Consider the following 72089-nt stretch of genomic DNA (forward strand, 5'->3'; position numbering starts at 1 on the left):
TTGTGTGTCGTATTATTGAGAATAGGAGCCCTATATATAGGGATTACAAGTACATATTCTAATGTTACAAGGAATACTAATCCGCGTAGGATTAGGAATTCTAGAATCTTCTCTCCTATTACTACTCCTAGTTTGATTAGGCACACTAATAAATGATTTCCTTCAACACAAAGAAAATTTTCTTATATTTTAATTGGAGTTATAAACTCTTAAAAATAAGGTTAAAGCTAAAGAGGAACAGGTGGAGAAGAAGATCCGCAAGTATAAGAGGAGGGGAAAGGCTTTGAGTTTTGATTCAAATCTGGAAGCTTCAGCTAATGAGGCTGTTAATGTGCAAGGAACAATGCAAGTAGGGGAGGGTGAGTCTGTTCCACGTGTGGAATCTCCGGTTGCAGAGGGAAAGGTAGAAGGTGAGGAATCACTTTCTACAAGTAGTTTATTTTGATTTTGGGTCGCAAAAACTAGTACCTTAGTTGTTACCTTTTATGCCTGCTTCGAGCTTTCTGGTTTTTGTTAGAATAATGGTGAGTGGATTTCCTAAAAGGTGGGTGTACTCGGGACTGGGACGCTAATAGTTTAGAATAGGGTTTTTGTGGTTCTAAGAAACGATTGCTTTCTGTCAACCCCATAGGGGTGTTTCGTTTTTGTACTGCTCGCTGAATCTAATAAAATGGCTGACCTATTTTAGTTCAAAAAAAAAAAAAAAAACTCTGAAATATGTTTACTCAACTCATTCTTGTGCTTTGCTTTACTCGACCCTTTTATATACGGCCTAGGGTCGGCCCTGAGATTTCTGGGGCCCTAGGCGAACAAAAAAAATAGGGCTCATGAGGTTGTGATCTATATTTTACTTCTTTTAGTCCCATAATTCCTTTTAGTGAAGTAATAAAATTGTAATACCCAGTTTCCCTATATTGCTATAGTATATGAAATTATTGGTGAGATAAAGAAATAAATGTTGTACCAATTATGAAAGAGACGTTGATGTTTGTGGTGGTTGGGAATTGACTTCTTGATAAACATTAAGAGGTTGCAGCAGCAGTGGCCATTTTTGTAACAGGAGGAAGCAAAGCATTAAATCACACTTAGAATTCAATCTATGCATGTACTTATCCAACAAGTGGACTTAGAAGAGGTGCATAAGTCATTGATGACTTTTGCTTTTGCTCTTATCATTTTGGTGTTGATTACAAATTTACACAATCACATACAAACATCAAACATGATTACTGCAGACATTGATTTTATTTTTGCTTTTGGTTTTTACTTTTGTTAGGCAACTCCTTTGTATTTTTTTTTTGGGCAATAACTCCTTTGTATTTTGAATTGAGGGAAATTTAGGCAGCAATTATCCACTTTCACTTTCAAGGCATGCACTGACAGTCTTGACTGTGTGGATATATATGAGTTCACCAGATACAGAAATCACTTGCAGATTTGAGTTTTGAATAAAAAACTTGATCTTGGATTTTGATTTCTGCTACGTGTTTGGTTACTTTTTTGAGGTAACTCCTTTGTGTTTTGAATTAAGGGAAACTTAGGCTGTAGTTGCATGAGTTCATTGCAGTAGCCATAACTGTTAATTTGATTCTTAACCTAATATAGCACCTCATAAAATTTCTATTGGAAAAAGGATTAAAATATGCTCAATGCTCATAATCACTGATTAACAATTAGATAAAGTCTACATAAGAGCCTCTTAGCAATATCAAAGGCTCTTAGCAATATCAAAAATAAAAGCTTCATTCAATTTTTTAGAAACTTTCTGCCCCGTAGCATAGTCTATATTGAGTCCCTGACTGTACATACATGTACGTTTGCAAGCATAATTAGCTATAATGGGCCACGCTCATTGTATTGCCAAAGGTACTAATTCCAACTAAAGGAATGACATGCAGACACACCGCCAGGCGGGCTACAACCTCAGCGTCGGACCATCTCCAGATCACCGTCGACGCGCCGCCACGCGCCACGCCAAGATAGCATCAGAAGCTCCTGAAACTGGGAACTGAAGCATATCAGTCCCACATCGAAAACCAAGACAAGATCAGTCTCTCCCTCACCAATAAAAGGTTCTCTCCTCTCTCCTCATTAATTACGCATTCAATACTTACCTACTGTTACTTTGTCAACATAAATACATCGACTAACTTAGGCATCGGAGAGTTGAAGACCGCCCGGCGCGGTCTCCCTCTGACGCCCATTGTATTTTATTTGACAGGTAACGGAAACTACAATAAACGACACAAGTATCGATCCGCCCATCGGATCAGCGTTAGCTAAGGTCCAGCTACCGCTAGACTTTTAGACATCAACATTGGCGCCGTCTGTGGGAATTCTTGAACTAAAAATCATCCCACTACAATCACCATGACTAACGGTAGCGGGGGAAACGCTGAAGAGCAGGCGGAGCTCCCCGCAATTTCCCAACCCTCCGACCCCGCGATCGGAGTTAACCGCGCACTATTCACAACCCCGGCCAATCCCGGCGGTGAGGCAAATCCAGGCAGCAGCCGCCCGTCAGGCCAGGATCTCGTCACCATGTACGAGATAGCACTGGCGGATCTTCATAAAACAGAGAGCGCGAGGAGGAGCGCAGGGAGAAGGCTGAAGCCCAAGGACAGATGGCTGCGCTCATGGCGCGTTTCGAGGAACTAAAAAACACTTTGGCGGCCACCAACCGCCCGGCACAAAGCGAGCAGTCACACAGCACCAGGCGTAGTCGACCCAGCGCCGGCACAATGGCGCTAGGGCCGGTCATACAAATGCATGTACCGCTGAACCCACCTGGGTTGTCGGGAATGGGACCGCCACCCATACCCCAGCTAATGTTAGAACAGGTGGTGGAATCACTTCCGCACGCCAACCGCTTGAATGCCAGGGCAAGGACTGAGGGTGATCCGCCCATACCTGGGCGCAAGCCAACTCGGCAGGTCAGTCAGGCCGATTCCGCCGGCGATGCAACCACCCATCTATTGGAAAGGATGCACAAATTGGAGCAGAGGTTGATCCGGGCGGAGACGGGCGTCCCGACGTCAACTCGGAACCCGCTATTCACTTCCAGACCCGGCCCCTTTTCCGCCGCAATCCTGCAGGCTGTCAGACAGACATATGCAAAAACCCCAAAGATGTCACAGTATGGCGGAATGACCGATCCCTTTGTCCACATGGACACCTTCAAGAAGGTCACCAACAACAAAGGGTTCGACGGCGCCACCTTATGCCATCTGTTCAGCGAAACGCTGGACGGCAAGGCAATGAACTGGTTTTTTGAATGTCCGCCAGGATCTGTCGGCTCATTCCATGCACTGTCGCATGCTTTCCTCTCCCGCTTCATCTTACTGTCCGCTGGACATCACAATACAAGTCAGCTTTTCGGCGTTAAACAGGGGGAGGACGAATCACTGAAGGCCTTTGTCACAAGGTGGCGGGCGGCAGCATCTCAATGCCGTGACCCAGATAAGACCATGGCATCGGCGGCCTTCAGGAAGGGACTCCTCAAGGGACCGTTCCTCTATCACCTCAATTACAATCATCCCAATGCGACGTACGACCAGGTCATGAGTGAGGCGGTCATTCACGCCCAGGCGGAATTCATCACCTATAGAGAGACCCCACCACCAACAACGCCAGCAAGGTCAACCCAACCATCTTCCAGCCACCAGGAAACCGCTGACAAACCCCCCTCGGCACCGCCAACTGACAAGAAAAGGGAGTGGCAGCAGGGCCACCACCAAACCAAGCGGCAGAAGGGGCAGCATTATTACAAAGGAAACCGCCCAACTCATGGGGATAACCACAACAAGCAGGCAGAGTCCTCGCAGCGGTACGCAGTTTTCACGGTCCTAACGGCCTCATACGAAGATATCTATAATCAGTGTAAAGATCAGATCCCACCGCCACCCCCCCCAAAGTACCCAAAAACAGGCAAACCCAGAAACACTGGCAAGTGGTGCAAATACCACGCGGACAGCGGCCACAACACAAACAGCTGCAATGCTCTCAAAACGGCCATTGAGACTTTGTACCGTGACGGCAAGCTGGAGCAGTTCAAGGTGCGCCAACCACCGCCAGTGATGGCCAACGTTGAGACCTTGGGCCGCATCAACACCATCGATGGCGGTGCTCCAATCACCAACATGTCTCACAGGGCAAGAAAGCGCTATCAACACGCTAATCACCCAAAGGAAGTTTGCAACATCCGCTACGAAAGATCCGCCAAATTCCCAAGATCAGGTTGGGAGCCTATTACCTTTTCGGAGGAGGAGGAGCGCGGAGTACATTTACCCCATGACGACCCATTCTTAGTCGATGCCATTCTTGGCAAATTCTCGGTGGGGAGAATCTTGGTGGACAGCGGGTCCGCTGTCAACGTCATCTTCAGCGGTTGCTACGACCATCTCAAGCAGAACAAGAAATTACTCCAGGATCACGAGCCATTGCTCAACTTCTTCGGTGACGTCACACAACCACTAGGGTCGGATTACATGCGACTAGTTATTGGCACTAGTCCCTGTATGGCGGAGGTGCACACGGAGTTCATTATTGTCGACTGTTTCAGTTCGTACAACGCCATCATTGGTCGACCAGCGCTTAATAAGCTCAAGTGTATCATTGCCGGATACATGCTTCTCATGAAGTTCCCCACGCCCAACGGCACAGGCTGTGTGAGGGGAAGCCAACAGCTGGCACGAGAATGTTATTCAACGACTATGGCACGGTCAACGCGCCGCCATGAAATCCTGACAGGGGGTAATGACCCACCACCACCGAATATCTTTGAGGATCCTAGAGATGAGGAGAAGAAATATGTAAAGAAGGAGCCGGTCAACCCGGACACGTCGCTGAAGGTCGTCTGCATCTCAGACGAGCTTCCTGAGAGGACAGTCCGCATAGGCGCCCAACTAGATCCAGAAGTGGAGGCAGAGCTCACTCAATTCCTACGTGATAACGCAGCCGTCTTTGCATGGTCCTATGCGGACATGCCAGGCATCTCCACTGAAATAATCACTCATAAGTTGACCATCAAACCTTCCTTTTATCCCATCAAGCAGAAGCGGAGGGCCTTTGATGAGGAAAAATACCGGGCAATCGGACAAGAGGTCGCCAAACTGCGGGACATTGGGTTCATCCGCCAAGTCATCTATCCCCAGTGGATCTTAAATTTGGTAATGGTAAAAAAGCCCAGCGGCAAGTGGCGGATGTGCGTCGACTTCAAAAATCTCAACAAGGCATGCCCAAATGATTGCTTCCCGCTACCCCGCATCGATCAGTTAGTTGATTCGACTGCCTGACATGAACTCCTCAGCATGATGGACGCTTTCTCCGGATATAATCAGATAAAGATGCACCCCAGCGACCAGGAATGCACCACCTTCACCACCGACAAAGGCCTATACTGCTACAATGTTATGCATTTCGGTCTAAAAAATGCCGGTGCAACTTACCAGCGGTTAATGAATGCCATGTTCGCTGAACATCTGGGAAAAATCATCGAAGTTTATGTGGACAACATGCTAGTTAAGAGCGTCAAGGCCAGTGGACATGTGGCAAACCTCAGGATCATAATAACCATCCTCCTGGCCTATGGTATGCGCCTCAACCCAGAAAAATGTTTCTTTACAGTCACCGCCAGCAAATTTCTCGGTTACATCGTCAGTGAGCGAGGTATCGAGGCTAACCCGGACAAGGTACAGGCCATCCTTAACCTGGCAAACCCCAAGTACAAGGTGGACGTCCAGTGCCTCCAGGGCAAATTGACCGCCCTTTCTCGATTCATCTCTCGACTTACTGATAAGTGCGCCCCATTCTTCAAACTTCTCAAAACAACTCACAAGAAGGTCATTGACTGGAACCCAGAATGTCAGGCGGCGTTCCAGGGCCTAAAGGAATATCTGGCGGCAGTCCCTCTCCTTTCTGTCCCTGTTCAAGGAGAAACACTATTCATATATCTGGCGGTCTCGGCAACGGCAATAAGTTGCGCCATCGTCCGGCGGGAAGGCCAAGATGAGCTCCCGGTGTTCTACGCCGGCAGGGGCATGAACGGAGCAGAAACAAGATATTCACCTTTGGAGCAACTGGCCCTCGCACTTATCGTTGCCGCCAGACGCCTCCGGCAATACTTCCAGGCTCACACAATCCATGTGTTAACCAATCAACCGCTGAGGCAGGTGATGCAAAACCCTGAACACTCGGGGCGCCTCAGTAAGTGGGCGATTGAGCTCAGCGAATTTGACATAGAATACAAGCCAAGAACCGCCATGAAGGGCCAGGCAGTAGCGGACTTCATTGCTGAACTTACTAGGCGTCAGCCAGAGCCCGACACTGAGGCAGTGCACGGAACAGAAATGGTAACCGCTGACGAGGCTTCTCCCCTGCAGTCAGAATGGAACCTGCATGTAGACGGCTCCGCCTGCGCCAAGGCCAGCGGCGCAGGAGTAATCTTAACAGGACCAGGGGGACTGAACGCGGAGTACGCGTTGAAATTCAACTTCAAAGCATCAAACAACATGGCGGAGTACGAGGCACTCATCGCCGGTCTACTCCTCGCCATTGACTCCGGAGCTGACAACGTCAACATATTCAGCGACTCCCAACTAGTCGTCAATCAGGTCAATGACAGCTTCCAAGCGAAGGACCAGCAGCTAGCGGCATATTTGGGGTACGTAAAAACGTTGCTAAAGAAGTTCAAGTTTCACACAATCACACAAATCCCCAGGGAAAAGAACGCCAAGGCTGATTCACTAGCAAGACTGGCAACCGCCCAACCGCATCAGAGTCCAGCGGACACAAGGGTGGAGTATCTTGACAAGCCAAGTATCACAAAAACCCTAGCGGAAATTTTCAACGTTCAAGTCAACCCCAGCTGGATGGACGAGATCATTACATATAAACGCAACGGAACATTACCAGAAGATAAAGTCCAGGCAAGGCAGCTCCAGCGAAGAGCAACCCGCTACAACATCCAGCAAGGCAAGCTTTACCGCCAGGGATTCACCCATCCTAACCTCCGCTGTCTAACCCCAGAGGAAGGAAGGGTTGTCTTAGAGGAAATCCATGGCGGGGAATGCGGCAACCACTCGGGCGCCAGATCCCTGGCCAACCGCACAATGCGACAAGGGTACTTCTGGCCTACACTGGGTGATGACGCCCGGCGGATTTCGAGGTCTTGCCACAAATGCCAACAATTTGCAGATCTCCCACACGCACCAGCGGAACCACTGTCAATCATCGTGGGCCCATGGATTCATTCCACGTGGGGCCTTGATCTGATGGGCAAATTCCAAACTGCCAAGGGTCAGTTCAAATACATCATTGTTGCCATCGATTACAACAGCAAGTGGATAGAGGCAGAACCACTGACGGCAATAACCACCGCCAAAGTAATTCGCTTCCTTTGGAAGAATATCTACTGCCGCTACGGTGTCCCACACACAATCATCACGGACAACGGCACACAGTTCAACAATGACGAGCTCATCTCCTTCACCACCAACTTAGGCACCAAGTTGAGGTTTGCATCTGTCGCCCACCCCCAGACCAACGGCCAGGTCAAAGCGGCAAACAAGATAATCAAAAAGTTGTTAAAAAAGAAGCTCGACAACGCCAAGGGTTTATGGGCGGAGAGGCTCCCAGAGGTCCTGTGGGCAATCCGAACAACTCCAACCTCCGCCACCGGAGAAACTCCTTTTTGTATGATGTTCGGCACAGAGGCTGTCTTACCCATTGAGGTTACTCAACCTACCGCTAGAGTCGAAGGATACTGCCCAGAGACCAACAGCGCCGGCGTCAACTTGGACAAGGACCTCTTAGAAGAGAGAAGACGCAAGGCCCATTTACACAATTTACAAAACAAACAACGGGTATCACGTTTCTACAACGCCAGAGTGAAGGCCCGGAACCTCCAGTTGGGGGACTCGGTCATGAGGGAAGTCATTCCGCCGCCGACAAAACTCCGCCCAACTTGGGAAGGCCCGTACAAAATTGTGGAAGTTGTTAGCCCAGGCACCTTCTACTTAATGGACAAGGACGGCGTCACGACGCCCCGCCCTTGGAATACTGAACACCTTCGGTATTATTACAAATAGTCAAACCGCTACCCATGCGCATCTTGACTTAGCTAAATTTTTGTTCAAATATTTAGCTAAGGGAAGCTACCCGACGGGTACTACCCCACTTTTGTACACTGATCAGTCAGCTATCAATGAAACGAGGAATTATTCAAACCATTGTTACCAAGTCTAGCACTGAGGGCAACTGGCAACGCCAGCAATTGTCGGCGGACCCCGTCCGCTACGTGGTGCACTTGGACCAATCTTAATTCCTTTAATGTTCCATTGATCGACAAAAGAAAAATATAACTCAAAAACACTACACGTACATCATGGCAAACCAAGTCAGAAATTTACTTTATTCCACAAAATTCTTTACAAACTGATGTGCCTCAGCGGCTACAAAAAAAAAAAAAAAAAAAACTTTGGAGGTCTCAGATAGGTTCAGCGGTTGGCTGCGGCCTCTGCTGCTTCAACAGCCGGCGGCGCGACCGATCGGCTCGCTTGATCGGACCCTTGGGCTGTCGGACTGGGGGTCTCTATGGTATCGTCCGCCCGGGTGTGTGCCTCCAGAAATCTGGCACGTGACACCTCCGACGGGGTCTGCTGGGACCCTTCCGTCGTATGTGGGCCACTTTCCCTGCTGCCCGAATGAGTACCTACCGCTGGGACACTCCCTGCCGGCGGCACGTCAGGCTGTGACGCCTTTACAAAGTCAATGGCGCCCTTCCGCTTCAACATGTCTATATTGGCCCGGGCCCCAGACTTCGCCGCTTCGGTCAGTGTCTTCTTAAACTCCGCCGACTGCTTGAACGCTTCAACAGCAGCGGCCGCAGCGGTGCTCCCCTCAGCTCTCAGGCGGGTAACCTCACCCCCCAGCCGCTTCATTTCGGCCATCCTGTCGGCGGACTCCCGCTGCACTATAATGAGCTTCTTGTCTTTAGCAGCTATCCGCTCCTGCAGCAGCGCGATCTCCTGCTCCAACTTGGAGACGTGTTCATTCCTCTCCAGATCCCGCCGGATGGCCGCGTTAAGCTTGCCGCGGGCGTCCGCATAATCACACTCCGCCTTGACCAGTCCCCGCTCGACCTCCGCTAGTCTCTCCTTTGCCTCCGCCAACTCCCTCTGGAGACCTCCGATTTCTCCCCTGAGCTCTTCCTCAATCCGGGGCTGCTTCGACGCCGCCACGAACATATCGTGTAATCCCGCCGATATTTGACCAAACGCCGAGCTGAAGGGCGATTGGTCAATTGCCGTCGGACGCGATATGCCCGCCAGACCCCCGAACCCCAGCCGCTCGCACAAATGGAAAAGGAACTCCCGCTCCCCTTCTATCATGAATGGCGCATACTCGGCGAAGGAGTCCAGATCACTGACGGCGGGCGCCTCACCCTCCACCGCCACAGTTTTCGCAGGAGCCTGTCGGGCCTTCTTCTGTCGGCGGGCCCCGACCACCTCCACCTCATCTCCCTCTTCCTCGTCAGGAGACTCAGCCGTCCGGCGCTTTTTCTCCAGCGCCCTCTGGCTCCCAACGGCGGTCCTCGTCGCCCTTACTGGCGGTTCCTCCCTGGTCACAATGACTTCTTCCGCCGGCTGAACCACCTTTTGAGGACCACGCCTCTGGGCAGGCATCCGCTCCTTCTGTGGCCCGGCCGCAGCGCTTCCCCTCTGATCCCCGCCGGCCGTCTGGGTCCCCGCCTGCACTGTAGGCAGACCATCCTCACCAAGATGAGACTGGTGCGGCATCGGCATCACCATCGGAACCTCGGACTGGCTCAGCGCCAACGTCTCAGGGTTCACTACAGTCTGCTGGGCCGCTAGCCCCTCGGCGTACATGGCCTCCAAAAAATTATCTATCTCCGCCCGATCCATCGCCTTCTCAAATGCGTCGCGACTCGATTTGTTGCCCGGCGGAGTTTCTAAAAAAAAAAAAAAAAAAAAAAAAAACGACAGCCACCAGTCAGACACAATTCATAAGTATAAAACGAAGCGACAGGGTAGACTCCTCACCAACGGAGCGTGTTAGTCGCAGGTTGTTAATGTCTAATAGTCTAGCGGTGGCCAAACCTTAGTTAACGCTGATCCGGTGGGCGGATCGATACTTGTATTTATGTTGTGATTCCCGTTACCTGTCAAGTAAAATACAACGGGCGTCAGAGGGAGACCGCGCTGGGCGGTCTTCAACTCTCCGATGCCTAAGTTAGTCAATGTATTTATGTTGACAAAATAACCGTAGGTAAGTATTGAATGCGTGATTAATGAGGAGAGAGGAGAGAACCTTTTATAGGTGAGGAAGAGACTGATCTTGTCTTTGTTTTCGATGTGGGACTGATATGCTTCAGTTCTTAGTTTCAGAAGCTTCTGATGCTTAACTTGGCGCGGCGCGTGGCGGCGCGTCGGTGGCGATCTGGAGGCGGTCCGACGCCGAGGCTGTAGCCCGCCTGGCAGTGTGTTCGCATGTCATTCCTTTGGTTGGAATTAGTACCTTTGGCGGTACAATGAGCATGGCCCATTATAGCTAATTATGCTTGCAAATGTACACGTATGTACAAGTCCCCCAAGTCCCCAGTCAAGGAGGGCAATCTTGGTTGGGGAGTTGTTCGGCGGTTTGAAGCGTTGTCCTCCGCTAGACTTGCAAGAGCATAATTAGCGTCAGTGCGTTGTCAACCGTTGGTTTTACTGAGCAAACGCTTTATACCCTTTCGGGTGGGCCCCTGCTGGGCCCCCCAGGGAGTCCCCCACTCCCCGGCGAAGATAGACCTCCGGATGGTCGTTGAATTGTTTGATGAGGGGGAGCTGCACGGAGCAGAGGGTGTTGAGTCGGCGTGGTTCCTCCCGGATGGGACAGCCGTTGACGAGGCGGGAGGGGGGATGAGCGGTGCTGCTGTCGCTCGACTGAAGCAGGCGTTCCGCTTGCCGGGGTCGGTGAAGCTGCGACCACGGACGGCTGATGAGAAGGCGTCGATTCTCCCGACGGGGTGTGCGGCCGTGCACGAGGCCATATTCCGCCAAGGGGTGACATTTCCGCTAGTGCCCAATCTTCAAATCCTTGTTTGTGAGTTTGGCCTTGCCTTCGGTCAGATCTGTCCAAACATGTGGCGGTTGATGTTGGCGATGAACTCCTTATGGCGCTTGTCGGGGTGCGAGGGGCCTACCGTGGCGGAAGTGCTCCATTTCTACGAGTTAGTATATGTGAAGCGCCAAGGTTGCCACGGGCAAGTAAATTTGAGTCGCCGGCAGGGAGCGCCCAAGCTGATCGAGAATCTGAGGGACTCCATGTCCTATTGGCGGGGGACCTTTTGCGTCGCTACCGACGGTTGGGAGTACCACGCTAGGTCTAATGAGGAAGGGCCGTCATTTAGGATTAAGTCCGAGTTCCAACCTATTCGAGGTTGGTGGCCTGTGTCCGCTGAAAATGTTTGGCGTGCATACATGCTTGAACTTGTATTCTTACGACGTGTTTGTCTTGTGCAGCGGGACTCCGGTATACGCTGACGCGTGCAGAAGAGTGCCGGGTGGCGAGGATCAGAGGTTGCTGGCGGAACCGAAACCTGCTTGATTTCCGCTTGCTAACTGGTTGGGAGTTATTGGTCGACCTGCGACTAACACGCTCTATTGGTGAGGATCCTACCCTGTCGTTTCGTTTTATAATTGAATTGTGTCTGACTGGTGGCTGGCTTTCCCTTCTCTCTTTTTTATAGAAACTCCGCCGGGCAACAAATCAAGTCGCGACGCGTTCGAGAAGGCGATGGATCGGGCGGAGATAGAAAACTTTTTGGAGGCCATGTATGCTGATGGGCTGGCGGCCCAGCAAACCGTGGTGAACCCGGAGACGTTGGCGTTGAGTCACTCCGAGGTTCCGGTGGAGATGGCAATGCCACACCAGTCTCACCTTGGCGAAGATGGTCTGCCTACGGTGCAGGCGGGGACTCAGGCGGATGGCGGGGAGAGGGGAACCGTTGCTACCGGGCAGCGGAAACGGATGCCTGCCACCAGGCGCGGTCCTCAAAAGAAGGCGGTACCTTCAACGGAGACTGCTGCCGAGGCCAGGGGTGAGCCGCCAGTGCGGGTGACGAGGACCGTTGCTGGCACACAAAGGGCGCTGGAGAAGAGGCGCCGGCAGCCTGACTCCCCCGCCGAGGAAGAGGAAGAAGAGGTGGTTATCGGGGTCCGCCAACAAAAGAAGGCCCGACAAACCGCATCGAAGGTTGCAGTGGCGGAGGGAGAGGCGCCCCCCGTCAGTGATCTGGACTCCTTTGCCGAGTACGCGCCGTTCATGACAGAAGGGGAGCGAGAGTTCCTCTTCCATCTGTGTGAGCGGCTGGGGTTCGGGGGTCTGGCGGGCATATCGCGCTCGACGGCAATTGACCAATCGCCCTTCAGCTCTGCGTTTGGTCAAGTATCGGCGGGGTTACACGATATGTTCGTGGCGGCGTCTAAGCAGCCCCGGATTGAGGCGGAGCTCAGGGGAGAAATCGAAGGTCTCCAGAGGGAGTTGGCGGAGGCCAAGGAGAGAGTGGCGGAGATCCAGCGGGGATTGGTTAAGGCGGAGTGCGATTATGCGGACGCCCGTGGCAAACTGAATGCGGCTATCCGGCGGGATCTGGAGAGGAATGAAGATGTCTCCAAGTTGGAGCAGGAGATTGGGCTGCTGAAGGAGAAGATAGCCGCCAAGGACAAGAAGCTTATTATAGTGCAGCGGGAGTCTGCCGCCAGACTGGATGAGATGAAGCGGCTGGATGGTGAGGTTGGTCGCCTGAAAGCTGAACAGAGTGCCTCTGCAGCCGCCGCCGTTGAAGCGTACAAGCTGTCGGCGGAGTATAAAAAGGCAATGACTGAGGCGGCGAAAGCTGGCGCCCGAGCAAACGTAGACATGTTGAAGCGGAAGGGTGCCATTGATTTTGTAAAGGCGTCACAGCCTGACGTGCCGCTGGTCCAGAGTGCCCCGGCGGAGCCAGAAGTCGTGCCTGCCCAAGCTGCAGGTACTCATTCAGGCAGCGGGGAAAGTGGCCCGCATCCGACGGAAGGGTCCCAGCAAACCCCCCAGCAGACCCCGTCGGAGGTGTCACGTGCCGGGTTTCTGGAGGCACACACCCGAGCCGACGGCACCCTAGAGACTCCCAGTCCGACAGCCCGAGGGTCCGATCAAGCGAGCCGATCGGTCGCGCCGCCAGCCGTCGAAGCAGCAGAGGCCGAAGCCAATCGCTGAACCTATCTGAGATCTCCGAAGTTATTTTTTTTTTTTTTGTGTAGCCGCTGAGGCATACTAGCTTGTACCGAATTTTGTGAAATGAAGTACATTTCTGACTTGGTCTGCCATGATGTGTGTGTAGTACTATTGAGTTATATTTTCTTTTGTCGATCAATGGAACATTAAAGGAATTAAGATTGGTCCAAGTGCACCGCGTAGCGGACGGAGTCCGCCGACGATTGCTGGCGTTGCCAGTTGCCCTCGGTGCTAGACTTGGTAACAATGGTCTGAATAATTCCTCGTTTCATTGATGGCTGACTGATCAGCGTACAAAAGTGGGGTAGTACCCGTTGGGTAGCTTCCCTTAGCTAAACATTCGAACAAAAAATTTAGCTAAGTCAAGATGCGCATGGGTAGCGGTTTGACTATTTGTAATAATACCGAAGGTGTTCAGTATTCCAAGGGCGGGGCGTTGTGACGCCGTCCTTGTCCATTAAGTAGAAGGTGCCTGGGCTAACGACTTCCACAATTTTGTATGGGCCTTCCCATGTTGGGCGGAGTTTTGTCGGTGGCGGAATGACTTCTTTAATGACCAAGTCCCCCAGTTGGAGGTTCCGGGCCCTGACTCTGGCGTTGTAAAAACGTGATACCCGTTGCTTGTTTTGCAGATTGTGTAAATGGGCCTCGAGTCTTCTCTCTTCTAGGAGGTCCCTGTCCAAATTGACGCCGGCGCTGTTGGTCTCTGGGCAGTAGCCTTCGACTCTAGCGGTAGGTTGGGTAACTTCAATGGGTAAGACAGCCTCTGTGCCGAACATCATACAAAAAGGAGTTTCTCCGGTGGCGGAGGTTGGAGTTGTTCGGATGGCCCACAGGACCTCTGGGAGTTTCTTCGCCCATAAACCCTTGGCGTTGTCGAGCTTCTTTTTTAACAATTTTTTGATTATCTTGTTTGCCGCTTCGACCTGGCCGTTGGTCTGGGGGTGGGCGACAGATGCAAACCTCAGCTTGGTGCCCAAGTTGATGGTGAAGGAGATGAGCTCGTCATTGTTGAACTGTGTGCCGTTATCTGTGATGATTGTGTGCGGGACACCGTAGCGGCAATAGATATTCTTCCAAAGGAAGTGAATTACCTTGGCGGTAGTTATTGCCGTCAGTGGCTCTGCCTCTATCCACTTGCTGTTGTAATCGATGGCAACAATGATGTATTTGAACTGGCCCTTGGCAGTTTGGAATTTGCCCATCAGATCAAGGCCCCACGTAGAATGAATCCATAGGCCCACGATGATTGACAGTGGCTCTGCTGGTGCGTGTGGGAGATCTGCGAATTGCTGGCATTTGTGGCAAGACCTCGAAATCCGCCGGGCGTCATCGCCAAGTGTGGGCCAGAAGTACCCTTGTCGCATTGTGCGGTTGGCCAGGGATCTGGCCCCCGAGTGGTTTCCGCATTCTCCGCTATGGATTTCAGTCAGGACAACCCTTCCCTCCTCTGGGGTTAGACAGCGGAGGTTTGGATGGGTGAATCCCTGGCGGTAGAGTTTGCCGTGCTGGATGTTGTAGCGGGTTGCTCTTCGTTGGAGCTGCCTTGCCTGGACCTTATCTTCTGGCAATGTTCCGCTGCGCTTGTATGCGATGATCTCGTCCATCCAGCTGGGGTCGATCTGAATGTTGAAGATTTCCGCCAGAGTCTTTGTGATGCTTGGTTTGTTAAGATACTCCACCCTTGTGTCCGCCGGACTCTGATGTGGTTGGGCGGTTGCCAGTCTCGCCAGGGAATCAGCCTTAGCGTTCTTTTCCCTGGGGATTTGTGTGATTGTGTGAAACTTGAACTTTTTTAGCAACGTTTTGACGTACCCCAGATACGCCGCTAGCTGCTGGTCCTTGGCTTGGAAGCTGTCGTTGACCTGGTTGACGACTAGTTGGGAGTCGCTGAATATGTTGACGCTGTCAGCTCCTGAGTCAATGGCGAGGAGTAGGCCGGCGATGAGCGCCTCGTACTCCGCCATATTGTTTGAAGCTTTGAAGTTGAATTTCAACGCATATTCTGCCTTCAGTCCCCCGGGTCCGGTTAAGATGACCCCGGCGCCGCTGGCCTTGGCGCAGGCGGAGCCGTCCACATGTAGGTCCCATCCTGACTGTGGGGTAAGTACCCCTGTACCGGTTACCATTTCTGTTCCGGGCTGTGCTTGAGTACCGGGTTCTGGCTGACGCTCAGTAAGTTCAGCGATGAAGTCTGCTACTGCCTGGCCCTTCATGGCGATTCTTGGCTTGTACTCGATGTCAAATTCGCTGAGCTCAATCGCCCACTTGCTGAGTCGCCCTGAGTGTTCAGGGTTTTGCATCACCTGTCTCAGCGGTTGATTGGTCAACACATGGATCGTGTGGGCCTGGAAATACTGCCGAAGGCGTCTGGCGGCAACGATAAGTGCAAGCGCCAGCTGTTCCAACGGTGGATACCTTGTTTCTGCTCCGTTCATACCTCTGCCGGCGTAGAATACTGGGAGTTCATCCTGACCCTCCCGCCGAACAATGGCGCAACTTATTGCCGTTGCCGAGACCGCCAGATATATGAATAGTGTCTCTCCTTGGACAGGGACAGAAAGGAGAGGGACTGCCGCCAAATACTCCTTTAGACCTTGGAACGCCGCCTGACATTCTGGGTTCCAGTCAATGACCTTCTTGTGAGTTGTTTTGAGTAGTTTGAAGAATGGGGCGCACTTGTCAGTAAGTCGAGAGATGAATCGAGAAAGGGCGGTTAACTTGCCCTGGAGACACTGGACGTCTACTTTATACTTCGGGTCCGACAGGTCAAGGATGGCCTGTACCTTGTCTGGGTTAGCCTCGATACCTCGCTCGCTGACGATGTAACCCAGAAATTTGCTGGCGGTGACTGCAAAGAAACATTTTTCTGGGTTGAGGCGCATACCATAGGCCAGGAGGATGGTTACTATGATCCTGAGGTTTGCCACATGTCCGCTGGCCTTTATGCTCTTGACTAGCATGTCGTCCACATAGACCTCGATGATTTTTCCCAGATGCTCAGCGAACATTGCGTTCATCAACCGCTGATAAGTTGCACCGGCGTTCTTCAGACCAAAAGGCATGACATTGTAGCAGTAAAGGCCTTTGTCGGTGGTGAAGGTGGTGCATTCTTGGTCGCTGGGGTGCATTTTGATCTGATTGTATCCAGAGAAAGCATCCATCATGCTGAGGAGTTCGTGTCCGGCGGTTGCATCGACCAGCTGATCGATACGAGGTAGCGGGAAACTATCTTTTGGGCATGCCTTGTTTAGGTTTTTGAAGTCGACGCACATCCGCCACTTGCCGCTGGGCTTCTTCACCATTACCAGATTTGAGATCCATTGGGGGTAGATGACCTGGCGGATGAATCCAATGTCTCGTAGTTTGGCGACCTCCTGTCCGATTGCCCGGTATTTTTCCTCATCAAAGGCCCTCCGCTTCTGCTTGATAGGATAGAAAGAGGGTTTGATGGTCAGTTTATGGGTGATTATTTCAGTGGAGATGCCAGGCATGTCTGCATAGGACCATGCAAAGACGGTGGCGTTGTCACGTAAGAACTGAGTGAGTTCTGCCTCCACTTCTGGGTCTAGCTGGGAGCCTATGCGGACTGTCCTCTCGGGATGCTCGTCTGAGATGCAGACGGCCTTCAGTGACGTGTCCGGGTTGACCGGCTCCTTCATTACATATTTCTTCTCTTCATCTCTAGGATCCTCAAAGATATTCGGTGGTGGTGGGTCATTACCCACTGCCAGGATTTCATGGCGGCGCGTTGACCGCGCTACAGATGTTGAATATCATTCTCGTGCCAGCTGTTGGCTTCCCCTCACACAGCCTGTGCCATTGGGCGTGGGGAACTTCATGAGAAGCATGTATCCGGCAATGATGCACTTGAGCTTATTAAGCGCTGGTCGACCAATGATGGCGTTGTACGAACTGGGACAGTCGACGATAATGAATTCCGTGTGCACCTCCGCCATACAGGGACTAGTGCCAATAACTAGTCGCATGTAATCCGACCCTAGTGGTTGTGTGATGTCTCCGGAGAAGCTGAGCAGTGGCTCATGATCCTGGAGTAGTTTCTTGTTCCGCTTGAGGTGGTCGTAGCAGCCACTGAAGATGACGTTGACAGCGGATCCGCTATCTACCAAGATTCTCCCCACCGAGAATTTGCCAAGAATGGCATCGACTAAGAATGGGTCGTCATGGGGTAAATGTACTCCGCGCTCCTCCTCCTCCGAAAAGGTGATAGGTTCCCATCCTGACTTCGGGAGTTTAGCGGATCTTTCATAGCGGATGTTGCAAACCTCCTTTGGGTGGTTAGCGCGTGCATAGCGCTTTCTTGCCCTGTGAGACATGCTGGTGATTGGAGCACCGCCATCGATGGTGTTGATGCGGCCCAAGGTTTCTACGTTGGCAATCACTGGCGGTGGTTGGCGTACCTTGAACTGCTCCAACTTGCCGTCACGGTATAAAGTCTCAATGGCTGTTTTGAGGGCGTTACAGCTGTTTGTATTGTGGCCGCTGTCCGCGTGGTATTTGCACCACTTGCCGGTGTTCCTGGGTTTGCCCGTTTTTGGGTACTTTGGAGGGGGTGGCGGTGGGATCTGATCCTTGCACTGATTATAGATATCTTCATATGAGGCCGTTAGGACCGTGAAAACTGCATACCGCTGTGAGGACTCCGTCTGCTTGTTGTTGTTGTCATGAGTTGGGCGGTTTCCCTTATAAAAATGCTGTCCCTTCTGCCGCTTGGTTTGGTGGCCGCCCTGCTGCCACTCTCTTTTCTTGTCAACTGGCGGAGCTGAGGGGGGTTTATCAGCGGCTTCCTGGTGATTGGAAGATGGTTGTGCTGATTTTGCTGGCGTTGCTGGTGGTGGTGTTTCTCCATATGTGATGAATTCCGCTTGGGCGTGAATGACCGCCTCACTCATGACGTGGTCGTACGTTGCATTGGGATGGTTGTAATTGAGGTGATAGAGGAACGGTCCCTTGAGGAGTCCCTTCCTGAAGGCTGCCGACGCCATAGTTTTGTCCAGGTCGCGGCACTGAGACGCTGCCGCTCGCCATCTTGTGACAAAGGCCTTCAGTGACTCGTCCTCCTCTTGTTTGACGCTGAACAGCTGACTTGTGTTGTGATGTCCGGCAGACAATAGGATGAAGCGGGAGAGGAAAGCATGCGACAGTGCATGGAATGAGCCAACCGATCCTGGCGGACATTCAAAAAACCAGTTCATTGCTTCGCCGTCCAATGTTTCGCTGAACAGATGGCACAGGGTGGCGTCGTCGAATCCCTTGTTGTTGGTGACCTTCTTGAAGGTGTCCATGTGGACAAAGGGATCGGTCATTCCGCCATATGGCGACATTTTTGGGGTCTTTGCATATGTTGGCCTAACGGCCTGCAGGATCGCGGCGGAAAAGGGGCCGGGTCTGGAAGTGAACAGCGGGTTCCGAGTTGATGTCGGGACGCCTGTCTCCGCCCGGATTAACCTCTGCTCCAGTTGGTGCATCCTTTCCAATAACTGGGCGGTTGTATCGCCGGCGGAATCGGCCTGACTCCCCCGCCGAGTTGGCTTGCGCCTAGGTATGGGCGGATCATCCTCAGTCCTTGCCCTGACATTCAAGCTGTTGGCGTGCGGAAGGGATTCCGCCGTTTGTTCTAACATTAGTTGGGGTATGGGCGGTGGTCCCATTCCTGACAACCCTGGTGGGTTCAGCGGTACGTGCGTTTGTATGACTGGCCCTGGCGCTGCCGTGCCGGCGCTGGGTCGACTACGCCTGGTACTGCGTGACTGTTCGCTCTGTGCCGGGCGGTCGGTGGCCGCCAAAGTGTTTTTTAGTTCCTCAAAACGTGTCATGAGCGCAGCCACCTGTTTTTGGGCTTCGGCCTTCTCTCTACGCTCCTCCTCACGCTCCCTGTTTGCCTTATGAAGATCCGCCAGTGCTATCTCGTACATGGTGACGAGATCCTGGCCTGACGGGCGGCTGCTGCCTGGGTTTGCCTCACCACCGGGATTGGCCGGGGTTGTGAATAGTGCGCGGTTAACGCCGATCGCGGGGTCGGAGGGCTGGGGAATGGCGGGGAGCTCCGCCTGCTCTTCAGCGTTTCCCCCGCTGTCGTTAGTCATTATGATTGTAGCGGGATGACCTTTAGTTCAAGGATTCCCACAGACGGCGCCAATGTTAATGTCTAATAGTCTAGCGGTGGCCAAACCTTAGTTAACGCTGATCCGGTGGGCGGATCGATACTTGTATTTATGTTGTGATTCCCGTTACCTGTCAAGTAAAATACAACGGGCGTCAGAGGGAGACCGCGCTGGGCGGTCTTCAACTCTCCGATGCCTAAGTTAGTCAATGTATTTATGTTGACAAAATAATCGTAGGTAAGTATTGAATGCGTGATTAATGAGGAGAGAGGAGAGAACCTTTTATAGGTGAGGAAGAGACTGATCTTGTCTTTGTTTTCGATGTGGGACTGATATGCTTCAGTTCTTAGTTTCAGAAGCTTCTGATGCTTAACTTGGCGCGGCGCGTGGCGGCGCGTCGGTGGCGATCTGGAGGCGGTCCGACGCCGAGGCTGTAGCCCGCCTGGCAGTGTGTTCGCATGTCATTCCTTTGGTTGGAATTAGTACCTTTGGCGGTACAATGAGCATGGCCCATTATAGCTAATTATGCTTGCAAATGTACACGTATGTACACAGGTCGACCAGCAACTCCCAACCAGTCAGCAGGCAGAAATCAAGCAAGTTTCGGTTCCGCCAGCAACCCCTGATCCTCGCCACGCGGCACTCTTCTTCGCGCGTTAGCGTGTACCGAAGTCCCGCTGCACACAAAAAAAAAAAAGCAAACACGTCGTTAGTCGGAATACAAGTGCAAGCACGTGGGCACGCCAAATACTTTCAGCGGAAACCGGACACCAACCTCGAATAGGTTGGAACTCAGACTTAATCCTAAATGTCAGCCCTTCCGCATTCGATCTGGCGTGGTACTCCCAACCGTCGGTAGCCACGCAGAAGGTCCCCTGCCAGTAGGACATTGAGTCCCTTAGATTCTCGATCAGCTTGGGCGCTCCCTGCCGGCGACTCAAGTTCACTTGCCCTTGGCAGCCTCGGCGCTTCACGTACACCAACTTGTAGAAGTGAAGCACTCACGCCACGGTAGGCCCCTCGCACCCGGATAACCGCCAAAGGGAGTTCACGGCGAGCAGCAACCGCCACATATTGGGGCAAATCTGACCCAACGCAAGGCCAAATTCGCACACCAGGATCTGGAGGTTGGGCACCAGCGGGAGTGTCACTCCTTGGCGGAATATCGCCTCATGAACGGCAGCAGATCCCGCCGGGAGAATCGACGCCTTCTCATCCGCTGTCGGCGGACGCAGCTTCACCGACCCCGGCAACCGGAACGTCTGTTTCAGTCGGTTAACCGCAGCGGCTGTCATCCGCCCACCCGCCTCATCGACGACGGTGCCATCTGAGAGGAACCACGCCGATTCCTCATTCTGCCCCGCTACGTCTTCTTCCCCAGCGGAGCCGCTAGCAGCACTATTGCTCGCCAAACGCTCGTCGCGCCTAGCTTTGGCAGCAGCGGCCTCACCCGCCTTAGAACTCTCTGGACGCGAACCACGACCCATAACTACTTCCCAGGGGATGGTCTGTAGCGGCTCAACGTCTAACGCTTCTGGCAGTGAGGTTCCTGCAGGGGCAGACGGACGCAACGAATCAATAAAAATCCTATCCGCCGCGCTGAACGACACGTCAGACCCGGAATCCTCACTGCTCGAAATCTCTATAACGCTAGCCATCCCAAACCCTAAAACCCACATCAGTTAGCACAAACACAGATCTAGCCTATTCTCGCATCAGATATAGCCAAAATAATCAAAAACAAAACCCAGAAAACTCCAAACTACAAAACAGACTACTCAACCCAGATTCGGCTATCTAAATCCTTAACCACCAACGCGTAGCCAACCATAATCCAACCATCCCACCCAACGAAATCCCATTCAAACCTCAGAACACACCCATTAAAACCAGCAATTATCCAAGAAAATAGCAGAAACAAAAGGCAGAAGAGGGAAGTCCAGATACCAACCTCAGTGATGTAATCTCCGGCACGGTGGTGCACAGTTACGCTCGACGTCTCTCTGGGAATGGTATATCCAAACTTCGGTAGGCTCCTTCTCCGGTCTCGGACAAACAGGGCTCGCAAACGATGACTAAGTTTTCAAAATTTTCACAAAGTGTCAAATCCCCCAAAGTTCCCCCCTTTTATATCGGCCCCAACACGTCCTCAGCCGTCGGCTCCATATCGACATCACTTATTAGCCGTACACGTGTCGGCAGGCTACACTCACTCTCTGGATTACCCGAGGCGTTATCTCGGTTACGAAACCCACAGTTACTGTCATTAAAGGCTAGAAGACGGACAGGCTTAGCAGACAAGCCTACGCACGCTAACCCGCTATAGGCTCGACACGTGTTAACCACCGAAGGGGCAACTTCGGAAACACCGCCAGCGGAACTTCTCCCTTGTCATCTTCCGAGTGACGAAGTCTCCGCTGAGCGAAACACCGCCAGCGGAACTTCTCCCTTGTCATCTTCCGAGTGACGAAGTCTCCGCTGAGCGAGACACCGCCAGCGGAACTTCTCCCTTATCATCTTCCGAGTGACGAAGTCTCCGCTGAGCGAAACACCGCCAGCGGAACTTCTCCCTTGTCATCTTCCGAGTGACGAAGTCTCCGCTGAGCGAAACACCGCCAGCGGAACTTCTCCCTTGTCATCTTCCGAATGACGAGGTCTCCGCTGAGCGAAACCCCGCCAGTGGAACTCCTCCCTTGCTATCCTGCAAGCAGGGTGTCTTCCGCAATACACCTTTGACGGAGCGCCCTTTTAATCTTGCAAGCTGCGTGCTTTGATTCAACACTATCGTTCAACAAAATACCGCCAGGCACGCTGCTTCCTGCCACATTTAGCGGGGGGATATCCGCCAAACGGCGAATCCCGAGGCCACGCCTCACTGGCAATGTCCGCCACGAGGCATTACCGCCAGACCGTCCCTACGGGACACGGGGACTAGTCACAGTCTACGACGGCCCTGATCAGGCAAATTGACCCCCGCCATTTGGGTGCTAAACATTGGGCTCGCTACCCAAGACCCTCTGCTCCGTGCAGCTCCCCCTCAACAAACAATTTACCGACCATCCGGAGGTCTATCTTCGCCGGGGAGTGGGGGACTCCCTGGGGGCCTAGCAGGGGCCCACCCGAAAGGGTATAAAGCGTTTGCTCAGTAAAACCAACGGTTGACAACGCACTGACGCTAATTATGCTCTTGCAAGTCTAGCGGAAGAAAACGCTTCAAACCGCCGAACAACTCCCCAACCAAGATTGCCCTCCTTGACTGGGGACTTGGGGGACTTGTACATACATGTACGTTTGCAAGCATAATTAGCTATAATGGGCCACGCTCATTGTACCGCCAAAGGTACTAATTCCAACTAAAGGAATGACATGCAGACACACCGCCAGGCGGGCTACAACCTCAGCGTCGGACCATCTCCAGATCACCGTCGACGCGCCGCCACGCGCCACGCCAAGATAGCATCAGAAGCTCCTGAAACTGGGAACTGAAGCATATCAGTCCCACATCGAAAACCAAGACAAGATCAGTCTCTCCCTCACCAATAAAAGGTTCTCTCCTCTCTCCTCATTAATTACGCATTCAATACTTACCTACTGTTACTTTGTCAACATAAATACATCGACTAACTTAGGCATCGGAGAGTTGAAGACCGCCCGGCGCGGTCTCCCTCTGATGCCCATTGTATTTTATTTGACAGGTAACGGAAACTACAATAAACGACACAAGTATCGATCCGCCCATCGGATCAGCGTTAGCTAAGGTCCAGCTACCGCTAGACTTTCAGACATCAACACTGACTAAACATGTCTAAATCCCTTAAATATGCATAATTACAATCGTGACTTGCAGATATACATGATGCTTCAGCTTGACCCTAGTGTAGATCTCTCTCTCATTGCTCATTACATTTCACAGCTAGCTTATACGCATGGAATAGTGCAGAGGTCACGGTAATCCAATACTCAATAATAGTCATCAATAATAGAAGATATGGATCTCGACGGATCTTTCATTCGATGGAATACTGAATATCGTGAAAACGACTGAAAACAATGGCACAATTGATTTCATTCGATGGAATGCCCCAGGTTTGTACGAATTTGTGGCTCTCATAAGGCCACCTCTCTTCTTGTCAGCGGCTGTAACTTACAGCCTGCGCATTCCATTTCCAGCCTCCTCCGACCATAAAATCTGAATGTTAGGTTTTTCAAGTCTTTGACAAATACAATACAAGACTGATGAGTGAATGACTGGCACAATTAGCAAAGGCCTTTCATCCTTGGTCCCCTTGATTCATTATTGCTTTGGAAATGTGCAGAACCCCCAATCACATCTCAGTGGTCCCAAATGTTTAATACATAAATGGAGTTGGCTACGTCATTTATTTTCTTGCGGTCCAATTGCAAAACCAAAGTGCATTAACTTGCAAAGCTCAGACTATTAGATTGAATGGTAGATATACAACCAATTTCTAAGCTATATAGTAATTGAAGCATTCAATAACAGAATGAATGAGATATAGGATTGAACTAGGACAAGAAGAAGTAAAATTGCTAGAATTGTAGGCCTTTCCATGTAAGAACAAGAAGCAAATTATAGCTAGTGAATATCTATTTCTCTTAGATAGTAACTGATCGAATTCAATGGCTCCTTCTTGCCAATTGCCAAGGCTTCTGTAAAATTTAAAATTGATCAATAACAGATCATAAACAAATCAAACAAAGTCTTGATGCTGAATAAAAACAAACGTTGAATTCTTCCACAAACTTCAAAGGGAATGAAAAATTGAAAATAAGTCATCTAATCTTCCATAGGCTTTCCAATTCCTTAATTGAAAACAATATGTGAAAGCCGGATTGCTTGCACAGTTTTTTTTTTTTCCCTCTCTTTCTTTCTGTAATTTTCTACATAGATATTGTTTCTACTGAAGAATACGGTAACTAAGAAGCATGATGGAGAGAGAGAGATGACACCGCATGTATAGTGGTTCACCTTGCCCTTGAGGCAAGGCTACGTCCACTTAGAGATTCCACTAGTAGTAAGGCCAAGTAGCCTTTGTAGTGATACAAATATAGAGATCATGGATCCATCCCTTTCCAAGAAGGGGAAGACTTCTTTTTATAGCTAAAGGAAGTCCCATCCTATTCTACATTTCCGATGTGGGACATAATACACATATTTACTTCTCTTGAAGGCTTTTGGAGAGTATGGGAGGGTGGCCTCCTGGCACGATACCGGCCGACCTCCACCATGGAGTGGTAGCTCGGGCGTCGGTCTACCGGATGTATATAGTAGGCGGGACCTATCATGTCGCGGGGCCCACCTATGAGGTTGTTGCTTATGCTTGGCAGTATGTGATATAGGTGGTATGTACAGATATAAAGAAGGGTAAAAATTTTGAGGCCCATGATCATCAGGGGCCATAGGCACAGGCCGATTGGGCCAATACCCAGGGCCGACCCCCTCTCTTCTTCATAATAGATTAATAGATAGTCCCCTCAAAAAATAATTCTGAACAAACTTATTATGATCCCATTCCTCAGGACAATGTTGGTTGCATAATCATAAGATTCCTAACCCTGGCCATAACACTTCAACTTTTCTATGCAAACATTCCAGTTTGTGCGTTTGTGGTTTTAATATGTTAAGAAGAAAAAAAGGTTAATTACATATAAGTGTATCTTTGAATGTTTTTTTAGCCATAAGGCCACCAACTAATTTTTTCCTCATAAGGCCACTAGATTAAAAAATGTGTTATATTTTGGATATAAAAACTAACATCTTTACATAAATGCCATCAGAGTAAAAAGTCAACAATCATTCTCTCTCTCCTCTACGGCAAGGCCTTCGGTCAACTCCGAAGAGTCTCCGGCCGACCTTCGGCAAGTTTCTGGCCAACTTCCGATGGGTTTCCGGCGAACTCCAGCGACCACAAAAGCTACTATCACTTACACCAAAAACTACTGTGGCTAGCAACAAAAGCTACTCTGATGAGATTTCCGGCAACCTCCGGTGAGGTCATAAAAGTTACTATCACTAACAATAAAAGCTACTATGGTGAGATTTCCAGCAACTTCGCGAGGTAACAAAAGCTACTGTCACCAATACCAAAAGCTAATATTAACAACAAAACCTAATGTCACCAACACCAAAACCTATTATCCTCACCAATAAAAGTTACTGTCACCAACACCAAAAGCTAATGTTAATAACAAAACCTAATGTCACCAACACCAAAACCTATTATCCTCACCAATAAAAGTTACTGTCACCAACACCAAAAGCTACTGTGGCTAGCAACAAAAGCTACTCTGGTGAGATTTCCGACAACCTCCGGGGAGGTCACAAAAGCTACTGTCACCAATAACAAAAGCTACGGTTACCAACAAAACCTAAGCTCACCAACACCAAAAGCTACTATCCTCACCAACACTGAAAGTTACTCTAACCAGCAAGAGACGTTGCTATCACCAATACTAGAAAACTACTCTCGCCAGTAACAAAAACTACTCTCGCCAGTAACAAAAGCTATGCTCTTCAAAACTAAAAGCTACTATCACCAACACCAAAAGCTACTGTCACTAGCAACAAAAACTATTCTCAAAGACTAACAAACCTATATAAACGTAGAGTATACAACAAAAAGAAAAATGTTGCTGCAATTGAGAAAAAAAATCATATTCAATGATGTAAAAAGTATGCAGGGTTCAACAATGATGACTATGTAAAAAGCTACTTCCATAGTTGTAAAAAGCCACTATCATAGTTATGAAAATCTATTACAATTGTTGTATAAAGCTATTGTCAATGTTGTAATGCTATTGTCATTTTTCAGATGGCCTTCGTTGAAGTTTCTTGTTGTCAAGCTCTACCACACTATACTAACCGTAAGCATTATTTTGCCACCTACAGCACCAAACTTCATTTCAACATTTCTTGGTTGGTCGGATGATCTCTTGGTCAATGAAGGCTTCACTACTCAAATTCACATGATTTTCAGAATCAACCACTACCAATGACCCAACAAGACAAGCAATTTTTATCAATTAGATAATAAAAAACAAGCAATCTAAAAGCTACTGACATAGAAACAGAAAGCTACTATAGCACATGTAAAAAACTACAAGACTAGTAATAAAAAGCTACTGACATAGAAACAGAAAACATAGCACATGTAAAAACTACTAGACTAGTAATAAAAAGCTACGAACATATATACTAATTGCAACAAAACCAACTGATTATCCATATTAATAGTGTAACACAAATCTCAATCAAGAATGGCTAGAGATACGAAATCTCAACAAAAGAAAATTGAATTTCATACAAAATCTTGATTTTCCAATTTGATAAGCTATTAACAAAAGAAAACTTGAAATCAATCAAAATGCAAATAGAAAAGCTACTGGAATCAGCTTTAAAAGGTACTAACATATGCAAACAAAGTTACTATCACTGTGTTGGAAAGCCATTATAATAGTTATGAAATTAATCCTATAGAAAACTACTGACTTGTAATCAATCAAAATGTAAAAGAAAAGCTACTGACATTATGTTGAAAAGTTACTAACATAGGCATACAAAACTACTATTACTGTGATGAAGGTCACGATGATAGTTATAGCTATCTACTGACTTGAAACCAATCAAAATAGAAACAATCAATACAGCAACATCTAGTACACAAGCAACTTCTAGGTGCAATGAACCATATGCCCAGACTGAATGGTCTAAAAATCGCACGAAATCTAAAAATACAGAAAAATATCACCAGTAGGATCATTCAAAGAATCGTAGACCTAGAACTTAAATAGTAAGTCTCAATCTTCAAGTCATAATAATCAAAACTAATGTATATTCATTTCATATCCAAAGCATCAAAACAAGAAGAGTCCACAAGCATAAAACTAATTACTTATCAGAATCAAAAATTAAAATTGAAGTATTGGAAAGCAATCAATAGTAACTAAAACTCAAAGCAATCAAAATTCATCAAACTTTTTCTAACCAATTGTAAAATGATAGAAACATCGACAATACCAAGCTCACTGTAGCTCAACTCAATCAAAGTGAACCACACCATTGCAAATCACATAGCTCTAAAAACACAAATTGTACCAAAATTGCACCGTTCGAGCAAGAGAGAAGGGCTTACTAGGTGAAGGATAGCTCTTGGCAGATTCGAGCCAGAGCTCAGATCGCCTCATCGTACTCATCGTTTGACCAACGCTTCGATCTCGCTGGAACAACTAATACCGCCTCCTTTTTATGAGCTTCATGCTGCCTCCGAACTCACTCCTCCGCCTCTTTCTCCACACCTCGGAAAACAACCTCACAGCGCCGGAATGAGCCTGTTCTTCCTTTTTTGATGGAATCCTTGTTCTTCTTTTTTGATTAGTTTCATTTTCTGAAAATCGAAGGTGACGACGGCAGTGCAAGGTATAATAGAGCCGTACTGATGGTCGCCGGAATCGGAGGTAAAGAGAACTACGAGAAGGCAGTGGTGCTCGAATTGGAGCAGCAGAGAAACAGAACGGGAGCTTTCCCGTTGAAATTGGGGAGCAGAGAAAGAAGCCTGGCCTGCCGCCTCGTCCAAATGGCGTTACTGACGTCTTCACCGCCAAAGAAGAGCAAGAAGGTCACTACAGTATGTGAGAGAGAGAGAGAGAGAGAGAGAGAGAGAGAGAGATCTAGATCTGTGATCGATGTAAGGCAGATGCAATTGGATTTGCTAGGTAGAAGGGTAAAATTGTCACGAATGAGATAATTTATGAATGCACGTGGCTTTATGTGTACAAGAAATATTAAGTGGCCTTATGACTAATATAAGTCTCAAAATGACACTTATATGTAATTTTTTAAAGAAAAAAAAGGTTTTTATGAAACATGAGTAATAATGTAACGTAAATATTTGAAAAAAAAAAAAAGTAACGTAAATAAGCCTAGACGTTTCATAAATTAAACACATCTGGAATTTATAATAATGAAATTTGTGACGTTGCTCTTGTAACTAGGATACATTGTTTAACGGCCAACTCGTAATAAATTACAAGTACGGTACGAATGTGGTATGGCAATTTGAATTTCATAACAAACAGTGCAGAAAAGGAGCCTGCTACACCCATCAAAGATGAAAACCTTCACTGTTACTTTACATTGGTCAAGGTTAAGCTGAAATCCCAAAGTTTGGAAGCTAAATCTGCATCTTTTGCTTGAGAGCTCGGCTTGGCAACATTACAGTCCACAAAGTATTCGCCACTTACTCCCTTGACTTATGGATTCAGTGCCACAAAGCATGTGGTTGCCGATCCCTGCACAACCATGTGTTGAGAATATATACATCTCACATGAGAAAAATTGGACATTGTCTATGAGTTTATAAGGGTTTGGGCCACTCATCCATTACCAATTGGTTTTGGATATGAACCTCAGATTACTTTATCACCATGTTAAAAATTAAGCGGAAAATTTGAGCAAACAAACACACACACGGCAGACGATTCTGTATACACAATACATTACATGGGGAATAGACTTAGTGATAAATGCACGCAACACCTTCATAACAGCTGTGTCAAGAAAAATATACACAAAAAAATATACACAATATACCTGGGGAATTAATCCACACAACACTTTCATAATAGTTGTGTCAAGAAAAATACAGAAGGTGACTGGATCAATAGAAAACCAGACAAATGAGGAATAGACTTAGTGATAAATGCACGCAACAGCTTCATAACAGTTGTGTCAAGAAAAACACAGAAGGTACAAATCATTCACTGTTAAGAACCCCGATTATCATGAGAATACGAAAGGTGATCAATATTGTAGATGTTGAAGAATATTTGACTTTAGTGTGCCTTGTCAAATTAGGATTATTTTCTATAGTTGTAATAGAAGAGAATGTTCTAGATTCCTAGTTCTAGTTAGAATAGGAATCCTTGTACTCCAAGATTATGTACTTGTAATCTCTCTTGCATCATACATTCTTAAACACGTTATCAGTACGAGCCCTAACTCTGAAACCAAAAAACCAACAAAACTTAACAAAAATCTCGCCCTGCTAGCCTTGCTACCACATGCAGCCCGCACGCCCTACGTCCCTCCTAGCTCACGCTTGTCGCTCATGCCCCTGCAGCCACACACGCCCCCTGCCTCGCTAGGTAGCCTTGTTGCTAGCCTCGCTAGCCTCGGCCTACGAGCCCTTGCACTGGCCTGCACCCCCGACCTCGCTTTTACGCTGCTAACCTCACCTCAGGTTAGCCTCGCCTAAGCCTTTGACCTCGCCTACACCTGCTAGCCTCGCCTCACAGCCACTGCTAACCTCTCCTAAGTTTGCTGTTAGCCTCACTTCAAATACATGCTTGCATTAACACACGCGTGTTCCAAGCTCCAAAATAATCAAGTAAGTTTTCAAATTAAAGTTCCCGTTTCCTGTACTTTAATTTTCTTTTCTTTTCTTGGGGACTTCCAAATCTCTTCTCCTTCATCCCACCTTTCTTATAGCATGATTTTGATTCATAAAAGGGAACTGTGGAGAGTTCACGCTATATACGAACTAAGAGCGTTCATAAATATCGATATTGACCTTACAAACATCATTATTTTGGTCTAATCCAAAACTTCTTGGAAATCGATTTCATGGTAGCCTAAAAGCTCGAAAATCTTATATAAGTTATCATGGAAGTTTTTACTCTGATACTAATCTTTTCTCCTTTTCTTTTTCAAGATGTCGAATGACAACGCACAAAAGCTCGAGCTCGAGTTTCCTAAGCTTGACTCTTCAGACAATGGTTACCATAGTTGGGTAAGCCATCTTACTGCCAAAGAGATCTTGCCTATAATTCAGGCTCCGAATCCTAGAGTCATATTTGAGCCAACAGCTACTAGAAAGGCTTAAGCTCTCATCTTGAAGCGACGACACATGGATGAATCACTCTTATGTTAGTACATGTTGATCAACCATCTAAGAGCTCTATGGGTTGCGCTAGAAGAGCATTTTGGAAATATTCAAGATTTCTTCCTCCCTGACTTGAAGGTGAAGTGGAATGAAATTTGATTCTCTGACTTCAAGTCTGTTTCTGAATACAATTCAGAGGCTCTACGCATCAAATCTATGATGGGTTTCTGTAGAGTAAATCTCTCAAAAGAATAGCTAATTGAGAAAACTCTCTCTACCTTTCCTGTCTCAGCATTATTCATATCAAAGCAATACAGCGGTGAGTACAATGTTGTACGGATCACGAGGTTTCATCAGCTAATCAAAGTTATGTCTATAGCTGAGAAACATGAAAATATCGTCATGAAGAATTATAATTGAAGGCCCGTTGGAACTAAGAACGTCCAAGATGCAAATTATAATGCACCTAAATGAGGGTACAAGGAGCGAAACCTTAAAGTTAAGAGACAACAAAATGGACGTGTGGGTCCATATGACCCTAAAAAGGAAGGTAACCGCCAAACTGAACCGTGGACACATGGCAACATAAGCCAACGTAGGAGAGGAGGGCGTGGCCCTACTAGCCGTGGTGGAGCCACCATGAGTCGTGGTGGTCGTCAATCCCCCTAGGGGACACCAACAATGTGCACAAGTTGCACCTCAATTAAAGGGAGGCAGCCATAATGACCTTTGTCATAGATGTGGATCAAGTGAGCATTGGTTCAAACAATAAACTGCAAGCAACAAGTTAGCTGCACAATACAAGGTGTATAGAGACTTGAAAGAGCAAGAAGCCTATGTCACAGCTGAAGGAGAAGATGGAGATGACAATGACGCCAATCTCACAATAGCAGACTTCAAATCTAGCGAAGACAAGCACATGGATGCCGCATATTTTGTTTAGATAGTCTTTTATTTTCCAAGAATTTATGTGATGACAATTATGCCTTAAATCAATAAATGAGAATTGTTTTAACTCTTTCTTGACTAGGCTCATCTAATTAATTGTGATGTCTAAGAAATGTTTAATTTGAGAGAAAAGTTTTACAATAGAGCATAGCTCCACCAAAATCTCGCCTTACCTTACCTGGTCAAAACCAAATTAGAGTTAACGACAGGATTAAGTAATTGCAATTTATCTAAGTTTGATTTTAGGATTTAATTCAGTTTACCCCCATGAGGTTTGGGGGTAACTTCATTTCAGTCCATGTCCTTTCAATTTAATCAGTTTGCCTACTAAGATCGAGGTCACCATCGGTTCGAGTCACCATGGGGGTAGAAGTGAAATCCTTTGATCCTCTCTAGAAATTAAAAAAAAAAAAAATCAGTTTGCCTCCTGAGCTTTCCAATTTCAATCCGCCGTGTCCAATGTCTCAGGCTCCATCCAAATTTGATGTTAAGTCCAACTTTAAAAGCCCACTTTAAGGGCTAAAACAGTCATTTTAAGACAGAAAAAATTTTATGAAAAAAAATCATTTCTTCTTCGTCTTCCTCATATCCTCGTCTCCTCTCTCTCTCTCTCTCTCTCTCTCTCTCTTCGATGGGTAGCTTCAAAGACCCACCCCTCTCCACTCCACTCCACCGGACATGTCTCCTTTTCTCTCCTCCAATTTACCTTTCCACGTACTCTATTGGCTGCCCGGTCAAACTGTCGCAATCCTGACCTTCGATTCCTTCGTCACCCCCGGCTGCTTCTCCAAGTCGGCGCTGTCTTTCTCCAAAAACAGATGAGTCAACATCGATTTCTATTTGGACACATATGACTTGCCATCTGCTTCTTCCTCAGCGCTGAAGTCAAAGCCTCAACCGAAAATTTCACTGAAAAGGAGAGGCTAACGGCGATGAAGATGGTTTGGTTACAGATGCAATTGCAGAGAAACAGAATCAGAGCCAGGAGAGTAAAAAAGGCAAGAAATTAGACCAACCCGGATTCCGGATCCTCGGCTATCGAAACCGATCTGGGGAAGTTCGGGCTATACTACGACGACGAAGCAGGGTTGGGTAAAAGAGCGGCAGAGGTTACCGGGAGGCGGATTCACTGTGGGGAGGTTCACCAGAGGTAGAAGACCGGCAGAGGTTCACTGATGTAAGCTTTTTCTTATCTGGGTCTCCGATTTGGATTATGATTCTGGTGTAAAACTCTGAATTCTTCCATATCTTGATCAAAAATAGGATTTTTGTTATCTGGGCATGTGGATGTAGTTGTGGTTATTACAAACTATGTCAAAGTTTAGGGATTTTTTCGTTTGCAGATTTTAGGTATTGGTGGAATGCCTACATGATGAAGTTAGGGTATTCGACCATCAGAGCTCAGAGAGAGAATGTGGTAGGCAAGTATGGATTTATGTTGGGTAGTAGAAGATTAGGATGTAAGGGGGGCGGTGATTTTGGTTGCCGGAGATCGAAGAAGAAGAAAAGGAAGATGAGGTTGATTTCTAAGCTAGGGTTACAAGCGTAATTTTTCCCTCAAGCTTGGGTCCACGTCAGCAGTTAACGTCCAATTTGGACGGAACCTGAAATAATGGACACGGCAGATTGAAATTGGAAAACTCAAGGGCCAACTGATTAAATTGAGAGGACAGGGACTGAAATGAAGTTACCCCCAAACCTCAGGGAGGTAAACTGAATTTAATCCTTGATTTTATTATTTTAGATTAGATTTTCAAGAAATTTTGATGCAATCATTGGCTATTATTAATAAAGTATTGATTCATTTTATTGATGTCTTGGACATATTTTTAATTTCGAACATTATTATTTTTATGTTTGTTTCCTGGAGAGCTAGAATCCCTGCGGACAGTGCTACTACGCACGCTATTCTCCGACATAGGCAATTATTCTTTTAGATAATGCCTACTCGATCTTCTGTGACTACGATTTGAGGGTCATTTAAATTGATTTATGGTTGATGACCAGCTCAATTCTTGTTAACCAATGAAACAATCATTGATGTTACTGAAGCTCTATATACTTCTAGATTTGGAAAAACTCGCTTGAGCTTTAAAACTATAAGAGCCAATGGTTTTCATGTTGAAACATATTATGAGAATGGACAGGAGTTCATTTGCATCACCTTTAATGACTACAGACGAAAACGAGTATTAGAGAAACGTATGCGTCGCTCTAGTGGGTTATATATAACCACTATTCAAGTAATTGAATCTAACAACGTCATAAGAGATGACCTTTGGGATTTTGACACATATTGGCTTTGGCATGACCATTTGAGACACCCAAGTTGTGACATGATGATCCGTATATTAAAAACTTCACATGGACATCCTTTCTTCAGAACGAAGAGAAATAAGAATCAAAAATTGATTCAAGGAGAGACAGGGACCGCCGCTGCACCTCAGCGTGCCGCTGCTGTCCACCACAGGCTGGCTCGACCCCACCTACCTATCCCCTGCGGCAAAATGATGGCTTTGACTCCATGTATGGAGATTTGACTCATCTCTCTACTTTTCAAGTCAATTGTGACTTTGTGGCTCATCCAAAATCCTCATTGGTTGCTTCTAAGACCTATCTTTCGTTCAGCAAATCCTGCTCTTTAGTAAAATTAGAATCAAGACCATCTATGCAAAGGACACTAAAGAAAATATTCCATTCTTACAAAGAATCTAAGGTGATATTTCCACTACTAGAAAAATAGGTCCTTTCACACGGATGATGTTGTCACAGAGCTTCACACGGACAATTATCTGTGTATAAAGTGTTATAGTACACACGGAAATCTGTGTGTATACATTTTCCACACAGACTATTGTGGCCACTTAAGGTTCAAACTGGGACCTAATATTTTTCAAGTCAATTTACACACGGAGTCCGTGTGAAATAAAGTAAAATGCAGAGAATCTTGTAAATTTGTCGAAGGTAAATTAAAAATTCACACGGTTTTCCGCGTGAAATATTTCTTCACACGGATATTTGTGTAAAAATATGAATAATAAGATTCTAGTAAACATAATTATATATGAATAGTGTTAATATTTATGAAACTGAAAAAAAAAATTTAATATTCAGAACTGACACGGCCATCCGTGTGAGTTTTATATCAAAATAAACTGAAAGAAAAAATTTAAGTACATAATTTTAGTAGTGTAATTTTATTTGGCTCACTATTTCCAGGTTTCACACAGATATCCGTGTGAAATCTTTTCATTAGCTTTCTGCAAAATTCCAATACGGTCTGTCTAAGTCATTCTAATATCTCTTCATTCAAGTTTTTCAGGTCCCTCAAGTTAGAACCACCCACCTCTCTCTCTCCAAATCTATATATGAATTAGTACTAAGCTTTACATCTGGTTTTCGGTTATTTCTCCCTACCATTGTCTTTGTTATTCTATGTAATTTTCTTGCTATTTTTGTGATTCTTTATTGTAGATCTATGGGTGTAAGATCTATTATTTGTGGATTTGAGAATTTTTTTTGATGGGGTTGGTTTGGGTTTTGTGTTGTTGATAGGTTCCAGAGGGGTCTGAAGTGCCAGCTGGAGGAAGGAAGGGTGATGGCTCAAAGAAGAAGGCGGTGACTCAATCTGTCAAAGCCGGTCTGCAATTTTTGGTTGGTAGGATTGGCCGCTACTTGAAGAAGGGAAGGTATGCTCAATGTGTCAACTCCGGTGCTCCGGTCTACTTGGCCACTTGCTTGAGTACCTTGCAGCTGAAATTGCGCTCATCTCTCTCTCTGTCTCTCTGTCTCTCTTGCATTTCTAAATTTAGACTTTCGGTTCAATTTGGTTAGTAAGGGTTTCAGCTTTGAGTTTGAAGTTTAGGGTTTATTTCAATTTTTCCCTGAGAGTCTGACCTAATTTTGTCTGTGGTTTTTAGTTCAGGTGTTGGAGTTGTCTGGAAATGTAGCTCGGGGCAACAAGAAGAACATGATTATCCCAAGGCATCTGTTATTGGCTGTGCGGAATGACAAAGAGCTTGGGTTCTTGCTGGGGTTACTATTGGTCATGGACTGGCGCTTTAATCAGGTTGAAATCAAGCAGCCTGAGATGATTAGTCATTGCATTGTTGCATCTGGCGTATCATAGAAGCTCTCAAGACAATTTGCAAGACTCCAATTCTGGAAAATCACATGAAGGACAATACAGTAAATGGTGGAACAAAAAAAAAAAACTAAATGAAGTTAAATTAATTAAAAATTCAATGTATATATACATACAGACATAAGTGTAGTTGCTGAAATTAAAGTGGGGTCCACAAAAATATTACACACGGACAGCCTTTTCTGTGTGAGAGGGCATTAGCAATGCTCGCAACACGTACAAATTACAAATTCGTGACTGTACTGTGTGAAAAGACGAATACACACAGAAATCCGTGTGAATTTGTATGTATTCACACAGATGAATCTGTATGAGAATGCCTGTTTTTCTAGTAGTGTTGTGGACCTATTCAATCACCTTGAAGACCATTTAGATATTTTATGATGTTAGTTGATGCATTGACATGCTGGTAACATGTCGTGCTCTTGTCCACAAGGAATGCTGCTTTTCGTAAACTGCTAGCCCAAATTACAAAGCTACTAGCTCATCACTCGGATCATCCTATTAAGTTAATAGGCCTTGACAATACTGGAGAGCTTACATCAATTTTTTTTTTGATGATTATTGCATGTCCATTGAGATTGAAGTTGAACATCAAATTCCTCGTGCTCATATCCGAAATGGTCTTGCAGAAGCTGCCATTAATCTTCTATTGTAGAATTCAGTAACCCTAAAAATTGTTGACAACAAGAGTGAGGCCAACATAAGTTTTTTTTTTTAGGGTTTAGGAACAGACCTATGTTCTCAAACCACTCACTAGTTATCTGTAAAGAAGCGTCTAAGATCTTCAGTTCTGGTTATGGAAATTCGATGTACCTAAACACCGTGGTGAGGCTGTAGGTTCATTGTCATTTTTCTGCAAGAAACTGAGATGTTTATCATCAGTTTCTAAAATTAGTGGTGTCCTTCAAAAGTATCTAGATAGATCCGAAACATATAAAACATCCCGCCATACGGAACCCGAAAAAAACAAGAAAGAAAAAAGCAAGCAAGGAGTGGAATACCACAGAGAAAGTGTACCTAATAGAAAAGAAGTTTTTGTGATCGTTCCGTGTTTCCCTAAACCGCCCAATAAGAACCATATTCCGAGTTTGATATGGGGAATATCCGACAATAGCTTCCATCAAATGGGGTAGGTCATGAAACTACAATACAAATGTATCAAATGGTGAGTTTTTCCCCTCTGGAAATAACATGAGTTTTGTCCCCTTGGTTTGAGCGCAAGTAATGTTATGACCTTAAATAAAAATAATAATAATAAAAAAAACCGTACATGGGTTTTGCAACAAGTCTGTAACCGTTCTTCAAGCTGGAGAAATGATTTCAGTGTTATGATAGCATGGCGACATTTAAATAGGGGTTTAGTCAATTGGTGTCTTCTCCATAGTGACCATATCAGTTTCAATTTTGCTAGTCCATTTTCCATATCAACTCCTTCTCTGTCTCTTACTGTTTATTGTTGGGCGGTTTGTATGTGTGCGTGATCATGATTCATGATAACCGAGTAGGGTCGCCCATCAGAAGTTCCACCAGCAAATCTTGGTTCAATTTGCAAGCTAGGTTTTTGGGCTTTGATTCTAGGTCCAATATTTATACGAGGAGAATGACAGTGACTGAGGTAGGACACTCCCGCCTATCCCTTTAGTAGTGTTTTTTTTCGAGTAGCCATAGTTTGCATACTTTGTTGGATCGTGGAACATGAGGTTGCTTCTTTACTAGTCAATGTACGTGATTGAATTCTGGTGTACGCTTCTTGTTTGGTCTGCATCATCCTCAGGTGAGCTTACTGCAAAGGCTTCTTTTCAAATTTTAAGACCGCATGCTCCTTTTGCTGGGTAAGCTTATTTGATCGAAATTCATTACACCCCGTATGTCTTTGATAACATGGCGGGTCTTACATAATGGCCATGTTCTTTTGGATGATTTATTGCAAAGGAGGGGTATTGCTCTTACATCTAGAAGTGGTCTTTGTCGCAAGAATGTGGGCTCTGCAGTCTGTAGAGCATATTTTTTTTTTTGAATTGCTCTTTTGCATAAGCAATATGGCATTTTTTGTTGAATAAATTTGAAATGTGAGATTTGCCTAATGCAATATTAGATGTCTACAGTTGTGGTCTTCATGCTGGACGTAGTGCTCAATTAAAGGAGCTATGGATGGTGGCTTTTACTACTCTCTATGGTTCAAACGGAATTCTAGAAGCAAGGTCAGATTTGATGGTGAAGTGGTTCATGCAATTAATGTGTGTGAGTTTATTGTTGGGCATTTTCAAGCTTCTACTCGCCTTGTTACTGGAATCATGCATAATTCGATTCTTGACGTTCAAGTCTTGAAGTGTTTTGGGGAAAGTTGTAACCTTCTTAGAACTCGTAGAGTTTTTGAGGTTAATTGGCTGTTACTCTTTGTATCTAGATTCTAGATTTACCCATTTATTGGTCATTTACTTTTATTTTGAACTTTTAAGGGCATCAAGTTGGACTTTTTTTGGTCAATTTTTCGAGAAAACTTCCTTTATGAAAGATGTAGAGCACGTTAAATCGAGTTCGTGAACACGCGGCAAGTAAAGTAATTACCGTTCGTACGCAAAAGTTATGATCTAAAAATCTCAAGTTACTATTTCGAAAAACCTGGTATAAATAGTGTTAGCATCCAAAAATCTAGCTGATAAGCCCAATTCATATTTCGAGCCCAATAGGAAATGATATTGACAATCATCATGCCGCGCATGTGGACCCCAGCCACATTCATGTATCTGGGGCTTGCAAGAACGGGTGCGGTGTGGAAGGTAACAGAAATGCATGAGGCCCATTATTACTTTTGGGCTTGTTGGTAATTTTGGACTTGGGGACTGAAATTCAAGCCCAACAGCCAAATTTTGATTATGGATGAGTGAAGAAGAAACCCAACACCAAATCATTTTACTTAAAAACCATGCATTTCAAATACTATACCATATGTCCACATCCTTTTACACAATATCAATCATATACCTTTGAACCAAGGCAAAACGATGAACTCTTTCTTTCTTTTTTCCAATAGCAAAATCATAGAATCAAACAACATCGAGATTCTTGGGATCAAGGGCAGCGGGAATTCTGGGATCATAGCAACAGAATTCCTGGGTTCACAGCAACAGGATTCTTGGAACATAGAGACGAGACTCTTGGAATTGTAATCACGACAACAGACATAAGCTACCACCACTCTATAAATGGAGAGTTATAGTTGCTGTGAATTGGGGGGAGCAACACACAAGCTAACCACTAAACAGCCCAAGCAATTCTCTCATTCTAATCCCAGAAATCATTTCCAAATCCAGAAACTCCTATACCTCCATGTAGATTCAAACTTATCATACTCTATCGTGTAAAGATCTTCTCTGCCACGCTTCTTCCCTCCCGAATCCATCCTTGGTTCCCTACCATTCCCAACTCATATCCCTTATACTGAATACCTCAACAAATCTACCAATCATTGCCGGAACCTCTTCTTCCAAAACTCATCCTTTTCTAGCTCCCATGCTGCCACGCATATCTTGCTAAGCCTTTACTAAAGTTGCACACTAATTCACTGCCGTGAACATGGAGAAGAGCTGCTTGGAGATACACAACAACACATTTCCTAGGATTTTTAGTCCTTCAAAGTTTGCTGGGACTAATCTTTACTAACTCAGACAAAGGGGACAAGATTTTGGGCGTGATTCCACTGCCGTACAATTCCGATCAAAAGTGCCTCTACAAATAGCAATTGCAACTTGCCATTTCTAGAAACTTTCCGTTTCTGTCAAAATCCTAATTCCATAATCCTCTCACGCGACCTAGATAACCTACTCGACCCGAATATAAACCCGGAGGGTTTTGCCACAGTCCGGCCATCCTATATGGCCGGACCTGTTGCGTTGACTCACCTATCCATGGTGACCAAGCCTCTGGCCACCATCATCTCCGATTTATATCGATAAGAGAGAATGGAAGCCATTAGTGCTTCGACAGGCCGTGCACTCGACCTGGTCGGAATTTCATTTTTCGGCCACCTTTGACGACGAAACCAATTGCATCTTGAAGCTCGTTCACCATTCTTCAAATCCTCCAAATGGTGCAACTTTACTTGATCGGAGTGAGGAGGTTCGACGGCTAGAAGAAATCGAGATTCCCTGTGGTGACCCGAGAAGGGGGGTCCCACAGTGCCTCGACTCCGAGTCAATGAGAAACCGACATGTCACGAACGACATCCCAATAACTTATCAACCCGAAATCACAAGGCCTTTTAGGTTCAGGTTGTTGGTTTACAAAACACTTTCTTAGACAAAAGTCACAAAGCATTCTAGCAACCGAACAACATATTTTCAAAAGCAGAATTTGAGATGGGCTAAAAGGTTTGGGCTTACAAGAGGAGCCCAATTTAGAAAATAACAAATCACCAAGTAAATACAAGTATGAGAGACGCGCCCCAGGGTTGCCGGTCTCCCGAAATTTTGGTAAACGAGTAGGAAATAAATAAAAAGTAAATAAACAAGTTATTTCAAAATTAGGTAAGGGACTAAAACCCTCTTTTGATAAAGTCAAAGAAGAATGCGCCAAGCTTGGCCATATGCCTCCTCTGTACTCTCCTCGACCACGTGCTCAAACCTGCACACTATTGTAGGGGTGAGTTTTCGTCCTCACATGCCCAGTAGGGGCCGACCCAACCATGCTAGGTTTGAGAATAATAATAATAATAATCGAAAATATTTACTACATAATATTGTGCACGTTTATCGAAAATACTTTAAAAAGAGGCAACCACAAACATTTATCTCTTTTATAAAACATATGCAGTATGTTTCACACAATTTGGAGCTCCGAGATACTCACCTGCCAGCCAATCTAAAACAAATCAGTGACTGACCTGGTTCGTCATCCTTTGAGAACCGGCCAACTACTCTGTAGCCCTTGTGACTACAAGTAGCGAAAGTGTCCATTTCCTGGCCCTGAGTATCCTATGACTGGTTCACTGTCTGTACTCACTCTTCCTCGACAAACATAGGAGCACGGCCCCCTCCGGAGGTTCACGGTTATCGACACCGTGGAATCCCTAGGAATCTACGCGTCTAGGTCCCATTCACTTTCAGGTCACAAGTACAAACATACAATGGGTACAGTATCTCAACACACAAGTCTAGCCTCGGTTTTTGTAATCAGTAAATATCAGTTATGGAAACACAGATATCACGAGGCATCGACTAATGAACAACCAAAAACGTTCTTGCAGGCAACATAATATAATACTAGAGCATTCCACATATATCGAAAAGCCTCTAACAAGGAAGGGACAACTCACCCTACCTGGAATTGGAGTGCTCGTCCACATTGGGTTTGCTCCCGACTTTCAATCATTTGTCCAAATCCAAGCGCACACGCTCGAGTCCTTTAACAAGAACTAAATCCGATAAGTACTCAATTCATAACTCATTTGCTTAATTTCTTTATGAGTTACCAATTTAACTTGAATCGATATTTAATGGTAACCATTCCCGAACAATTCACTTAACGTAGTAAGCTCATTCGAGAGATGGTGATCATACTTCTTTCGATAATATAGTTCGGATTAAATATTTAATTCCATTGTCTAGCATTCCCTTTCTTAAGCAACAAATACATTTACCATTCCTAAATAATCCAAATGATCTATGTAGCATTTGAATCATTCGGGATATGGCGATTATACTTGGCACTTTCACCTTTATTTGTTTAGCATTTTTACTTTAAGAAAACAAATCATGATTACCATTCCTGATGGATTATGATTTTGGGATATGGTAGCTTTAAAGTACTTCACTTGTAATTTACTTCATTTATCGAGATCGAATGTCCTAATTTCATTTAACTGCATAGAGCTCACCAAATTAACCAGTCTTTGCCTACCTTGAATTTATGACAAAACCAAAATTATATCGATGTCAACTCCTTAAGTAAACACAAACAGATCACAAGCATCTTCAGTAATCACAAAGTTACCACAGATGCCATACCAAAGGTTTAAACCACCATATCACCATTTTTACTCTTTTCCCTTCATGAGGCAACAACAATTTTCTGCAATTTTTAACTTCACTTCCTAAAATAACTCCAACAAACCCATTTACAACAATCAGAAACCAAACACCATCAATTTCACAATTCAGAGTAACAGGCCCTTACCACTCTTCTTTTCCAAACATGGATTCGATTCAAGCCAGCTGCTTTTTCCACCACCATTAATCCATTCAGACATCTAGCAGAAAACAATACAATCAATACTCAACACTCAACCAATTTCGCATCCAGAATAGAGTTTGCGGTCCTTACCTTAATCAATTTTAATCGAAACTGACCCAGTAGCTCATTTCTTCTCCAAAGCTTCAAAAACGCAGATCCCACAACACCTCACACAAACCCAAATAAATGACAGAGTTAGGGATTTGGTTTCACGTCAAAGCAGAAGCTCCAATCAAAGGGGAAACGTGAAGATTACCTAATAGAGGCGGTCTTAAGCTCCAACAGCAGTGAGCGGCGGAGCTAGAAATTTCTCACATGCCTGCGGTGGCGTGTGCGGCACACGAGGTGGCTCTGGTTGGAGTTAGAGGTCAGGGCCCTAGGGTTTTGGTGTTTGACAAGGTGCTGATTCGATTCTTGATGGTGGTTTCACTCGGTTTAGACTGGAGACCGGAAAACGAAGACATGCAGAGGCAATACTCCGGTGACGGTGCGTGCGGTAGTCTTCCAGCGTTGATCGTCAGCGAAACTTTGGGGTTTCAATGCTCAGTTTTGTCTGGGCAGGTTGGTGTCAACGGTGTGTTGAAATGATGGTCGGAGATGGAAGCTCTGGCCGGCCAACCTGGCTGGACTGTGGTGGTCGTCTGTGGAGATTAACGATGATGCTTGGTGGTGATTTTGGTTGAGCTTTGGTTGGATTTGGATGCTGGTTCGAAGGATGGTGGCGGTGACATGAGGTGGTGACCGAATGTTAGATTTCTCGGCTATGGTAGAGAGAAGGAGAGCGGAACAGAGAGGTTGGGGTCGATGCATGGCTTCGATTTCGATTGGGTCTGGGTCGCATTTTGGTGCTGCGTTGATGGGTGTTGGCGGTGATAAAAGGTGATGGTCGGAGATGAGATTTCCGGTGGTGGCAGAGGGAAGGAAAAGAGAGAGGGAGCTAGAGGTCGGGCGAGAGAGAGAGAAAGAAGGACGCGGCTGAGGGAGAAAATGAGAGAGTTTAGGTTTTAGGGTTTCTAATTTCCTATTTATACTAGCGTGTGAGAAATGTCTAATTTTCCCTCACGTCAAATTACGTAATACTCCCTGCTGGCTTTCGGGTTTTCGGGCTCATAACTTTTATTCGTTTTTCACCAACGATTTCTCTAACAGACTCAATATTCAAATTCGCTACAACCCAATTCGCATCCTGTTCCAATTTACTTCGACAATTTGTCTCGATAAATTCTAGTAACAATTTAGGCCCAAATAAAAGAACATTGGCCCAAACTTAAATCACATGGCCCAAATTAAAGAATCTCGTCACCAAAGAAATCTTCGAACTTAACTCCTTCACTTGAGTGACCTTGTGCAAAAAATCTTATTGGCGAAAAATTTACCTTCAAAAAATTAAACAAAATTTTCGGGGGCTCCCAATCATAGCGCATAAGATTGGTGAGAATTGCTCCAGGGTGAACTGCTAATGCTGTTATCTTGACTCCTTCTTCCTGTTTAGTTAGTTTTCCCAACATATACCAAGTCACCAAGAGGTACACATTTTCATAGATGATATACGTTTGATTGACTACGTACTTTAGGCGCGTAATTGAATACCTTTACCTGTTAAGCTTTTTAGCATGCAATATGTTTGCAAGTTTGGATTTTCCATGAGCATAGTATTTGCTGTATCTGTAAATTCGCAAGTAAAAAGGACAGATTATGGACATGTATATATGTCTACAAAGGCACCTCAATTCAAAAGAGAAGCCTAGAGAGGATTCATCAAATACTGCCAAAGTTTTACTTTGATTCATCATTAATTGCCTCAAAACGAATTCCTTCGCGGTAGCTGTATTGATGGCCAAGTGATGATAAGTTAACAAATCTCCCCTCAATGTTGCTTTCTCTTGAAGTGTTTTTCATGGTCTCCAACAGAAGATCCGTCAGAAGAAAATGACCTAAAGGTTGGATGGAAATAACAGTAACCAAAAAACATAACAAAGAAACTCAAAGAAAATTTATGCATTGACCTACTGGACAAAATCCAAAAAATGTGCTAGGTAGCAGTAGCACACCTAAATGGTTAGTTGAAAACTGGAGTTCAATGTTGTCTTGAGAAAGCTTAAATGGGCTTGCCATAACCCCTGCATTGTTACGGTCAACATAGAAAAGATTCAATTTATTCTTAGTTTCAAGTACCACAACTATAAAAGTATGTTCTGTTTATATAAGCTTTCCACTGCAATCTATGCATGTATGAGAGTTAGAGCTAGCACCAACAAACAGATTAGCTTAACATACAATTAGACATTGTTGATCTATTCCTTATAGTTCAAGATTTTAGGGGCTAGCAGCTGTCGATTATGTCATAAGAAGTTCAGAACCACTCATCACTTATATTCATGTTAACTTGCAAGTACATTATCTGCATTGTTTAACAGAACATACTGCATGGAAACTCTTCGTGTGGCAGTAATAACAATGGCAATGGTGGTTGGTGGCTGAAATTAATAAGCCCATCAATTATCTTTTGGGATTAAGCCCACAATATTAACCGAATCCTGTTAGGTTTTGGAGTTTGCCTTATGCACATATAAGAGTGCTTCAACAGCTGCACACTCGAACCGGTTGAAATTTCATTTTTTGGCCCCCTCTGACGACAAAACTGATTGCATCTTGAAGCCCACTCACCGTACTTCAAACCCTCCAAATGGTGCAGCTTTACTTGATCGGAGTGAGGAGGTTTGAGGGCTGGAAGAAATCGGGATTCCCAAGCTTTGTAGGGAAATTACATCCTCCTTTGAAATCTGACTTTGTTATAGCTATGAAAGATGTTGGGCTTGTTGTTGGGAATTTTTTGGCACCGAAGTTACGAACTAATTTAGGGTTGGAGGTGACGGCGCGTGGGGGCGTGTCTAGCCACTTCAGGCCTTCTATTTTGGTTTGTTATGGAGAGCTCATTGTTACGAGCATGTGGATATAGTTTGGTAGTCATAATGATGAACTTTGGGATTTAGGAATTTCTGAAGTTTTAAAAATTTGGGTTTTGATTCGGAAAGATCCAACAGTTGGGTCGACTCCATTTTTCGATAGGTTGTTATAGTTATCGAATTAACTTAACCTATGAAATTTAAGCTCATTCTGGTATGATTTCAAGCTTGCAACGAATTATCATTTTTAGGGTTTCGATTTTATTATCGTCAATTTATTTTTCATTCTCGAAAACAGTAATTCATAGTATCAATTTGCTTAGGATGATGTGTAGATCGAGCTCAAGGAGGAATTAGTAGGATGGTCGTCATATCCGCAATTCAGTGAGTGGACATTTGTTTTTAAATTAGGGGATGAAATTTGCACACCCCCTTTTACATTCTACACACCCTTTACTTTTTTTTAATATTTCTTATCATTTCACAAAATTTCTCTTCCAAAAGTACCCTTATCTCTCTCCATCCACAGAACCCCAAAGGCAACCTCCCTCTCTCCGGTGAGTACAACCCCAAAGACTTCGTCCACTCCCTCGGGTGCCCCAGATGACGACTCTCGTCAAGGCAGATGCCCCCGTTGACCAAACCATTGCCGCCCTTTCCGTTTACATGGAGCCCCGCGACGCCATCATCGACGGCGGCAATGAGTGGTATGAGAGCACCGAGTGCTGCATCCACGAGGCCTCCACCAAGGGCTTCCTCTACCTTAGCATGGGAGTCTCTTGCTATGACGAGGGTGCCCGCCACTGCCCCAGTCTCATGCCTGGCGGGTTTCACCGGGCGTATTCCAACAGACGTGTTAAAGAACATCGATGGACTTGAGTGGATTGAATGAGGGAGAGGGTAGGATGACTACAACCACTCACAATTTGACATCTGCCATTTATAAAATAGAAAAATAAAAAAATTTATGTTGTTCAAAGTTCAAATCCCAGACAGAGAAGATGACTTTCATTCAACATCTAACACATACAAATCCAAGCCTCTTCTCTTCCAAACTGGGTTTCCTTCTGCCATCAGTTTCAGGTCAAAATCCAAGGCCTTCTTCAACAGCTCCTCGCCTATTAGGTCGTCCGCTCCTCGACTCCGGTCACCACCCAAAGTTTCTTCGCCGTTGGTGCCTGCTCTGCGCTGAAGCTAGTGTTCGATCTTGGCCTTCTTTCTTCCTTTCTGGTTCGGATTGAGTTTGGATAGCGCGCAATTGGGGATTTTCCTTAGGCTTTGAGAAGGAAGAAGAAGACTGGAGGAAGAGAAGGGATTGGGTGTTGGATTGAAGGAGATCGAGGAGAGGGCTGCAGGAAGAGTCACTCCATTCAAATGGAGCCGAAAAAAAAACGTGTTGGGCTCTCAGAAAGCCACGTTAGCCATGGTTAGAGTAGCTGACCAGGGCTGGTCAGCGAAGTTTCTTCTGGAGGGAGGGAGAGAGAGAGAGAGATAGAGAGGAGGGTAGTTTTGGAGTGAAATGATAAGAAATATTAAAAAAAAAGCAAAGGGTGTGTAGAATGTAAAAGGAGGTGTGCAAATTTCACCCCCCTTAAATTATTATGCATGCAATATTATTTTCCGAATACTAATTCATCGTACTGATTTTACTATTTTATAAATAATTTAACGAGATTTCTTGAATTATGCTTTCGATAGCCTATTGATAATTTTTGAGTATTTAAGTATGGTTAAATTATTGAAGTTTCATTAAGCATGATTTCTACGATTTATTGATGACTTACGAAATTGTTATAGATTTTCCTTTCTGAAAGCTTTATTCATAAATTGAATTATTTTTGAAGAAAGAAGAAATTTTATTACTAAGTACGATTAAGGTTGTACATGAGGGCATCCAGTATAAGGTCTGGAGCAGTACAAACCATTCAAATTGTATCTCGGACTCGAAACTAAGAGCAGCCAATCTATGAGCTACAATATTGGCCTGTCTAGGAGCAAAAGTAAGATATAACTTAGTGCTCAAATTGAGGAGATTTCGGACATCAGCGACTAAGGCTCTGACTGGTGACAGATCACAATCCAAAGTGTTGATGGCTTGCAAAGCCATTAGACAATCACTTTCTATTACTGAGTTCGTGAACTGCATGGCTTGCAGTAACTCCAGACCCTTCTTCATAGCCAAGAGTTCAACATGTAACGGAGAACTAACAAAATTCATACGACAAGAGAAAGCAGCAAGGAAGTTACCATGGGCATCACGAAGTACACCTCATGTACCCCCAAATTGCTCATTAGGTAGAAAAGCTCCATCAACATTCTATTTCAATGTGTCGCCTGAGGGAGCTATCCAGCGTTTGCTATCTTTCTGTTGAACTAGTATGGCAGTGATACGAGATTTATTAACCTGTAAATACTCCTCATGCCATGCCATAGCTGAAGCCACCAACCCCGAGCTAGTTTGAGATCGGTTTTTCCAAAGCTTCTCATTACTATTCTTCCAAAAACTCCATAGCAGAACCAGTAACTTATCAAACAAGTTAGTAGCTAGATTGGTTACTCGATCCAGCAACCACTCTCTCCATAATAGTGATGAAGAAGAAAAAGAAAATGGAGCGGCGCCCAAAACATCCTTAGCAATATGACAATCTAGAAATAAATGCTCAAGGGTTTCCACTGATTTGGAGCAAACATAACAATTAAGGTCACCAGAATAACCTTTTGAGGTCAGTGCAGTTCTAGTAGGAAGAAGATTATGAGCAGCACTCCATCCAAAAATAGCCACTTTATTGGGAACATTTGCTTTCCACAAGGCTTTCCAAAGTGGTGCATAAGGATCACCAGTGGAAGCTGAGGCAAAGACATTGCCAATTGAGAAATCAGGGGCAATTGTATAAGCTGATTTGACTGAAAAGAATCCACGTCTATCAAGTTTCCAAGCAACTTTATCAACCCCCACACTTCTACTTAAAGGGATGGACATAACCTGAAAAGCAATGTCAGGAGGACAACAAGCATGTACTGCAGGGATATTCCAAGAGCAATCTTGCACATTAATTAATCAAATCATAAACCAATTCAAAAACAGTATCAGGCGGTTTCTCAAGAGAGTGAGCCGGTACATTGGGTATCCAATCATTCTCCCAAATCTTCACAGAGGTACCATCCCCAATTCTCCAGAATAACCCTGCTTGTAAGACCGGTCTAGCATCCATAATACTTCTCCAAGAATATGAAGGTCTGTCACCCATGTTAGCTATAGCAAAAGAACCCCATGGGTGGTAAATAACTTTGAAAACCCGAGCAACAAGGGAGTCTGTATTTGAGAGAAGTCTCCAGCCTTGTTTGGCTAACATGGCTAGATTATGAGCATGAAGATGCTTAAAACCTAAGCCTCCAGCCTCCTTAGGAATACACATTCTTTCCCAAGACCTCCAATGAATCTTTTTATGTTCATCTATGCTTCCCCAAAAGAATTGGGAACAGAATTGTTGAAGATCATCACAAAGAGACTTAGGTAATAAATAATAGTTCATGACATAATTGGGTAGAGTTTGAGCCACTACTTTTATTAATAGCTCCTTACTACGTACACTGAAGATCTTGGAACGCCAACTGATTAATTTCTTGGTAAGTCTTTCCTTCAGGTAAGGGAAGATAGCAGTCTTATTGTGCCCTACATGAATAGGTAATCCCAAATACAGACCATGTTCTTTCACACAAGTCACACCAAGAATCGAGGAAAGCTGAGTTCTAACCTGTAGGCTAACATTACCACTGAAAACAACGCTGGACTTTTGCAGATTAATCATCTGCCCCAAAGCTCGAGCATAGATGGAAAGCAAATTCTTGAAAGCTTGGCACTCTCGAACAGAAGCCTCTCCAAAGAGGAAACTATCATAAGCAAACAACAAGTGGTCAATTACTGGAGCAGTAGGTGCCATTAATAGACCTTTAATAGTACCATTATGTCTCGAGGAAGAGATAAGTGATGATAGACCTTCCGCACATAGAATAAAGAGATAAGGTGATCCTAATACCTCGAGTTGGCAATACAAAGCCCGTTGGGGTGCCATTTATAAGGACAAGGTAACTGACAGATTTAATAGTAGCTAGAACAGCATCCACCTATTCTCGACAGAAACCAAGTTTGAGTAGAACTGCTTCCACATACTGCCATTCAAGTCTACAATAATCTTTGGAGATGTCAAGCTTGAGGGAGAAGAAACCATCAGCTTGCCTATGAAGCTTCTTTATGAAGTGTGATACCTCCGTAGCCACTAAGGTATTGTCCAAGATAAGTCTCCCATGAACAAAGGCACTCTGTAAAGGAGAAACAATCTGAGGAAGAAATCTCTTCAACCTGTTAGCCAAAATTTTAGAAGCAATCTTGTAAACAACATTGCATAATGCAATGGGCCTTAAATCAGAAGGTAACTGTGGCTCTTTAATTTTTGGAATGAGTGTCAAAAAAGTGAAGTTCGATTCCTGTGGAATCCTTCCTGTAAGCAAGTGTACATACCTCCACTATTATGGAGGATTTACTATGTCACCAAGCATATGTAACACCCTCTTTGGGGGCCCATAAGCTATAGTGGGACCCAACCGCGACTTACATCTCATACCTCGACACTCAAGCTACGTCACGGTAGTCGGAAGAGGTCAATACCTCACCGAGAAGCCACCTTCCTGGCCTTGCCAAGTTACCTCCATAATAAGCCTTTCTACACTAGAATAGTGGGTTTGCATCCCATATTGAAGAAAATGTAAATGAGAGGGATTCCTTTACCTATAAAAGGGACCCCTCCTCACACTTAGAACCCATCCCATTACAACTCATGTAATCCCCTTGGGCCGTAAGGCCCAACACATAGTTAAACATTTAAGTGGACGTAGTCTTTCGCTAAGGCGGGAGACGAACTACTATATATCTTGTGTCACATTCTCTCTCTCTCTCTCTCTTTGTACTTACATAGGCATTTACAAGCATAATTAGCTATAATGAGCCACGCTCATGCTACCACTAGCGGTACCAACTCCCGGCAAAGGAGTGACCTACAGAAACACAGCCAAACAGGCTATCGCCTGAGCTCCGGCTAGCCTCCAGATCAATGCTGACCCGCCGCCACGCTCCACACCAAGTTGGCGTAAGTAACTTCAGAAGCTGGGAACTGAAGCACATCAGTCCCACATCGAAAACATGGAGAAGATCAGTTCCCTTCTTAACTATAAAAGGTTCTCTCCTCTCTCCTCTCTTCTCATTGATTACGCAATTAATACTTACATGCTGTTACTTTGTCAACTTAAATACATTGACTAACTTAGGCATCAGAGAAGAGAAGACCGCCCATCGAGGTCTTCCTCTGACGCCCTCTGTATTTTACTTGACAGGTAGCGGGAACTCTGAGTATCATTGATAGCGGTCCGCCCATCGGACAAGCGTTAATAAATGTTGAGCCATCGCTGAACTTTAAACATCAACATTGGCGCCATCTGTGGGAATCCTTGAACAGAAGGCCATCCCACCACATCCACCATGACTAACGGTAGCGGGGGGATCAATCCACCAATCCCCACCCCACCAACCCCACGATCAACGTTAATCTAGTGGTTAACGTTAACTGTGCACTATTCAACACGCCGGTCAACCCCAGCGGGGAACCTTAGGCCAGTTGCCAGATCCAGCCAACTCAAACTACAGCGGAGGCTCAGCCGAGTGGCAGCTGCCCGCCGGTGCAGGACCTCGCTGCTATGTATGAGCTGGCACTAGCGGACCTTCACAAAGTGAATAGAAAACGCGAGCAGGAGCGCAGAGAAAAGGTCGAGGCCCAAAAGCAGGTGGCCACGCTAATGTCAAAATTTGACGAGCTGAAGAGGGCGCTGGAAGAAAAAGTCAACCCAGTACAAAGCGAGCAGTCGCGGAGCACCAAGCGCAGTCAGCCCATCACCGGTGGATTGGTACACGGACAAATCATACAGATGCAATTACCGTTGAACCCACCAGAGCTACGGGGAATGGGACCACCTGCTGAACCCAGACTAATATTGGAGCAGGAGGCGGAGTCTCAGCCGCATACCAACAGCTCAACAATCAGGGCTAGAACCGAGGGTAATATGCATGTCCCTATGCCAGAGCTGGTTCAACGGAGCATTCATAAGGGACCCGATGGAGACACAACCGCCATAATACTGGAGCGGATGCAACAATTAGAGCAGAGGCTAATCCGGGCCCAGGCAGGCGCCCCAGCACCAATAACAAATCCACTCTTTGCGTCCAGACCAGGACTACTCACCTCCAGGATCATGCATGCCATCCGCCCGGCACACGGAAAAACACCAAAGATGTCACATTACAGCGGCATGGTTGACCCCTTTGTCCATATGGACACCTTCAAAAAAGTCACCAATAACAAGGCTTCGATGACGCTACCCTTTGCCACTTGTTCAGTGAAACGCTGGATAGTGAGGCAATGAGTTGGTTTTTTGAATGTCCGCCAGGGTCTATCGACTCGTTCAATGCACTATCAAATGCCTTCCTCTCTCGGTTTATCCTGTTGGCTGCCGGACACCACAATACATCTCAGCTATTTAACCTCAAGCAGTGAACGGATGAGACATTGAAGGAGTTTGTCACCAGGTGGCGAGCGGCAACATCCCAGTGCCGCGATCTTGATAAAACAATGGCCCTCTTAGCTTTCAAGCAGGGACTCCTCAAAGGACCATTTCTCTATCACCTCAATTACAACAATCCAAGTGCCGCTTACGACCATGTCATGAGCGAGCCAGTCATCCATGCTGTACATACTAGGGAGTCTCAACTAGGTTTAGCACTAGCCCCTGAGCCCCATCGGTAATCCCAGGTACTACGCCATGGACCTGGATCACACCCCACCATGGCGGGCTTCACATAAGATGCCACCCCTGGCACCCAGGGCCCGGGGCAAGGCTAGCACAGCCCATCTATCTTTACAAGTACAAGACTGATATGGCATCAGAAGAACCTGTGTCCCACATCGAAGATAGGGGAGACTCCTTTCCCACGCTTGAATATAAAGATTATTGCACAACCACCTTGGACGGGTAAGAACTCCTTGATCCATGATTTATTCTACACAGCTATTAGTTACTCACTCAGGCATCGGAGAGGTATAGACCATCCGGTACGGTTTATTCCTCTAACGTTGTGTACTTGCTACAGGATTTAGGTGCTGATCGGTGCTCCAGGCGGTATAGCATTCTGTGTCAAATACCCAGAGAAAGCCACCAGAAACATTGGCGCGCTAGATAGGGGCTCCGATATGAGTGAGCCAGAAGTGACAGGTGAGGGGAGAAGTGTCGCCCGAGCACTTGTTTTCTCCCCGGGAACTTCATCAGCAGAGGTGCCGGCTGTTCAGGAGGAAGTCCATGGTCTCAGATCCTTGGACCCAATAGTCCCGGATCAGGTGACTCCGGTATCGGAGTTAGAGTCTATGCGAGCCGAGATCGCAGCCTTCAGGGAGCAGTCCAGGATCGATCGGGAACAACGAAGTACCGATAGGGAAACAAACCGCCTCACGCAACAGAGAATGCAGGATTTGGAAGATGAAAACACGGTGCTGGCCCGAGCACTAGACATGTGGCACCAGCACAACGAGGTACTTACTCAAGCCCTGGCTAGAGCATCCCAGCTAGCAGACCTGAATGCTGCCCCGATAACAAGAACTACCACCACCTCACCAGCACCTCCCACAGAGGGCAGCCAGAGGTTAATCCAGGTACCGGTAGACTTATTCCCGGAAAGCTTGAGGAATCTACCACCACCACCGTTACCACAGCCAGTTCACAGTATCACGCCGGTACCCGATACAAACACGGCATTACTCGTACAAATGAGCAACTCCTTGCATGCTCTGCAGGCAAGAGTACAGGCCACTGAAAATAGAGACACCTGGAGAGCTATGAACAGTTACGAGGACCGCCCGGGGCCTTTCACCCAACAGGTTAGGGGAGCCATTCGAGCGAATACATCGAAACCATTGAAAATTGACTATACGGGAGTTGGAGATCCCTACCAACATCTACAGGCTTTCTGATCGCAAACAAATGCCAAGGGATATACGGACGAAGTGTGTTGTAACATGTTCCAGGAAACTCTGTCAGGGGAGGCTTTAAGTTGGTTCTACGAACTGCCGGTCGGTTCTGTAGGGAATTTTAAGGAATTGGCTGACAAATTTGTCGCTCGATTCATCTTACGCACTGATGGGATACACACATCGAAGGGCCTACTGAAGGTCCAGCAGGGAGAAGATGAAACCCTGAAGTTTTTTGTAAATCGATGGCAAGCAGCTACAGCTAAGTGCCGGGACCTCAATAAGGAACTAGCTGAGCTGGCTTTCAAGAGGGGCCTCAGGAGAGGAGAATTTCTCTACGGGATCAACCATAATCCTCCAGCTAGCTACGACGAACTGATGGCCACCGCCATCAGACATGCTCAGGCCGAATTCGAAACATACGGAGACACGCCCAGACCAGAGCTAAAATTTTCCACACCGACTTCGAGGATAGGGGATGAGCCACGAAAGAGGGAGTGGGTCCACAATCATGATAGGTCACCCCATACCTCGAGCAAAAGAAGCAAAGAATCCTCGTCCAGGTCGAACAGTTACGGGAACACCCACCCTACTAGGGAGCAAAGGGCACAGCAGGGTCCAGGGACACCACCACCACCCCGGTATGAGGTGTTCACAATCCTGAACGCTTCATACGAGACTATATGGAATGAAAACAGGGATGAGATACCGGGACCACCCCCAAGGAAATTCCCGAAGAGCAAACTTACCCAGCAGGATACCGGAAAATTCTGCACTTACCACGAGGATGCAGGACACAATACCAACCTGTGTGTTGCTTTAAAAAATACCATCGAGTCCTTCATTCAGAGGGGCAAGCTCCAACGTTACCTACCTACTAAGGAGATAGGAGCGGTCGACGTATACGGCCAGATATTCACGATCCACGGTGGGGGTCCGAAGGAGTCGCTCCCCAAGGGGAAGAAAAGAAATTTTAGTTTCGGCCGTCCGGAAGTTTTCAACTTCCACCAAGCCCCGCAGCAAAACAATGGCACCAAGTGGACATCGGTGACATTCCTGCAGGAGGAGGAAGTCGATCTGAGGATGCCCCATGATGATCCCTTCCTAATCACACTCCAAATGGACCACTACATAATGTCCAGGGTGCTCATAGACACCGGGGCCTCGGTTAGCGTATTATTTCGCGATGCATACAAAGCTTTGAACATAGGAAGAGCCAAACTGTCACAGGATAATGAGCCCCTAATTAGTTTTTCAGGAGACATCGTCCAACCACTAGGATCAGATTACCCATCGATCACACTAGGTGAAAGTCCAAATTGTTCAACCATCAAGACAGAGTTCATCGTAGTGGACTGCGTCTCGTCCTATAATGCTATCCTGGGCCGACCGGCACTTTGGCATCTGAAAACCTTCATAGCAGGTCACATGTTGATGATGAAGGTACAGACCCCGGCCGGCACGGCAACGATCCGGGGTGATCAGTCCGCTGCAAGGGAATGTTATTCTCAAACGGTATCCCGCGGTAAGGGAAAGTATGAAATGTTGCACGTAGCTACTAACCCTCTGTTGGACAGGTACGAGGATCCCAGGGCCGATACCGACCTGGACGAAGAACGGCCCGGTGCAGTAGAAGACATTGAAGAGGTGGTGCTGTCAGAGCAGTTCCCAGACAGAACTGTTAGGATTGGTACAAAGTTGTCTCCGGTTGTCAGGGAAGGATTAATCTCGTTCCTCCACTCTAACACATCCGCGTTCGCTTGGTCCTATGAGGACATGCCTGGGATACCGCCAGAGGTAGCCACGCACAATCTTAGTATCGTTCCTTATTCAACACCGGTAAGACAAAAGCGGAGGGCCTTCACACACGATAAGTACCGGGCTATCCAGGTTGAGGTAAGGAAGTTGATCTCCATCAACTTTGTCAGGGAAGTAACATACCCCCGGTGGTTAGCCAACGTGGTAATGGTACCAAAGTAGTCCCCGGGAACATGGCGCATGTGTGTCGACTACACAAACCTCAATCGGGCATGCCCTAAAGATAGCTTCCCGCTCCCGCAAATTGATCAATTGATCGACTCCACCGCTGGGTACCGGTTACTCAGCTTCATGGATGCTTTTAACGGGTACAACAAGATTCGAATGAACCCGGTAGATGAGGAGCACACTGGCTTCACTACAGACAATGGTCTCTATTGCTACTAGGTCATGCCTTTCGGGTTAAAGAATGCAGGTGCCACCTATCAGCGCCTCGTCAACTCCATGTTTGAGGAAGTTATCGGTACTATCATGGAGGTATACGTGGACGACATGCTGGTAAAAAGTTTAACTCCGGAGGATCATGTAACCAACTTGTCAATCGTCTTCACCATTATATTGCGCAAAGGGATGCGGCTTAACCCACAGAAGTGCATCTTCGTGGTCGAGGCCGGAAAGTTTCTCGGATACATCATCAGCCACAGGGGAATTGAGGCAAATCCAGAGAAAGTGCAGGCTATAATAGACATGGTATCCCCAACCTACCGGAACGAGGTCTAATCTCTTGTAGGCAAGGTGGTCGCCCTGTCAAGATTCATCTCCAGGTTGACAGACAAGTGTACCCCTTTCTTCAAACTGCTAAAAACCCAACACGTCGAGGTGATAGCCTGGACAGCGGAGCACGAGGCTGCTTTCCTTGGCTTGAAGTCATATCTGTCACATGTACCTCTACTCTACAAACCTGTTCCCGGAGAAATGCTCTACGTATACCTGGCAGCATCGGCAACTGCTGTGAGCTCAGTCCTGATTAGGAAGGATTCCGATTGCGAGTACCCAGTGTACTACGCTGGAAAAGGTTACACTGGTGCAGAGTCCAAGTACCCGGACATTGAAAGAATAGCACTGGCCCTCCTAGTATCAGCCTGGAAGCTCAGACATTACTTCCAAGCACATTCTATTACCGTTTTCACTAATCACCCATTGAGGCAGGTTTTACAGAAACCAGAGACATCGGGCAGGTTAATTAAGTGGGCCATCGAGCTTGGGGAATTCGACATCAAGTACCTACCCCGGACAGCCATCAAAGGCCAGGCAGCGGCCGATTTTATTTCAGAATCAATCCCTTCCCATGACCCAAACAAGGAACCACCCGAACCGCTAGCCTCAGATCCACCTCCGCCAAGCACTTGGCGATTATACGTGGACGGATCATCCAACAAGAAAACTAGCGGAGCCGGCATCCTACTCATTAGCCCGGACGAACAAGTCTACGAGTACGCCCTCAAATTTTCCTTCAAAGCATCCAATAATACAGCAGAATACGAGGCACTCATAGCCGGTCTGCAGATCGCCCGGGAACTTGGGGTCCAACACCTCCATATCTTCAGTGATTCCCAGTTGGTCGTAAACCAGGTCAGCGGTAACTTCGAACCAAAGGAGCCCCACATGTCCTCCTACCAGGCCTTGGCCCGGGCTTTAGTTCAGAGGTTCACCTCCTACATTTTTACCCAAATACCGAGGGCAGAAAACGACAAGGCAGACGCTCTTGCTAAGCTCGCATCAACTTCTCCAAACCCTACCTATGGGACCACTAAAGTCGAAGTACTCGCGGGACCTAGCACTTCCAAAACGGTGTCAGAAATATTTTCGGTGGATCACAAACCTTCCTGGATGGACCCAATTTTGAAGTACATGGTTGATGGCCGAACACCGGATGATAAGGTCAAGGCCAGAAGACTGCAGCTAAGGTCAGCTCGATACACGATCATGAATGGCAAACTCTACAGAAGAGGACATTGCTTTCCCAACCTGAAGTGTGTGACACCGGAGGAAGGTCACAAAATAATGACGGACAATCACGCTGGTGTATGTGGTAACCATGCCGGAGCTCGATCTCTCGCACACAAGACCCTAAGGGCAGGATATTTCTGGCCAACCATGTCGGCCCTGGCTCAAACTATATCCAGTTCTTGCCACAAATGCCAAATGTACGCAAATATCCCACAAGCACCGCCCATCGCCCTTTCCATCCTCCTTGCACCGTGGCCGTTCTGTCAGTGGGGTTTGGACTTGATTGGTAAACTTCCCACGGTAGTGGGACAGTCCAAATACGCCATCGTTGCCTTGGACTACCAAACAAAGTGGGTAGAGGCAGAACCTCTCGTCGCCATCACCACTGAAAAAGTCAAGAACTTCCTATGGAATAACATCTACTGAAGGTTTGGAGTCCCGGATACCATAGTCACGGACAATGGTACCCAGTTTGACAATGATGAGTTGAGGGCTTACACACAGAACCTCGGCACTAAGATCCTCTATGCTTCCCCGGCTCACCCCCAGACAAACGGTCAGGTCGAAGCTATCAACAAGATAATCAAGAAAATACTGAAAAAGAAGCTTGATGAAGCCAAGGGTCTTTGGGCAGCTAAACTCCCGGAAGTGTTGTGGTCTATCAGAACCACGGCAACGGAGGCCACGGGCGAGACCCTTTTCTGCATGGCTTTTGGATCAGAGGCAGTACTCCCTATCGAAACACAAATCCAGAGTCCTCGGATCGAATACTTCGATGCGGGTACCAACTCAGATGGCCTACACCTCGATGCTGATTTACTCGAGGAACGAAGAGAAGTGGCGCATATGCATAACTTGGCAAACAAGCGGAGGATAGCTCGTTACTACGATGCCAAGGTACAGTCCCAGACATTAAAATTGGGGGACTGGGTCATGAAGCAAGTCTACCCAGAACCCCGGGGACTGGATCCATCCTGGACAGGGCCTTACGAGATCATTGAAGAGGTAGGTCCCGCAACTTTTTTCATCCGGGATATGAACGGGGTCGTCTCCAGGCATCCATGGAATACCCAGCGCCTGCGGTACTATTACAAGTAGCTCCGGGAGCATCTTGTCCTAGCTTTTGCTTTTTGGACATACAGCTATGACAAGCTACCCATCGGGTACTCATTCTGTATTTAACCACCGTGTGGTATTTCAATGGAAAAATGAATTATTCAGACCATTTCTAGCATTTTTTTTACCTACCCCGGACATTCCCGGACATAGCTATTGTCAGTTACTTTATTCTGGTAATAAGTGATGCAAACAAATGCTCAAAGGAACGAAAATCCTAGAAATTTTAATTCCTTTCTAATTCCCATTCAAATCAAGGATGTTCCCATTCACAAAAAGCCTGGACTACCAGACAAAATTAGACAATAGTTAAAAAAAAAAAAAAATTTACAACCGATCTCCATCGGTACTCTGAGACCCACCGGCACCGGATTTGGCAGCCGCCTCCTGTTCCTTCTTCCTTTTCTGCATGAGACCCTGCCTAAATTTGGCTTCATCTAAGTACCCGGCCGCCACCCACTCCTTAAACTTCATGATGACAGCCTTATCTTGGGCAACAACCAGCATAGCGATAAGCTCATCCGAGGACTTGTACTCCTCCACGGCCTCGTGCCTCTCCGCGGGAAGGCAATCCTCCAGAGAGTCTGCCTTCTCCTTCCATGAGACGGCAGACTCTGCAGCCTTTTTCTCGGAGTCCCTGGCGTTCTTGACCTCCTCCCGCGCCTCAGCAACCTCACCCTCAAGCTCCGCAATCCGCTGCTTAGAGGTGGCCATCTCAGCCCTCAACGAGTCCCGCTCCTTCTCTAGCTTGGCCTTCTCGCCATGAAGATACTTCACCTGCCCGGAGAGGTTGCTAACCTCCTCCTTCAGATGAGTATCTTCCTCACTGGCGTCGATGGCGTACACATTGAAGAGTGCCTGCAGGTATACCGATTAAAACGTATAACAAAACAGGTAGAGAGAAAATAAAACAAGACGTACCCGCATCATTGACTCCCAGGCGAGACGGCGATTCTCCTGGGGAGTATTATCTTTGGCTCGAACCCGGTTATGGTCAATGTCCTTCAGATCCCCAAGCATAGACCGCACAAATTTTTCATCGGCAACCCCGTATTCATTCAGCAGCTGCTTGATGGGCTTCTTGGGGATTACCGGAACGGCGGGAGATAACAAGCCAAGAGAGGGCGACGGCCCTGGTCCCGGGTGATCTTTCTTCTGCCTCTTTGCACCGGTACCCTGGACATCCCGGCCAGTGTACGTCACCTCCTTATAGGTTCGATGCCGGTGCTTGTGGGATCTCTTCTTCTCACCGGGGAGTAACACCACATCGCTCCCAGTGGAACGAGAGGATATGGGCACTGAGGCCGGTACTTTTCCCACCCCGGTGTCAGCTATCGTAATGATATCGGCCATGGAGGGCTGCGCGGCGTGGGTCATAGGGGCGTCGGGATCAGGTTCACCGTATCCCTCATCGGTAATCTCCAGCAGGGTCTCTTCAATAGACCGACTCGTGCCTTTCGACACTAGGTCGACGTCGATGTGCAGGGCATCTTCTCCCTGGCTCATCAGCATGTCCATTAATTGAGCATCATCCATCCTGTCCTCCTCCTTGCCTTTCCGGGGTTTCCTCTTCGGGGCTTTCACTGCAACCAGTTCAAAGGTTAGTCGAAAGTAGAGAGGACGAAAAAAGTATATATACTACATATACGTATAAAGTAATAAGTCCCTTATCGGGGAGCCACCCTAACCCTAGCCTAAAAAGTATAGAGTGCCGGATGAACCTATAAGAGCTCCTCTCTTTCTCTGACCACACGGCATATACCCGGGCTATCCTCTTCTTTTCTACTTCGGATAGCGTATAGGACTGGTCCCCGATAGCTTGGAAGGTACCGGTCAGCTGCCACTTTTTATTTTTTATCTGCCACCGCCCACCAGCTAGGAACACTTTGTTCCTCCACCTTTTGCTCATCGAGGTAGGCATATCGGTAACTAGTGGCTCGTAATCCCTAGTGGCAAAGGTCACCGTACCCGCACAAGACCGCTTCCTAGAATACAGTACCCGGTGTACCGCGCGGAACTCATTTATGGAAGGCCACCCTTGCTGGCACAGGTCCCACATGGCCATCATACTGTATATTTGACGAACGGCATTCGGGGTTAGCTGCCCCGGTGACAGGTTCAGCATCCGCAGTAGATACTGTAGACACCGGGGCAGGGGTAGCGATAACCCTTAGTGGAGCTGATTCTCGTGCAGCGCCACCCACCCCGGGGCAGGATTTGCGGCCAGTTCCCCATCCCTAAGAGGCCTAAGCTCTACTGCGTCCGGTATCCCCCACTTCAGCCGCATGTCTACTATCTCCTTCATCGTCATGCTTCTCCCAAGTTCATCGCATACGGTCCCGTCCCCAAGTGTGTACCTCGGCTTCGGAATGCCCTCGGGAATGGCCACTGTAACTACCGGGGCCTCCGCAGATCCACCCTCGCTCTCACCCTCGTCGGACTCCCCACTACTCTCCAAGAACACCCCAGTCGAGGACCCCGTGTTCTCCGCTAATTGGTCTACCCGGCCTAGGTACCAGTCGATGTCCATTTCAGCTCGCCTGGCAGAGGACTGGTACGACGATCCCGTATCCCCACCCCTGGCTTCTGATTCCATCCTAACTATGGTACCGGGGACCTCAAATCTTGCTATATCTGGAACCAGAAGCACAAGGGTTAGCCTATCCAAAACCCAGAAATTCAAAGGAAAACCCAGAAATTCATCCCAAAACCCAGAAATTCAAAGGAAAACCCAGAAATTCATCCCAAAACCCAGAAATTCAAAGGAAAACCCAGAATTCAACCCAAAACCCAAAACCCACAAAATGAAGCAAACCCAAATAATCTACAACAACACAACAATGACACTGGCACTGGCATAATCTACAACAACACAACAACCCAGAATCTCTCGAGCTTCTTTTTCGCGAAAAGTGAGGGAAAACAGTCAGTTTCCCTCTTAAATTCAATCTCCAACGCATCAGGACCGTCGGAACCGAAGCGACCTCTGCCGTAGGATCGCTACACATGTCCCACGCGTTCTCCCATTTCTCGAAGCCTCGGCAGAGGAAGGGACGGGCATTTATTGCACAACCTGGTCTGCCCACGTGGCCAACATGCAACGCCTACCCCATCGGGTACCACAGAGGCTCAAATCCTCTACCCCATCGGGTATCGAAGCCAAGCCCTCTCCGCCCCATTGGGTACCGGAGGCTCAAATCCTCTACCCCATCGGGTATCGAAGCTAAGCCCTCTCCGCCCCATTGGGTACCGGAGGCTCAAATCCTCTACCCCATCGGGTATCGGAGCCAAGCTCTCCACCCCATTAGGTACCGGAGGCTCAAATCTTCTACCCCATCGGGTATCGGAGCCAAGCTCTCTCCACCCCTATTGGATACAGGAGGATCAAATTCTCTATCCCACCCAGTCCCAGGGACAAGCTCATTGTCCCATGAAAGTGGCTTACCTAAGGCATAGCCCGCTCAAGATTTCTCTTCTGAGGGAACTTGGGGGACTACCTATAGGCACACTAGTGCCAAACCTTGAGACTAAAATAATAAGTCCCCACCCAAGAAACATCTTGAACGGAAACTTGGGGGACTTCTACATACTAGGGAGTCTCAACTAGGTATAGCACTAGCCCCTGAGCCCCATCGGTAATCCCAGGTACTATGCCATGGACCTGGATCACACCCCACCATGGCGGGCTTCACATAATATGCCACCCCCGGCACCCAGGGCCCGGGGCAAGGCTAGCACAGCCTATCTATCTTTACAAGTACAAGACTGATATGGCATCAGAAGAACCTGTGTCCCACATCGAAGATAGGGGAGACTCCCTTCCCATGCTTGAATATAAAGATTATAGCACAACCACCTTGGACGGGTAAGAACTCCTTGATCCATGATTTATTCTACACAGCTATTAGTTACTCACTCAGGCATCGGAGAGGTATAGACCGTCTGGTACGGTTTATTCCTCTAACGTTGTGTACTTGCTACAGGATTTAGGTGTCGATCGGTGCTCCAGGCGGTATAGCATTCTGTGTGAGGTACCCAGAGAAAGCCACCAGAAACACATGCACAGGCAGAATTCATTACATATTGAGAAACCCCACCATCACCGCCAACACCTATAAAGTCCACCCAACCCTCCTCCAGCCATCAGGAAACCGCTAACAAAACCTCTGCTGCTCCGCCAACTGATAAGAAGAGGGAGTGGCAATAGAGCAGCCACCATAGCAAGCGGCAGAAGGATCAACATTACACCAAGGGTAACCGCTCATTCCAGGGAGATAACCGTAATAAACCAATGGACTCATCCCAGTGGCAAGCAGTGTTCACTGTCCGCAAGGCCTCATACGAGGAAATATACGATCAGTGCAAAGACCAGATTCCGCCACCACCCCCAAGAAAATACCCATGGGTGGGAAAGCCCAGAAATACCTGTAAGTGGTGCAAATATCACGAGGACAGCCGGCCACAACACCAACAATTGCAATGCCCTCAAAACAACCATTGAAACCTTATACCGAGACGGTAAATTGAAGCAATTCAAGGTACACCAACCACCACCTCTGATTGCTAACATTGAGCCCTTGGGCCGCATCAACACCATCGACGGTGGTGCTCCAATCACCAATATGTCTCACAAGGCAAAGAAGCGCTACGCACTTGCATACCACCCCAAGGAGGTGTGTAATATCCATTATGAGAGGTCCGCTAAGCTCCCCAAATCTGGTTGGGAGCCCATTACCTTCTCAGAGGAGGAGGAGCGCAGAGCACATCTGCCCTATGACGATCCATTCTTGATCGAAGCCATACTCGATAAATGGTCAGTGGGAAGGATCCTTGTAGACAGCTGGTCCGCTGTAAACACTACACCAATTTTTCAATCAGACAACACATATCAGACGACAGCAAACATTTTAACTGTCGTCTGAAATAATCAGACAACAGCAAAAAAATATATGTCGTCTGAATTTTCGAATCCAACTACAGACATTACTTGGCTCTTTTGCAATTACTTTTCAGACAATGGTTGATATAATAGATGTTGTCTGAATGGATCAATTTAGACAACAGTTATTATTTCAATGTTGTCCAAGGTTTATTCAAACAATGGTTGATTTTTGATGTTGTCTGAATGGATCAATTCAGACAACAGTTATTATTTCAATGTTGTCCAAGGTTTATTCAGACAATGGTTGATTTTTGATGTTGTCTGAATGGATCAATTCAGACAGCAGTTATTATTTCAATGTTGTCCAAGGTTTATTCAGACAATGGTTGATTTTTGATGTTGTCTTATTGTTCAATCACACAACTGTTATTCATTGTCTGTTGTGCAATAACTTTTAAGTCAATACTTGCTAAAAGATATTGTCTGATTTGGTTTCACACAACTGTTTTTATTCATCTGTTGTCACATTATCATCAGACAATGCACCCTAAATGCTGTTGTCTGAAGTTAGATTCCCCTAGGCCTCATCATATGGCCCTTGGGCCCTAAGCCCGCCCGGCCCGACCCTTTTTTATTTAGGGTAGGGAATGGGTCACACAAATAAAGCCCGGCCCTATTGAGCCCGTAAGGGCTAGGCCCAGCCCAGCCCTAACCCGGCCCTAAAATTTATATTTTATTTTTGTTATTTTCTATTACATGTGTTATATGTATAAAACTATGGAAGTGTAGAAAATTATTTCAATCCGCCATATTAGGAAATGAGTCTTTTAAATTGAGCCATATTTTGAGAAGAAGAAAAAATAATTTTTTTAAAGAATTAACCGTTAATTCGGCAAAAATGCCGCCATTTTAATATAATCTTATGAGTATTTTAATATTTACCAATAATTACTGTTAACTAATTAACTGTAATAATTACAAAGCTATTATTTCAAATTGGACAATATATTCATGTAATACCAATTTTGAAATAAATCAAGTAATCAACATAACTAAAAATAATCAATTGGTCGAGTTGAAACCTTTTTACCAATGTAATGTTAACTTCTTAATGAGCAAAATGGAGGACGAAATGGAATTTTTTAAAATGCACCGCTGGATGTTATTTTCATATGAATATTTGTTAGTGGTAGAAATTTCAGCAATTTCCTCCTTCTTTAGGACCTCGATCTACCCGGTCAACTCAATACCCTAAATAGAACATAAAACAAATATGCTCTTAACTGGTCCTTGGCAATTCAATTTTTTCGATCTTTCAGCTCCCACACTCTCATGGGTAGGGGGTCTACTTATGGATGTCAAAATCCGCAACGTTTGTCCGCGCATGGTGCCGCTCCCCTTAGGGAAGTTTGCTTGTGCAAAGCGTTGACCGCTCCGTTAGGTGGCTTATTCACGGCAGATCGGCGTAATTTCTTTACACAATACCTATCACTATTGTATAAACATATAAGAATTTTCCGATTGATTGATTTTCATTTCAAAATTTTTGGATCACGCATAATCCTTATATGTCTTGTAATGTTGTATAACTAGTTTATTAGGCTTGCTACCCTCCATGAGCAAAATGGGGGACGAAATGAAATTTTTTAAAATGAACCGCTGGATGTTGTTTGCATATGAATATATGTTAGTGGTAGAATTTCAGCAATTTCCGCATTCGGTTGGACCTCAATCTACCCGGTCAACTCAATACCCTAAATAGAACATAAAACAAATATGCTCTTAACCTGTCCTTGGCAATTCACTTTTTTCGATCTTTCAGCTCCCACACTCTCATGGGTAGGGGGTCTACTTACGGATGTCAAAATTCCGCAACGTTTGTCCGCGCATGGTGCCGCTCCCCTTAGGGAAGTTTGCTTGTGCAAAGTGTTGACCGCTCCGTTAGGTGCCTTATTCAAGACGGATCGGCCTAATTTCTTTACACAATACCTATCACTATTGTATAAACATATAAGAATTTTCCGATTGATCGATTTTCATTTCAAAATTTTTGGATCGCACATAATTCTTATATGTCTTGTAATGTAGTATAACTAGTTTATTAGGCTTGTTACCCTCCATGAGCAAAATGGGGGACGAAATTGAATTTTTTAAAAATGAACCGCTGGATGTTGTTTTCATATGAATATATGTTAGAGGTAGAAATTTCAACAATTTCCGCATTCGGTTGGACCTCGATCTACCCGGTCAACTCAATACCCTAAATAGAGCATAAAACAAATATGCTCTTAACCGGTCCTTGGCAATTCACTTTTTTTCGATCTTTCAGCTCCCACACTCTCATGGGTAGGGGGTCTACTTACGGATGTCAAAATTCCGCAACGTTTGTCCTCGCATGGTGCCACTCCCCTTAGGGAAGTTTGCTTGTGCAAAGCGTTGATAACTCCGTTAGGTGCCTTATTCAAGGCGGATCGGCCTAATTTCTTTACACAATACCTATCACTATTGTATAAACATATAAGAATTTTCCGATTGATCAATTTTCATTTCAAAATTTTTGGATCGCACATAATTCTTATATGTCTTGTAATGTAGTATAACTAGTTTATTAGGCTTGTTACCCTCCATGAGCAAAATGGGGGACGAAATGGAATTTTTTAAAATGAACCGCTGGATGTTGTTTGCATATGAATATATGTTAGTGGTAGAAATTTCAACAATTTCAGCATTCATGATGACCCCTAGATTCCACCCCCCCCCCCTCCCTAAAAAACTTTTGTTAAAATTTTTGCGGGAATCACAAAAACCAAAGTGGTGAACTTATAATTAAAACAGTTGAAGGTGGGAACAAAAATTTTCATTCCCACACTTGGATATATTTTCCCACACTTGCATTTACTTCCCAAACCCTAACCGAGAACAACTCATTTTCTCTCAACTCTCCTCTTCATCCTTCCCCGCCTCAACCCAACACTTTTCTCTCTTCTCCTTCTCTCTCGCTTCCTTGTCCTTCCATACCCTACTCTCTCTCTCTCTCTCTCTCTCAGTTTCTAGTTCACCAACCTCGAGAAAATCAAGAGATCCGCGGCTCCGATTCATTTCACAGAGATCGAGGGATTCAGGTCAGAGACTTCCCGACGGTGAGTTTGAATTCGGAATTGGTGCGGAAGCTGGAGCCTCCGGTACCCAATAGGGTAGAGAGAGGGCTTGGCTCTGATACCCGATGGGGTAGAAAATTTGAGTCTCCGGTACCCAATGGGGTAGAGAGAGGGCTTGGCTCTGATACACGATGGGGTAGAAAATTTGAGCCTCCGATACCCAATGGGGTAGAGAGAGGGCTTGGCTCTGATACCCGATGGGGTAGAGAAATTGAGCATCCGGTACCCTCCGGTACCCAGTGGGGTAGGGAGACGGCTTGGCTCTGATACCCGATGGGGTAGAGAATTTGAGACTCCGGTACCCAATGGGGTAGAGAGGGGGCTTGGCTCATACCCGATGGGGTAGAGAATTTGGGCCTCTGGTACCCAATGGGGTAGAGAGAGGGCATCGCTCTGATACCCGATGGGGTAGAGAATTTGAGCCGCCGGTACCCAATGGCGTAGAGAGAGGGCTTGGCTCTGATACCCGATGGGGTAAGAGCCTCCGGTACCCAATGGGGTATAGAGGGGGCTTGGCTCTGATACCCGATGGGGTAGAGAATTTGAGCCTCCGGTACCCAATGGGGTAGAGAGAGGGCTTGGCTCTAATACCCGATGGGGTAGAGAATTTGAGCCGCCGGTACCTAATGGCGTAGAGAGAGGGCTTGGCTCTGATACTCGATGGGGTAAGAGCCTCCGGTACCCAATGGGGTAGAGAGAGGGCTTGGCTCTGATACCCGATGGGGTAGAAAATTTGAGTCTCCGGTACCCAATGGGGTAGAGAGAGGGCTTGGCTCTGATACACGATGGGGTAAAAAATTTGAGCCTCCGATACCCAATGGGGTAGAGAGACGGCTTGGCTCTGATACCCGATGGGGTAGAGAATTTGAGCCTCCGGTACCCAGTGGGGTAGGGAGAGGGCTTGGCTCTGATACTCGATGGGGTAGAGAATTTGAGCCTCCGGTACCCAATGGGGTATAGAGGGGGCTTGGCTCATACCCGATGGGGTAGAGAATTTGAGCCTCTGGTACCCAATGGGGTAGAGAGAGGGCATCGCTCTGATACCTGATGGGGTAGAGAATTTGAGCCGCCGGTACCCAATGGCGTAGAGAGAGGGCTTGGCTCTGATACCCGATGGGGTAAGAGCCTGCAGTACCCAATGAGGTATAGAGGGGGCTTGGCTCTGATACCCGATGGGGTAGAGAATTTGAGCCTCCGGTACCCAATGGGGTAGAGAGAGGGCTTTGCTCTAATACTCGATGGGGTAGAGAATTTGAGCCTCCGGTACCTATTGGGGTAGAGAGAGAGCTTGGATCAGATACCCGATGGGGTAGAAAATTTGAGCTTCCGGTACCCAATGGGGTAGAGAGAGGGCTTGGCTCTGATACCCGACGGGGTCGAAAATTTGAGCCTCCGGTACCTAATGGAGTAGAGAGAGGGCTTGGCTCTGATACTCGATGGGGTAAGAGCCTCCGGTACCCTATGGGGTAGAGAGGGGGCTTGGCTCTGATACTCGATGGGGTAGAGAATTTGAGCCTCCGGTACCCAATGGGGTAGAGAGAGGGCTTGGCTCTGATACCCAATGGGGTAGAAAATTTGAGCCTCCGGTACCCAATGGGGTAGAGAGAGGGCTTGGCTCTGATACTCGATGGGGTAGAGAATTTGAGCCTCCGGTACCCAATGGGGTAGGGAGACGGCTTGGCTCTGATACCCGATGGGGTAGAGAATTTGAGCCTCCGGTACCCAATGGGGTAGAGAGAGGGCTTTGCTCTAATACTCGATGGGGTAGAGAATTTGAGCCTCCGGTACCTATTGGGGTAGAGAGAGAGCTTGGATCAGATACCCGATGGGGTAGAAAATTTGAGCTTCCGGTACCCAATGGGGTAGAGAGAGGGCTTGGCTCTGATACCCGACGGGGTCGAAAATTTTTGCCTCCGGTACCTAATGGCGTAGAGAGAGGGCTTGGCTCTGATACTCGATGGGGTAAGAGCCTCCGGTACCCTATGGGGTAGAGAGGGGGCTTGGCTCTGATACTCGATGGGGTAGAGAATTTGAGCCTCCGGTACCCAATGGGGTAGAGAGAGGGCTTGGCTCTGATACCCAATGGGGTAGAAAATTTGAGCCTCCGGTACCCAATGGGGTAGAGAGAGGGCTTGGCTCTGATACTCGATGGGGTAGAGAATTTGAGCCTCCGGGACCCAATGGGGTAGGGAGACGGCTTGGCTCTGATACCCGATGGGGTAGAGAATTTGAGACTCCGGTACCCAATGGGGTAGAGAGGGGGCTTGGCTCATACCCGATGGGGTAGAGAATTTGGGCCTCTGGTACCCAATGGGGTAGAGAGAGGGCATCGCTCTGATACCCGATGGGGTAGAGAATTTGAGCCGCCGGTACCCAATGGCGTAGAGAGAGGGCTTGGCTCTGATACCCGATGGGGTGAGAGCCTCCGGTACCCAATGGGGTATAGAGGGGGCTTGGCTCTGATACCCGATGGGGTAGAGAATTTGAGCCTCCGGTACCTAATGGCGTAGAGAGAGGGCTTGGCTCTGATACCCGACGGGGTCAAAAATTTGAGCCTCCGGTACCTAATGGCGTAGAGAGAGGGCTTGGCTCTGATACTCGATGGGGTAAGAGCCTCCGGTACCCTATGGGGTAGAGAGGGGGCTTGGCTCTGATACTCGATGGTGTAGAGAATTTGAGCTTCCGGTACCCAATGGGGTAGAGAGAGGGCTTGGCTCTGATACCCGATGGGGTAGAAAATTTGAGCCTTCAGTACCCAATGGGGTAGAGAGAGGGCTTGGCTCTGATACCCGATGGGGTAGAAAATTTGAGCTTCCGGTACCCAATGGGGTAGAGAGAGGGCTTGGCTCTGATACTCGATGGGGTAGAGAATTTGAGCCTCCGGTACCTATTGGGGGAGAGAATTTAAACTTCCAGTACCCAATGGGGTAGAGAGAGGGCTTGGCTCTGATACCCGATGGGGTAGAGAATTTTGAGCTTCCGGTGCCCATTGGGGTAGAGAGAGGGCTTGGCTCTGATACCCGATGGGGTAGAGAATTTGAGCCTCCGGTACCCAATGGGTTAGAGAGAGGGCTTGGCTCTGATACCCGATGGGGTAGAAAATTTGAGCCTCCGGTACCCAATGGGGTAGAGAGAGGGCTTGGCTCTGATACCCGATGGGGTAGAGAATTTGAGCCTCCGGTACCCAATGGGGTAAAGAGAGGGGGCTTGGCTCTGATACCCGATGGGGTAGACAATTGGAGCCTCCGGTACCCAATGGGGTAGAGAGAGGGCTTGGCTCTGATACTCGATGGGGTAGAGAATTTGAGCCTCCGGTACCTATTGGGGTAGAGAGAGAGCTTGGATCTGATACCGGATGGGGTAGAAAATTTGAGCTTCCGGTACCCAATGGGGTAGAGAGAGGGCTTGGCTCTGATACCCGATGGGGTAGAAAATTTGAGCCTCCAGTACCCAATGGGGTAGAGAGATGGCTTGGCTCTGATACCCGATGGGGTAGAAAATTTGAGCCTCCAGTACCCAATGGGGTAGAGAGAGGGCTTGGCTCTGATACTCGATGGGGTGGAGAATTTGAGCCTCCGGTACCTATTGGGGTAGAGAATTTAAGCTTCCGGTACCCAATGGGGTAGAGAGAGGGCTTGGCTCTGATACCCGATGGGGTAGAGAATTTGAGCTTCCGGTACCCATTGGGGTAGAGAGAGGGCTTGGCTCTGATACCCGATGGGGTAGAGAATTTGAGCCTCCGGTACCCAATGGGGTAGAGAGAGGGCTTGGCTCTGATACCCGATGGGGTAGAGAATTTGAGACTCCGATACCCAATGGGGAAGAGAGAGGGCCGGTACCCAATGGGGTAGAGAGAGGGCTTGGCTCTGATACCCGATGGGGTAGAGAATTTGATCCTCCGGTACCCAATGGGGTAGAGAGAGAGCTTGGCTCTGATACCCGATGAGGCAGAGAATTTGAGCCTCTAGTACCCAATGGGGTAGAGAGAGGGCTTGGCTCTGATACTCGATGGGGTAGAGAATTTGAGCGTCCGGTACCTATTGGGGTAGAGAGAGGGCTTGGCTCTGATACCCGATGGGGTAGAGAATTTGAGCTTCCGGTACCCATTGGGGTAGAGAGAGGGCTTGGCTCTGATACCCGATGGGGTAGAGAATTTGAGCCTCCGGTACCCAATGGGGTAGAGAGAGGGCTTGGCTCTGATACCCGATGGGGTAGAGAATTTGAGACTCCGATACCCAATGGGGAAGAGAGAGGGCCGGTACCCAATGGGGTAGAGAGAGGGCTTGGCTCTGATACCCGATGGGGTAGAGAATTTGATCCTCCGGTACCCAATGGCGTAGAGAGAGAGCTTGGCTCTGATACCCGATGAGGTAGAGAATTTGAGCCTCCGGTACCCAATGGGGTAGAGAGAGGGCTTGGCTCTGATACTCGATGGGGTAGAGAATTTGAGCGTCCGGTACCTATTGGGGTAGAGAGAGAGCTTGGATCTGATACCCGATGGGGTAGAAAATTTGAGCTTCCGGTACCCAATGGGGTAGAGAGAGGGCTTGGCTCTGATACCCGACGGGGTTGAAAATTTGAGCCTCCGGTACCTAATGGCGTAGAGAGAGGGCTTGGCTCTGATACCCGATGGGGTAAGAGCCTCCGGTACCCTATGGGGTAGAGAGGGGGCTTGGCTCTGATACCCGATGGGGTAGAGAATTTGAGCCTCCGGTACCCACTGTGGTAGAGAGAGGGCTTGGCTCTGATACCCGATGGGGTAGAGAATTTTAGCCTCCGGTACCCAACGGGGTAGAGAGAGGGCTTGGCCCTGATACTCGATGGGGAAGAGAATTTGAGCCTCCCGTGCCCAATGGGGTAAAGAAAGGTCTTGGCTCTGATACCTGGCTCTGATACCCGATGGGGTAGAGAATTTGAGCCTCCGGTACCCAATAGGGTAGAAAATTTGAGCCTCCGGTACCTAATGGCGTAGAGAGAGGGCTTGGCTCTGACCCGATGGGGTAAGAGCCTCCGGTACCCAATGGGGTAGAGAGGGGGCTTGGCTCGGATACCCGATGGGGTAGAGAATTTGAGCCTCCGGTACCCAATGGGGTAGAGAGAGGGCTTGGCTCTGATACCCGATGGGGTAGAGAATTTGAGTCTCCGGTACCCATTGGGGTAGAGAGAGAGCTTGGCTCTGATACCCAATGTGGTAGAGAATTTGAGCTTCCGGTATGGGGTAGAGAATTTGAGCCTCCGGTACCCAATCGGGTATAGAGAGGGCTTGGCTCTGATACCCGATGGGGTAGAGAATTTGAGCCTCCGGTACCCAATGGGGTAGAGAGAGAGGGCATGGCTCTGATACCCGTTGGGGTTGAAACTTTGAGCCTCCGGTACCCAATGGGGTAGAGAGAGGGCTTGGCTCTGATACCCGAAGGGGTAGAAAATTTGAGCCTCCGGTACCCAATGGGGTAGAGAGAGGGCTTGGCTCTGATACCGGATGGGGTAGAAAATTTGAGCCTCCGGTACCCAATGGGGTAGAGAGAGGGCTTGGCTCTGATACCGGATGGGGTAGAAAATTTGAGCCTCCGGTACCCAATGGGGTAGAGAGAGGGCTTGGCTCTGATACCCGATGCGGTAGAAAATTTGAGCCTCCGGTACCCAATGGGGTAGAGAGAGGGCTTGGCTCTGATACCCGATGCGGTAGAAAATTTGAGCCTCCGGTACGCAATGGGGTAGAGAGGGGGCTTGGCTCTGATACCCGATGCGGTAGAAAATTTGAGCCTCCGGTACCCAATGGGGTAGAGAGAGGGCTTGGCTCTGATACCCGATGCGGTAGAAATTTGAGCCTCCGGTACCCAATGGGGTAGAGAGGGGGCTTGGCTCTGATACCCGATGCGGTAGAAAATTTGAGCCTCCGGTACCCAATGGGGTAGAGAGGGGGCTTGGCTCTGATACCCGATGGGGTAGGGAATTTGAGCCTCCGGTACCCAATGGGGTAGAGAGCAGGCTTGGCTCTGATACCGGATGGGGTTGAAAATTTGAGCCCCCGGTACCCAATTGCGTAGAGAGAGGGCTTGGCTCTGATACCCGATGGGGTAGAAAATTTGAGCCTCCGGTACCCAATTGGGTAGAGAGAGGGCTTGGCTCTGATACCCGATGCGGTAGAAAATTTAAGCCTCCGGTACCCAATTGGGTAGAGAGATGGCTTGGCTCTGATACCCGATGGGGTAGAAAATTTGAGCCTCCGGTACCCAATGGGGTAGAGAGAGGGCTTGGCTCTGATACCCGATACGGTAGAAAATTTGAGCCTCCGGTACCCAATGGGGTAGAGAGGGGGCTTGGCTCTGATACCCGATGCGGTAGAAAATTTGAGCCTCCGGTACCCAATGGGGTAGAGAGGGGGCTTGGCTCTGATACCCGATGGGGTAGAGAATTTGAGCCTCCGGTACCCAATGGGGTAGAGAGCGGGCTTGGCTCTAATACCCGATGGGGTAGAGAATTTGAGCCTCCGGTACCCAATGGCGTAGAGAGAGGGCTTGGCTCTGATACCCGATGGGGTAAGAGGCTCCGGTACCTAATGG

At 47.0% G+C, this 72089-nt stretch overlaps 1 protein-coding gene and 1 pseudogene across 1 annotated transcript; one reads left to right on the forward strand and one right to left on the reverse strand.

Annotated features, from left to right (window-relative positions):
• Positions 1–28547: 28547 nt before the first annotated feature.
• Positions 28548–43917, reverse strand: LOC112177467 (annotated as a pseudogene).
• Positions 43918–54600: 10683 nt separating this feature from the next.
• LOC112177468 lies at positions 54601–56796 on the forward strand. The gene is made up of 2 exons (XM_024315758.1): positions 54601–54790; positions 55151–56796. Exons 1-2 carry the CDS (start codon positions 54601–54603, stop codon positions 56794–56796), a joined length of 1836 nt encoding a protein of 611 aa, XP_024171526.1.
• The last annotated feature ends 15293 nt before the right edge of the window (positions 56797–72089 follow it).

This window comes from Rosa chinensis, chromosome 7 (assembly GCF_002994745.2).
Source record: "Rosa chinensis cultivar Old Blush chromosome 7, RchiOBHm-V2, whole genome shotgun sequence".
NCBI lineage: Eukaryota > Viridiplantae > Streptophyta > Magnoliopsida > Rosales > Rosaceae > Rosa > Rosa chinensis.

Excerpts from the sequence above, each read along its gene's own strand:
- LOC112177468 (XM_024315758.1), top strand. The coding sequence starts at position 54,601 with ATGTGTGTCGACTACACAAACCTCAATCGGGCATGCCCTAAAGATAGC. Across the intron at positions 54,791-55,150 it reads TGGCTTCACTACAGACAATG|GCAAGGTGGTCGCCCTGTCA; the intron begins GTCTCTATTGCT and ends AATCTCTTGTAG.